Raw genomic sequence first — 72,089 nt, forward strand, 5'->3', positions numbered from 1 at the left:
TGATGTTAGTGGGATTTTTTTTACCTCAAGGTATCCCTTGGTTGTCCTGAGGCTTTGAGAAGTATCTTCATACGACTTCTAGCCTTGCTCCTTGGAGCGTTGGACTTAAGATAGGGGTGGTTCCTGCCTTTGGTCGGGGCTTTCGAGTTCTTCTCGCTATCCGGATTCTCTGGATATGCATCCATATCCGTTGTGTCTGGCTTTTTGGCCAGTTGGGGTGTTTAGTTCTAGGGTACGGTTCGCCTGAACTATTAGGTGCCTGGACCCGTGTTTTTCCCTGAGACTTCCGGTTGCTGAAGCTTCGCTTGACCTTTTTCCTGACCCAGTTTTGGGTGTTTTTTTAATCTTGGCTCTCAGGGCTGGTTGGGTTGTTCCGCGGTTGTGGGAACTTGGGCCCAGATGATCCTCAGTGGTCTGGGGTTCAGTCTTCAAACCTGTAGCTGTCTAGGGACAGAGTGGTTCAGTTCCATTCTTCCATCTACTTGGTCAGTTTTTCGGAGTACTTTTTACTCTTTGCCACAAGAGTAGCCCATGTCATCTTGTTGTTAGCTGTGTGGCTTGCGCCTCAAGGGTTGTTGGTTCATACCCAGCTGCTGGCGCTGAATGTCCAATTTCCGGTGCGCCTTAGGGTTGCATTCCCCTGATCAGCTTGCCAGTGTTCCCATGGATTCCCTGCTTTGCAGGTTAATGGGTTGGCTGTGCCTCTGCTTGGCAAGCTATTTGTAGCTTTTCTAGGACATCTGTGTTGGGAATTTCTCTTCCCATTAGCCAGTGCCTTCGGGCCTTGAGGAGTTGTTGCCCTTCTGGCATCATCCCTTTTCTTTAGGGGATATTCTCCTCCCTATGACGATAGAGTCCTTGCTTGGGGCTTCTCCTGGATGGGAGGCGGAAAGGTGGGATTGGTTCCCCCTGGGGTCTTGCTGGCTCCAAGTCAGACTTGTTGTGCCTTTTTTTGGATAGATCCTTCGGTCTATGGCCTTGTTGTCTGTTTTCAGAGGCGGGTTGTACTCTGTGGGGATGGCTGTGCTATCCTTACGCTCGTTCCTGTACCTGTTTCGGGATTCTTTGTTCCCCTGGGTTGGATCCCTGAGGCTGGGTTGGTCCAGCTGGGTGTGGATCTGCAGGTCAGGCTGGCCAAGCGGTCTAAGGCGCTGCGTTCGGGTCGCAGTCTCCTCCTAGATGTGTGAGCTTGTTGAGTCTATCCTGTTAGCTCAGTCTGCTAAGGTATATATTTTTCTTTCAAGTTGCTCCATTGATTTCAGAAGAGGGTTTACTCTTCCTTCGGGATTTGAGGGTATACTCTCCTTTTTGGGAGGGCCTCAATTGAGGTTTTGTGTTCCCCTTTTTAGGGACCTGTGTGTAGGTCTGGCGACTTAGGTTGCCTGGAGCGTGCCCTCTGTCTTGGGGTTGCTTTTGCGGTCTGTTTCTTGCTTGACTGCTTCTTCTTCCTCGCAAGTACACCCTCTGTGTCGTTTTGTTATGGACTCTGTGTTCTCAAACTTGGGTTTCCTCACTTATGTGTATTGCACACTTTTTCTTGGTCGAATGCCTTGGTTTTCTATGGTCAGACACTGAGAGGACTTTGCCTCTTCAGTGGCATTCCATGCTTGCAGGATATTGGAGAGATGTCTAATCTGTCTCTGTGCCCGGTTTTATCCTGGGTTTCGCTTGGTATAGGCGTGGCCTCCTTTCCCTGTTTGGGTCCCTTTGGGTCTCTGTGAGCTGGGCTCACTCTTGGAGGTGTTCTTTTTTGTATTAGGGGACCTCTCGGTTTCCTTGTTTCTCCTTTGCCTTGTTCCCTTCCTTTTTTTGAGGTTTACTTGTGGGGGACCGTTTGTTGGGCGACGGTGTCTCCTGGAGGACTGTTAGCTCAGGCTAGTCTGTTTGCGGTTCCTGGTTTGGCTTCTGTACTAACTGCGGGTCATTGTCATAGGTCCAGGGCTGGTGCCCTCAGTATGGGCCGCCTATGTACCCTCCCTTCTTGGCATTCAGTGTCCTCTATAGCTTGGGTATTGTTTTCCCAAAAGTATTGAATGCAGCTGTGGACTATTTCCATTTAAGAATAAAAACATAAATTATGCTTACCTGATAATTTCCTTTTCTTCTAATGGAAAGAGTCCACAGCTCCCCACCCATAATTTTATGTGGGGTGTCCTTATATTCTTCTGGCACCTTTCACCCTGATATTTCTTCTACTGTTCCTTGTTCCTCAGCAGAATGACTGGGGGTTGAGGGGAGTGGGAGGAGTATTTAAGCCTTTGACTGGGGTGTCTTTGCCTCCTCCTGGTGGCCAGGTTCTTATTTCCCAAAAGTAATGAATGCAGCTGTGGACTCTTTCCATCAGAAGAAAAGGAAATTATCAGGTAAGCATAATTTGTTATTTCACATTCAGATGTTCTTCACATACAAGAATATTGTCAGCCGTATAGAATCAGTCCAGGATTGGACCCAACTGCTAGCGTGAAAAAATAAACACACGCTAGAACGCTGAGAGGAAACTAGGACGTGACCCACTTAGGAATAAAAATGAACAGGTTAATTTGTAGAAAAAGAAAACTGTACTCACAGATGCAGGTATTCGGGTTGGAGTTTTAAAACAGGCAGAGGATATGGCAGTTGAGAGCTCAAATGAAGCAGTAGACAAAGGCCTCTATTTATCAAAGTCTGGCGGACCTGATCCGACAGTGCGGAGCAGGTCCGCCAGACCTCGCTGAATACGGAGATCAATACGCTCTCCGAATTCAGCATTGCTGATGGAAAATATTAGTACCTATATAGACAAAAAAACGTAGGGAGTTTGTATATACATTAACATCATATGTTCGTGATACAAAAGATGTCCTTAAGTGCTTAGAGAACATTTATGTACAGGAAAATACTCTATTGGTAAGCATAGATGTTGAAAGCCTATATTCCAATATCTCTCACTCATTAGGGAGAAAAGCTGTCGAATACTTCCTAAAAATGATGAACCCCAGAGGATGTGAAGAGGATGATTTTGTCATTGACCTCTTAGATTTTGTGCTCAAGCACAATTATTTTTTGTTTGACAACAAAGTATACTTACAGAAGAAGGGCACAGCAATGGGCACTTGCTGTGCACCTACATATGCCAACTTGTTCTTAGGATGGATAGAACATACTTACATTTTGAATCAAGATGTAAATCTATTTATGAGATTTATGGAGCTATACATTCGCTACATTGATGATGTGCTGATATTATGGATAGGCACAAAAGAAGACTTTACTCTTTTTATGTGTTGGCTAAATGACAATGTCCATGGAATGCACTATACTTCTACTATTGAAGATAATACTATTTCCTTTTTAGATTTGGAGATCAAGAAAGAAAGTGATGGGTCTCTAAGCACCAAATTATTTAGGAAAGAAACATCAACAAATAGTCTCCTAAATTGGGACAGTTACCATCCCAAAAGCCAAAGGATGGGTATCCCCTTTGGACAGTATTTAAGGGCCAGACACAATTGTAGTACTTTGGAAGCTTTTGAGATAGAAGCAAAGGAACTTAGAAAGAGATTCAAAGAAAGGGGCTATCCTGGCAGGTGCCTAAAGAGGGCTTATCAAAGAGCTAAGGCACTGAAAGGCCAAAATTATTGCAGGAAAAAAACGATATGAATGAACAGACCACTTCCAACGTAATCAGGGTTATAGGGACTTTTGATGATAAAAATAGTAAGATTCGGAACATCTTTCAGAAGCATTGGCATGTGCTACAGGAGGACCCTGATCTGTCAGAAGTGATTACAGATAGACCAACAATTACTAACAGGAGATCTCAGAATCTTAAAGACATTCTGACTAATAGTCATTTTACCCAATCAAAACAGAGAACCTGGTTACAAGAAACAAGAGGCTTCTACAAATGTGGCCACTGCCAAGCCTGCAAGAATATGTCCCCCTTGAAATCCTTTGAACATCCCAGAACAGGCAAATGCTACCAAATACACGATTTCATGAATTGTAGTACTAAAAGGGTCATATATGTGGCAATGTGTAAATGTCCATTAATCTATGTAGGCGAAACATCAAGGGAATTACGTACAAGAGTATTGGAACATATGGGGGATATCAAGTGGAATCGCAATGTACCAGTGGCAAAACACATGAATACTGTACATAAGGATAATAAATACCAAGTGTTTTTTTTTCCTATTGAACAATTGAAACTAAAAGGCAGAAGAGTAAATATTAATAAAATGCTCCTGCAAAAAGAATGCAGATACATGAGCTACAATCTGCATCACCAAAAGGCCTAAATGAAGCAATTTCATATAAAAGTTTCCTTTAAAAATAAACTACTAATATTGGATCTAAAAAATCTTAATATCTATAGAGCGAGCCTGATTATATGAATTCCCCTGTACATTTATATATTCATTAAAAGATTAATCCAGTGGAATAATTAACATTGAATCAACATGAGGAATATATAATACCAATAGCTCTGTAAGGCAGTAAAACCAAGACATACAGGGAGTGCAGAATTATTAGGCAAATGAGTATTTTGACCACATCATCCTCTTTATGAATGTTGTCTTACTCCAAGCTGTATAGGCTCGAAAGCCTACTACCAATTAAGCATATTAGGTGATGTGCATCTCTGTAATGAGAAGGGGTGTGGTCTAATGACATCAACACCCTATATCAGGTGTGCATAATTATTAGGCAACTTCCTTTCCTTTGGCAAAATGGGTCAAAAGAAGGACTTGACAGGCTCAGAAAAGTAAAAAAAATAGTGAGATATCTTGCAGAGGGATGCAGCACTCTTAAAATTGCAAAGCTTCTGAAGCGTGATCATCGAACAATCAAGCGTTTCATTCAAAATAGTCAACAGGGTCGCAAGAAGCGTGTGGAAAAACCAAGGCGCAAAATAACTGCCCATGAACTGAGAAAAGTCAAGCGTGCAGCTGCCAAGATGCCACTTGCCACCAGTTTGGCCATATTTCAGAGCTGCAACATCACTGGAGTGCCCAAAAGCACAAGGTGTGCAATACTCAGAGACATGGCCAAGGTAAGAAAGGCTGAAAGACGACCACCACTGAACAAGACACACAAGCTGAAACGTCAAGACTGGGCCAAGAAATATCTCAAGTCTGATTTTTCTAAGGTTTTATGGACTGATGAAATGAGAGTAAGTCTTGATGGGCCAGATGGATGGGCCCGTGGCTGGATTGGTAAAGGGCAGAGAGCTCCAGTCCGACTCAGACGCCAGCAAGGTGGAGGTGGAGTACTGGTTTGGGCTGGTATCATCAAAGATGAGCTTGTGGGGCCTTTTCGGGTTGAGGATGGAGTCAAGCTCAACTCCCAGTCCGACTGCCAGTTTCTGGAAGACACCTTCAAGCAGTGGTACAGGAAGAAGTCTGCATCCTTCAAGAAAAACATGATTTTCATGCAGGATAATGCTCCATCACACGCGTCCAAGTACTCCACAGCGTGGCTGGCAAGAAAGGGTATAAAAGAAGAAAATCTAATGACATGGCCTCCTTGTTCACCTGATCTGAACCCCATTGAGAACCTGTGGTCCATCATCAAATGTGAGATTTACAAGGAGGGAAAACAGTACACCTCTCTGAACAGTGTCTGGGAGGCTGTGGTTGCTGCTGCACGCAATGTTGATGGTGAACAGATCAAAACACTGACAGAATCCATGGATGGCAGGCTTTTGAGTGTCCTTGCAAAGAAAGGTGGCTATATTGGTCACTGATTTGTTTTTGTTTTGTTTTTGAATGTCAGAAATGTATATTTGTGAATGTTGAGATTTTATATTGGTTTCACTGGTAAAAATAAATAATTGAAATGGGTATATATTTGTTTTTTGTTAAGTTGCCTAATAATTATGCACAGTAATAGTCACCTGCACACACAGATATCCCCCTAAAATAGCTATAACTAAAAACAAACTAAAAACTACTTCCATAACTATTCAGCTTTGATATTAATGAGTTTTTTGGGTTCATTGAGAACATGGTTGTTCAATAATAAAATTAATCCTCAAAAATACAACTTGCCTAATAATTCTGCACTCCCTGTAGTATCAGGCTCCCTCTATTTATAAATCCCAAAAATGTTCTAAATTTATTAAACAAATGGACATATTTACACTTCAGTTTTATACTGAGTTGAACGCTTGATTGGCTGAAATGTTTATTCTTTTATGTACTATATGCACTAATACTTGTATGTGAAAGGAGATGTACCAAAAATAAGAATAAATCTGGCTTATATAAAGGTGGTTAATACTAACACAAAACTGTAGACATTATGAGAATGAATTCTGAATCTAACAGGATTCACCCTAAGTGACCAAAACTGCTCTAATCGCCTTTTGTCTGCAAAGCTCTCATATAAATGATCCCCTTTCTCCACCAGCGAAACCGTAAAAGTAATTACATTTGGATCGTTTATTCTGTTCCAAAAACTAGCAATCAGTAGTCTGTGCCCTAGGTAAATGAATGTGGACAAACCCTATGTTTATAGTCAGCTGTCTAAATATTAGATCAATATGATCGCTAGCATTGCGGGGAACACTTCCGCAAACAGTGTCTTTACCATGGCAACGTCTAACTATAACAGACGGACTGAACGGTTGGGGCCACCCCTATGCCCTGACGAAGTCACGTACTAGTGACGAAACGCGTCGGTGGGCGTGGCCGATTGTGTGACCGAGGACTGTGAAAGCTACTGCTTGCCTCTGTGCCTAAAACAATTCAAAATTGTAGCGATGTTTAACTACTAGATATAAGGAAACTGTTCTGAGAAACATATAGAATCTGTGGGGAATGATAGTCACTCAGATAGATCAGTATCAGTAATATGCCTTTGAGTATTTTAGATACAATGTACAGTTAATTGATACAATATCGCTACAACGGTTTAGGTAGTGACACACTTTTGACAAAGAGAGTTACAATATACCCCTTATTAGTCCTTACACTCTGTTGAATGAATGTGCAAATGCAAGGTTATTTAACCTATTACTCTCAGTAGATGAATATACACTGAGAATGATTCATGAGACCATTTGAGTTTGGATGTATGGGGCTTATGCAGTGTGAGATGGTACAACACTGTGTCATTTGTGTATGTGTTTAACTAACAAACGTTTGAGTTACCTGTAAGAATAAGACAGTTATGATACTAATACTGTACAGATATTGATTCCACTATGTGTGCATGGTGTTTCTAGACACAGGGCAACAAGTTAGAAATTGGCTGACTGGGTTCAATCCCAGCAGCACGCAGTTAGGAGGACGCCTTTGAGCGCATAGGCCTGTGTGCATTGTATGACAATCTTGTTCCCTATACCGTATACTATATCATTCTGGTTCTCCACCGTTCTCTCTCAGTCCTATGGGATCATAATCTGGCCACGTAGCCCATTTTTTAGCCTTGTTTTTAACCCATTAGTTGGATCACTACATATCTAATTATATAGGAATGGTTGACACATACCCATTTTCCTATTGATCCAATCCGATATTGTTCGTCTGTTTATATATATGTTTAATAAAGTGTTATTTTCTTTTTCTAATTCACTAGTATTCAGCATTGCACCAGCAGCTCACAAAAGCTGCTGGTGCAACGCCACCCCCTGCAGAATTGCGGCCAATTGGCCGCCAGCAGGGGGGTGTCAATCAACCCGATCGTACTCGTTCGGGTTGAATTGCGGCGATGTCTGTCCGCCTGCTCAGAGCTGGCGGACAGGTTATGGAGCAGCGGTCTTTAGACCGCTGCTTCATAACTGGTGTTGCTGGCGAGCCTGCAGGCTCACCAGAAACACGGGGCATCAAGCTCCATTCGGATAGGCCCCAATATCTCTTTAATTAAGTACAAGGATGAGGCAGCAGATTGGTCAGGCAAAGCAATGGTCAAAGTCCCTTTAATCAAGTATAAGGATGAGGCGGCAGAGTGGTCAGGCAAAGCAATGGTCTGTGTCCCTTTAATCAAGTATAAGGATGAGGCGGCAGAGTGGTCAGGCAAAGCAATGGTCTGTGTCCCTTTTAATCAAGTATAAGGATGAGGCAGCAGAGTAGTCAGGCAAAGCAGTGATCTGTGTCCCTTTAGACAAATTCAAAATGTACTCACAAGCCAGGAGCGATGTCCCGCCACGGTTTTTAAAAGCCTAATGACGTGAAGGGGGCGGAAACAATAAGGCCGCGTTACGTTGCTAAGCAACGTGACGCTCAGTAACAGAGAGAGATCCGGGAGCCACGGCGATGACCGGATCAGATCATGACAAATATGTTCTATTTATTCATAAATACATAGTTCTACAAATATCTGATGTTTTTTTTTTATATAGTGTATATTTATACATATATAAATGGATGATTTTATATATATATATATATATATCGATATATATATATATATATATATATATATATAGGAATATCTATTTAGAAATGCATAGAATATATTCTGCTATGTGCAGAACATAGGAATGTGAAATATTTACAATAAATACATAGTTAAAACCTTTATTAAAAATTAATATTACATAAAAATAATTTGTCATGCTTTCATCTACTTAACTGCAAAGGGCTCCAATGCACTTGCCTTGTGTGTGTGTGTGTGTGTATATGTGTATATATATATAGTGTGTTTTACACGTGTATATGTATTTATATGTCTGTAGATGCATATACGTGTGTGTGTGTGTATATATATATATATATATATATATATATATATATATATATATATATATATATATATATATTTTATTTTTAGGATACAAGTAGGATTCTTGGTGTATACCAAAAAAAAAAACAAGATTTAAAAGCGCTTCCAGAATCGGTATAATGTACTTAGTTACAATTTCTGACTAATTAATTAGTTTGGATGTATGAATAGTCTCCACCTGGTGTTTTTTTTACTCTCCTGTAACTCTCTTCTGGTACGTGAATATTTACATAGAGCAAATGATTTTAGTTTGTTAATTTAGTCCTACATCAGTTGTACTGTTATCCAATGTCTTATTTCTAATGTTCAGTCAATTGCCATGTGATGTTCAATCCTTATCAATACTTGCTATTATTCTAAAAATTATAGCTGTCTTATTCCATAGTTTTAACCTCCCCCAAATTTTATTGTCTGTTTACTTAACATCTCACCCTGACCAGACCAGAATCTAACTTTCCAATTGGCCTTTCCAATTGTCTTTGATTAGCAATCAACTAAATTTAGTGGACTCAGCTGACTGCCCTGCCTGCATATATTTCACACTAGTTTGGGATGTGCATTGCACATGGGGTGCATTGACTGGGCAGTGTACATTGTAACAATAGCATATGTTCACATTTTCAAAGTGAACATTTTATAAGTGAGGCATTAGCAATAGAATTATACAAGGATTGGGCAAGGGGCAAGAAAAAGGCAGGTACTTTTCTAATATTATGTTTGATATACCTTACATTTTTCTTATGCAATTGCTACTGTTATACTGTGCTTTATGTGTTTAACTGGTTCCCTCTTTTGTAAAAATGCCTAATATCTTCATATTCCTTTTTGCTGCCTTTTGTCTCTATAACAAACTACATTATTCAATTACTCCTCCTCCCTCTCCACCTGCACTGTTCATTAGCTAATCTCTCTTAAACTCGCCTTACTTTTGTACTCACAAACTTTACCTATTCCTAAACACTCTCTCTCCCCCCTGCACCCTGTCTCAAAAGCAGTCTCATTACTGCAAATCTGTATCTCATCTCATGCAACTCACCCTCTTGCTTTTACTAACTGCTGGTGACATCTCCCCTAATCCCTGGTCCCCAACAACTGCCTAGCCGTGCACATTCATGTGTACCATCCCACAGACTCAAAAAACAAAACTCTGACAACCTTACTCACATTCCTCTTGCATCAAAAGCCACTACCCCTTTCACTTGTGCACTCTGGAACTCTTGCTCTGTTTGCGACAAACTCACTTCTATACATGACCTCTTTATCTCCCACTCCCTCAACCTTCTGGCCCTAACAGAAACTTGGCTCTCTTCCCTAGACACAGCATCCACTGCTGCTCTGTCACATGGGGGTCTCCACTTCAGCCACACTCCTAGGTCTGGTAATAGACGAGGAGGTGGTGTAGGTATTTTACTTTCCTCTCGTTGCACCTTTAAACAAATACATCCCATCTCTTCCCTCACATTTTCCTCATTCGAAACCCACATGATTTGCTTATTCTCTCCTTTCTATACGTGTTACAGTCATATACCGTCCTCCTGGCTCCTCAACTCAATTTCTAGATCACTTGTCTGCCTGGCTACCTTATTTCCTTTCCTCAGACAGCCCTTCCCTCATTCTTGGTGACTTCAACATCCCTCTTGACAATCCCACTGCCTCCTCTGCAAAACAACTTCTGCAACTCACTTCCTCTTTCGGTTTGTCACAATGGACTGATTCTCCCACTCACAAAGATGGTCACTCCCTTGACCTGATCTTTAGCTATCGATGCACTCTCTCAAACTTCACAAACCTCCTCTTTCTGACCACCATCTGTTTACTTGCAACATATCATCCCTCTCTACAACTCTCCCTCCTTCTGCTCCTCACACCAAACTTCACAGAAGCATTATGTCATTAGATCAACAACAGCTTTCTAATTCCCTTAAACCTCTCCTCTCATCCTTCTCCTCCTTTCCTGCCCTGACCAATCTATATGCCACTATAATTCCACAATTACATCTGTCCTTGACAATCTCGCCCCTCTTACCATAGCTCGGAAATCAAACACTCATCCTCAGCCCTGGCATACTCCTCTGACACGATACCTACGCAGATGTTCCTCTGACATGATACCTAAGCAGATGTTCCCGTACTGCTGAGCGGCACTGGAGAAAATCTAGTTCAGCTGATTTTCAACATTTCAAATTTATCTTGAACTCCTACTATTCTGCCATTAATTTCCATGAGCAACACTACTTCTCCACTTTCAATACTCTTCTCCACCCTCCCCCACCTCCTAATACAACTTCTCTGTCAGCTCAAGACTTTGCCAACCACTTCAATAACAAAATCGACTCCATCAGAAATGAAATCAGCTCTCAACATAATTCCATTCTCTCACCCCCTCAAATGCTCTCAATCAACCACAACCCACATAACCTTAAACCTTAGCTCATTCTCCCCTGTTACTGAGGAAGAAGTTTCTACACTTATACTGCGCTCCTCACTACCTGTCCCTTTGACCCTATCCCCTCATAGCTACTCCCCTCCCTCTCTGCCACCCTTACCCCTATACTCGCACTTTCAACCTCTCCCTCAGCACCGGTATATTCCCCTCATCGCTGAAACATGCACTGGTCACACCTATCCTCAAAAAACCTTCCCTTGATCCTACCTCCTCATCCAACTACCGCCCTATTTCCCTCCTCCCTCTTGCATCAAGGCTTCTCGAAAAACTAGCTTATGCACGCCTATCCCATTTCCTTACAATAAAATCCCTCCTTGACCCATTGCAATCTGGATTTCGTCCCCATCACTCCACAGAGACCACAAATGTTAAAGTTACCAGCAATCTACTTACAGCAAAATCAAAAGGCCACTTCTCTCTGCCTATCCTCCTTGATCTCTCTATAACTGTCGACAACTCTATCATTACCCCTACCCCGCATGCCCGATGTCTTGGGGTCACATTTGACTCAGATCTTTCTTTCACTCCTCACATTCAGTCATTGGCTAAAGCCTGCCGCTTCCACCTTAAAAACATCTCTAAACTTAGACACTTCCTTACACAAGACACAACTAAGATTTTAATCCACTCTCTCATTCTTTCCTGCCTCAATTCTGTCCTCTCTGGTCTCCCCACCTGCCGCCTAACTCCTTTACAATCCATAATGAATGCCTCTGCCAGACTCATCTTCCTTACACGTCGCTCTTCATCTGCTGCACCTCTCTGCCAATCCCTTCATTGGCTTCCTCTTGCCTCTAGGATCAAACACAAAATTCTCATTCTGACATACAAAGCCCTCAACTGCACTTCCCCCCCCCTATATCTCAGACCTTGTCTCCAGATACTCTCCCTCCCTTCCCCTTTGCTCTGCTCACGACCTCCTACTCTCCTCCTCTCTTGTCACCTCATCACACTCCCGTTTACAGGACTTCTCCAGACTGGCTCCCATCTTGTGGAACTCTCTGCCTCGCTCCACAAGACTCTCTTCTAGTTTTATAAGCTTCAAGTGCTCCCTAAAGACTCTACTGTTCAGGGATGCATACAGCCTACGCTAACCTTTCTTTATACCAGTTCCTCTCCTCCATTGCTATCCCCTGAACCCCCTTAGCATGTAAGCCTAAGAGTCCAGCTGTTTGTAGATCACCTTCTTAAGAGCTGACTACAACAGTGCAACTCTTGGCAGGGCCCTCTACCTATTTGATCCCTATAATTGTTTTGTTGTACTCCGCCTTTATTTATAGCGCTACGGAATCTGTTGGCGCTCTACAAATAACCAATAATAATATACAGTGACCTGAGAAAAGTTTCAAACCTGGAGGTTTCTACCACTGACAAAAGGCATCACCTTCCCAAGAAAAGCCACTGTGAAAACATCCATCTGAGAGCAGATACACTGGATACGTCTAATACTTACCTTATAACGATTGAGGTAATATAAAGTAAGTGGACACCCAAAAGGGGATTAAACAAGAGGTCATACTATCTGACCTGAATGAGAACTGTTGGAATCCATTTGTGTTTTTATACCTATATATCCACATCCCAATGAGAATTTTGTGAATTTCAATATATGTATATGCTTTGTGTATAGCAAAATGTTCTAAACCTATTATAATAACAAGCGCTTTCTATATTCTTATATGTGAGATATATATATATATATATATATATATATATATATATACACAGTCATGACCAAAAATATTGGCACCCCTGTATTTCTGTCAGAGTTTCCTTAAGCTGGTGATAGACAAAACGTTGGTACTCTAAAGGAAGACATTTTCTGCAGGCAAACTGGACTGTTATTTCCATGGATGCCATGATTTCTATCTATGGCATGGTATAGGATCAGCTCAAGGGTATTAATAGAAACTACTACAGAAATCAGTAAGCCTGATTTATTTGTTCCTCTAGTTGGTGTCAGAAAGGGATAGGAAGCTTCCAAAGTTTCATTAGCCAGTAGGATTTACTCTGAAAACCAGATGTCTAATGAATTCTGAAAAAGATGTTTCTTTTAAAGAACTATTACAGACGAAAAGAGAGGAACATTTTTAAAATACAGTTTGTGCTGAACACCTTCCTTGCAGCTCATCTCTGAGAAAGAGCCTTATTTCCCAGCAACCTGAGGATGCATTAATGGGATTTTGACTTCTCTTTGTCTTGATATTTTATACCGTCCTTGGATTCTGAATTTGTGTGGTCTTGATTTGAGCCTACAAACTGACACCGGTCTTAGTTTAACCTGAAGCAAAAACATTTGGAAACTTATCATACAGAGCTATCATAGAGGCCAGAAGATGTCTGAAGTCTCAGTCAACATTTCAGGAACAACATTTGCTACCAAGACTTTCATGAGGTATATCCGGTAAGCATCTCATAATATTTCAACAAGGGGATACAGAGAAGGTAAGTACAAAACCAAAGTATCTGTATATAGCACAACATAACTTGAAAGGGTTGGTCTTGCAAAAGGTTTGGTCAATTATTTTTCATACAAGCGTGGATCAACAAGTCGAAATGCTAATTGGGAAGCTCTACGTTTATATTACTGAAAGTATATTCTATATTATTTTGAGAGTGAATATGTAAATTTTCAATAGTCTAATGTAAACCTTTTTTTTTATTTGAATGATTTTTTTGTGTGAGCTGTTGAGAAATATGTAGAAAATAGAGCTAAGTGAATATATTGCAGTCATCAAATATTTGATAAAAAACTTAAATCTAACAGAATACATAAGACATGGGTGGTACATTAGGAGACTCTGCTCCTTCTTATCCCAGAGTTAAAAAGTGGAGTTTCAGCTGGGAAGAAAGTCATGTGAAATGCTTCTTGCTCCAGTTGCCACTGAAGAAAGCGTGGAGATAATTTATGACATAGTTATGGGTGACCAAAGACTGACAATACGCAAAAAAAAGCAGGTCAATGGGGTGTCATATGGCTGAGTACAATCAGTTTTAGTTGATGTTTTAGACATGAGAACATTTTTAGCACTATGGGTTCCCCAAATGATGACCACAGACCAGAAGATAGTGAGTTTACAAGAACGTCTGTCGAATTCAAAGGTATCCTGACCATTTCCATAGGCAATTTGTCATTATTGATGAGTTGTGGATACACTACTTCTCTCCCTCCTCCCCAAGCATGTCCTGGCAAGGTTATGGAATTTGTGTTATGGAATGCAGAGGGAATTTCTTTCATGTAATTGGCAAGAGTCCATGAGCTAGTGACGTATGGGATATACAATCCTACCAGGAGGGGCAAAGTTTCCCAAACCTCAAAAGCCTATAAATACACCCCTCGCCACACCCACAATTCAGTTTTACAAACTTTGCCTCCTATGGAGGTGGTGAAGTAAGTTTGTGCTAAGATTTCTACGTTGACATGCCCTTTCAGCATTTTGAAGCCCGATTCCTCTCAGAGTACAGCGAATGTCAGAGGGATGTGAAGAGAGTATCACCTATTGAATGTAATGGTCTTCCTAACGGGGATCTATTTCATAGGTTCTCTGTTATCGGTCGTAGAGATTCATCTCCTACCTCCCTTTTCAGATTGACAATATACTCTCATATACCATTACCTCTACTAATAACTGTTTCAGTACTGGTTTGGCTATCTGCTTTATGTGGATGGGTGTCTTTTCGGTAAGTATGTTTTTTTATTACTTAAGACACCCCAGCTATGGTTTGGCATTTTATGCATTTATATAAAGTTCTAAATATATGTATTGTACTTATATTTGCCATGAGTCAGGTTCATGTATTTCCTTGTGCAGACTGTCAGTTTCATATTTGGGGAAAATTAACATTTTAACAAATATTTTTCTTACCTGGGGTTTAGTCTTTTTTTCCTGAAACTGTCATATCAGGAAATTGACAAATTTTGCTTAATATGTTGTTTTTTATTTTACATTTTGCAAGATGTCTCAATCTGATTCTGCCTCAGAAGTATCTGTTGGAACTTTGCTGCCTGATGTTGGTTCTACTAAAGCTAAGTGCATTATATTTCCGAATGTCATTTGTATTGGTTATCATGATAAACTTTTACATGCAGATATTGTGTCCATCAGTAAATAGTACATTGCCTGTTGTTGTTCCTTCAACTTTTAATGTACATGTTATACCTATGAAATTTAAAGAATTTGTTACTGATTCTATTCAGAAGGCTTTGTCTGATATTCTGCCTTCTAATTATTATAAGGTATTTTAAAACTTCTCATAAAGTTGATGAAATTTTTAATGACCGACAAAAAGAAGTGTTAATTATTTTGGATATCGTGGAAACTAGTCCTCTTGATATTAGAACTAGTAAATTATGTTTTTAAACCTCCTGTGGTTACTCCAGAGGTTTTTTCCTGTTCCTGATGCTGTTTCTGATATGATTTCTAAGGAATGGAATAAGCCGGGTACTTCTTTTATTCCTTCTTCAAGGTTTAAAAGTTGTATCCTTTTACCAGCAATTTCTATAGAGTTTTGGGAAAAGATCCTCAAAGTTGATGGGGCTATTTCTACTCTTGCTGACCGTACCTTTATTCCTATAGAAGATAGTACTTAAGTTCCTTTAGATAGGAAACTTGAATCTTATCTAAGGAGAGCTTATTTATATTCAGGTCATCTCAGGCCTGTAATTTCTTTGGCTGATTTTGCAGCTGCATCAACATTTTTGTTTGTTGGAGTATTAGCGCAACAAGAATTGGATTCTGATTTATCTAGCATTGTTCACTTACTGCAACATACTAATCAGTTCTTATGCCATTTTTTTATATCATCAAGATTGATGTTAGATCTATGTCTTTAGCTATTTTTAGCTAAAAGAATTTTGAGGCTCAAATCTTGGAATGCTGATATGACTTTTTAAGTCTAGATTGCTATCTCTTTCTTTCCAAGGTAATAAGAGACCTATGGGTAAATATAGAGCTTCTAATTGTTTTCATTCTTTTTGTCAAATAAGAAACAAAAACATAATCCTTCCCTATGGAATCTGTTTCCATTTGGTAACCTTCATTAATTGGAATAAATCCAACCCATTTAAGAAACCAAAAGCCAACCCCTAAGTCCGCATGAAAGTGCGACTCTCATTCCAGCTCAGCTGGTAGGGGGCAGATTAAGGTTTTTTTCAAGGATGTTTGGATAAATTCTGTCCAAAATCAATGGTTTCAGAGTATTGTCTCTCAGGGGTATCGAATAGGATTCTGAGTAAATCCTCCTGTGAGAAGATTTTTTTCTCTCAAGCATCCCAGCAAATCCAGTTAAAACTCAGGCTTTCCTGAAGTGTGTTTCACACCTGGAGTTCGGGGGTAGCCATGCCAGTTCCTTTTCAGGAACAAGGTCTGGGGTTTTATTCAAATCTATTCATTGTCCCAAAGAAGGAAATTTCATTCAGACCAATTCTGGATCTGAAAATTTTGAATTGTTATGTAAGAGTACCAACTTTCAAATGGTGACTTTAAGGACTGTTCTGCCTTTTATTCAGCAAGGACATTTTAGGTCCACAGTGGACTTGCAGAATGTATACCTTCATATTCCGATTCATTCAGATCATTATCAGTTCCTGAGATTCTCTTTTCTAGACAAGCATTACCAATTCGTTGCTCTTCCATTTGGACTAGCAACCGCTCAAATAATCTTTTTTTTTAAAGGTTCTAGGTGCCCTGCTTTATGGAAACCAGAGAGCAGGGTATTGCAGTGTTTCCTTATTTGGACGATATCTTGGTACTAGCTCTGTCTTTACGTTCTGCAGAATCTCACACAAATCAACTAGTGTTGTTTCTTCGAAAACATGGTTGGAGGATCAATTTACCAAAAAGTTTCTTGATTCCTCAGACAAGAGTCTCCTTTTTTAGGTTTCCAGATAGATTCAGTGTCCATGACTCTGTCTCTAACAGTCAAGAGACGTTTGAAAGTGGTTGCAGCCTGTCGGCACCTTCAGTCTCAGACATTCCTTTCAGTGGTTATGTGCATGGAAAATTTAGGTCTCATGACTGCAGCATCGGACGCGATTCCCTTTGCTCGTTTTTCACATGAGACCTCTCCAGCTTTGTTTGCTGAATCCATGGTGCAGGGATTATACAAAGATATCACAATTAATATCCTTAAATCCCAATGTTCGACACTCTCTGATGTGGTGGTTAAATCACCAGCGTCTAGTTCAAGGGGCTTTTTTGTTCAACTAACCTGGACTATGATCACTACAGATGCAAGTCTTTCAGGTTAGGGAGCTGTTTGGGGATCTCCGACAGCACAAGGGGTTTGGAAATCTCAAGAGGGTGAGATTATCAATCAATATTTTAGAACTCCGTTCAATTTTCAGAGCTCTTCAGTTTTGGCCTCTGTTGAAGAGAGAACCGTTCATTTATTTTAAAACAGACAATATATTACAGACAGTGGCATTTGTCAATCAGCAGGGTGGGACTCAGTCAACAAGCTATGAAAGAAGTATCTCGGATACTTGCTTGGGCGGAATCCAGCTCCTGTCTAAATTCTGCGGTGCATATCCCAGGTATAGACATTGGGAGGCGGATTATCTCAGCCGTTAGACTTTACATCCTGGGGGGGTGGTCCCTCCATCCAGATGTGTTTTCTCAGATTGTTCAGATATGGGGTCTTATAGAGATCATCTAAACAAGAGACATCCCAGATGCCTGTCCAGGTCCAGGGATTTTCAGGCGGAAGTAGTGGGTGCGCTGACACTTCCTTGGTGTCATCAACCTGCTTATATTTTCCAACCTCTAGTTCTTCTTCTAAGAGTGATTTCTAAAATCATCATGGAACAATCGTTTGTGTTGCTGGTGGCTCCAGCATGGCCTCGCAGGTTTTGGTATGCAGGTCTTGTTCGGATGTCCAGCTGCCAACCTTAGCCACTTCCGTTAAGGCCGGACCTACTGTCTCAAGGTCCGTTTTTCCATCAGGTTCTCAAATCATTAAATTTGAAGGTATGGAAATTGATCGCATAGTGCTAAGTCATAGAGGTTTCTCTGACTCAGTGATTAATACTATGTTACAGGCTCGTAAATATGTTTCTAGAAAGATTTATTATCGAGTTTGGAAGACTTACATTTCATGGTGTTCTCATAAATTCTCTTTGCATTCTTTTAGAGTTGCAAGAATTTTACAGTTTCTTCAGGATGGTTTGGATAAGGTTTTGTCTGCAAGTTCCTTGAAGGGACAAATCTCTGCTCTTTCTGTTTTATTCAAAGAAAGATTGCTAAACGTCCTGTTCACTGTTTTGTACAGGCTTTAGTTCGTATTAAGCCTGTCATTAAATCAATCTCTCCTCCTTGGAGTCTTAATTTGGTTTTGAGGGCTTTACAGGTTCCTCCATATTGAGCCTATGCATTCTTTGGACATTTATCTACTTTCTTGGAAAGTGTTGTTCCTTTTGGCCATTTCTTCTGCAAGAACAGTTTCTGAGCTATCTGCTCTTTCTTGTGAATCTCCTTTTCTGATTTTTCATCAGGATAAGGCGGATTTGCGGACTTCATTTCAATTTTTTCCTAAGGTTGTGAATTTTAACAACATTAGTAGAGAAATTGTTGTCCCTTCCTTGTGTCCTAATCCTTAGAATTATTTGGAAAGATCCTTACATTCTTTGGATGTGGTGAGAGCTTTGAAATATTATATTGAAGCTATTAAAAATTTCAGGAAGACTTCTAGTCTATTTGTTATATTTTCTGGTCCTAGGAAAGGTCAGAAGGCTTCTGATATTTCCTTGGCTTCTTGGTTAAAGCTTTTGATTCTTCAGGCTTATTTGGAGTGGGGTCAGGCTCCGCCTCAGAGAATTACAGCTCATTCTACTAGATCAGTCTCCACTTTGTGGGCTTTTAAGAATGAAGCTTCAGTTGATCAAATTTGCAAAGCCACAACTTGGTCCTCTTTGCATACATTTACTAAATTCTACCATTTTGATATATTTGCTTCTTCAGAAGCAGTTTTTGGTAGAAAAGTTCTTCAGGCAGCTGTTTCAGTTTGATTCTTCTGCTGATGTTTTAGGTTTTTCTTGTCTTTTAAAGAATAAACTTATATTTTGGGTTGTGGATTATTTTTTCAGCGGAAAATGGCTGTTTATTTTTATCCCACCCTCTCTAGTGACTCTTGCGTATTGATATCCCATACATCACTAGCTCATGGACTCTTGCCAATTACATGAAAGGAAACATAATTTATGTAAAAATTTACCTGATAAATTCATTTCTTTCATATTGGCAAGAGTCCATGAGGCCCACCCTTTTTTATGGTGGTTATGATTTTTTTGTATAAATCACAATTATTTCCAAATTCCTTTGTTGATGCTTTTTACTCCTTTCTTTATCACCCCACTACTTGGCTATTCGTTAAACTGAATTGTGGGTGTGGTGAGGGGTGTATTTATAGGCATTTGAGGTTTGGGAAACTTTGCCACTCCTGGTAGGATTGTATATCCCATACGTCACTAGCTCATGGACTCTTGCCAATATGAAAGAAATTAATTTATCAGGTAAATTGTTACATAAATTATGTTTTTTCTAGTTAGCTACCTGGAATATGGAGAAACCATAAGAGGTTATTTATACAACAACTTGATTGGAAAAAGGGTTGAGTGTTAAGGAAAGTGTAATGATTTACCTTAACAATATGCTGGCAAGGTCTCCAAGATGGCCACCACCACAGTGTTGCTGAACAGGAAAATCTGCTACCATGTTTATAAAGGAAGACTGCACAGTTGTATATTCTCTGGCATATACTAACAAGAGGGGAAGGATGACAGTCACATAGACGCATGTACCTCTTTCTGTTGGCACAGCTACCACCATGCTTGTTGCAGACAGCCACAAAGGGCTGTTTGAAACATGGTGGGGTCCCTCCATTGCTTTTTGCCCTGGGGCCCAGTTGTAATGCTCGTGGGATACTCCACTATCAGAATGAACTCGGCCAGTAGTCTTCTTATCCCGGCGTCAAGCCGGAATGATAGGAAATATCCCAGAGCAGAGAAAGTTTGTAAGATGAGGTAAGCGGCACTCACAACTGGGCAGGATGGTCTTCGGCGGCAACAGGCAGGGAATCAGAGAAAGGCAGGCAGGGTTTGGCAAAGGTAAAGCAGTCCAAAGGTAAACCACTAGAATGGCCAGATAGGTTTTGGCAACGGCAAAGCAGTCCAAGGGTAAACCACTAGAATGGTCAGGCAGGCAGAGTTTGGCAACGGTAAAGCAGTCCAAGGGTAAACCACTAGAATGGTCAGGCAGGCAGGGTTTGGCAACAGAGAGGCAATCCAGGACAATAAGGGTTAAACAAGCAGAGAGGTCAGACAGGCAGAGTGCAGCAGCGGTATATCAATCCAGCAATTTAGGGGTTAACAGGCAGAGTAGTCAGGCAAGCAGAGTTCAGCAACAATAAGGCAATCAGAGTACAAACGATCTATGACACCCAAGAGCACACAAAGTAACACCTATACTGGGGCAGTGATATATCGATTTGAAAAGACTTACATAGGCACAGGATTCGCGCCACAGCTGCCAGGACCGTCATCAGAGAGAGAGGAGCGTGCAGCGATGACGTCAGCGCCGCACGCATCCGGACCCGACACATCCCCTGGCAACGAGCAGGGAAGGAGACGCCGCGCCCCTAGCAACGGCTAGTGCGGCATGACACCAGTAATTTCAAGTTACACCCCAGACCATTAATATTTATTACAACTGTTTAACTTCCATCCAAGCTTCCTTTTAAAATGCTTAAAGGAACAGTATATCTTAAATTCCCCCCCCCCCCTTAATTTTTTTCCCAATGATCCATTTTACCTAATGGAAAGTTTTTAAAATTAAAGTTTACAGATAAGATTCTTCACCTTCATTTCAGCATTTGAAATAGTTGATTTTGCTTTTGGTATCCACTACCTATACTGAGTTTCAAGTATTGGCTATAGAAAAGCTGTGTAAACATAGCCAGCAGGATAAGCTACACTCCCAGTTGGGGTTTAGGAGCGATAGGTAATAACCTGTTAGTTTTCCATTGTTCTTTTTAAAGGGACGCTAAACTAAAAATTAAAGTTTCATGATTCAGCTAAAACATGCAGTAGGAAAGAAAAAAAAATCCAATATACATCTTTTATCTAGACTTGAACATTATTTTTCCATGCACAATTTACAAAGCTCCAGCTCCTACTCTGCATGTGCAAAAATTGGATTAAGTTTGAACATATTCTACTGCTCATTTCATATTCAATTAAGTGCTATTGCGTTTTCTTTTTATTGTGTATTTGTCAATTATTACATTTTACTGTATTTAATGGTTCTTTTAAGTATTGGGCTTTGGTATACAGACATATAAGATAAGGAAGCATTTGTGTGTACACAAAGTGATAAAATAAGGAGCTCTGATTTTCCTAAAAGCTCAACCTATTTTAATGGTTTGTGGTTTCAGAGAACAAAACCAGCTATTTCATATACAAAAAAAATTAAATGGTATGTACAAATGTTTGTAATGTTAATTACTAAATCAAACAAAAGAGTTCCTACATACACTGAGAACAAAACCAGATATTTCATATACAAAAAAATGAAATGGTATGTACAAATGTTTGTAATGTTAATTACTAAATCAAACAAAAGAGTTCCCACATACACTGAATGACCTGCAGTTAAAAAGGTATGTAATCTGTGTAAAGAATGTAATCTTAAACACTGCCCAATATTCCACTCAAAGGGCCAGTGTGATGAACAATGCTGCAGAGTGTTGACAATGGTTATCCGTTCGCAGCACAAAATAGTACCAATGTCCTTCTGTAAGGAGCCTATACCAAATGGCGTATATATAGGGAGCGGGTAGTCCCTGTCCGCTCATATAGTGTGTATATTGTGTCTAGCCAGTCCTCTTGGCCCATACGGACCCAGTATAAATAAACAGCGTTTCCTACCTTGGGTTCCGGGATAAAGTCTCTGTTGACAGCGGGGTAGCTGTATATCGACCGCTTCTCTTTGACAAAGCGCTGTTCCTCAGCGTGCAATGTTCCGTTGATGAACACACCCTCTTTCGGATGTCACCCGCTCCTAAGCAGCCACACGATAGGTTGTCCTTCTTGTAAATCAACCTCTGCAGCAAATGATTGGGTGAGGAGGAGGCACCTGTTAACGTATAGTGCCTTAGAAACAAAACACTGTGCTTACTCTGAGGGATCCAATAGGCAATAGAAAAAATTAGTTGATGGGAGCACCGGGTAATGAATTTCAGGTAGCCTTTATTGTGAACAAAGCTACAGCATAAAAAAAGCTCAATTGGCGAATACGGTTCATGGCAACTGGAACCATATACGCATGCAAAACAGTCAGCAAATGGTTTGAAGATCCGATGAGAGGATATGTAACAGCTGACACTTTTCAGCTTGTGGCTGTAATCTAAGCTGATAAGATGTTAAAAACAACCGCACTTTTTAATGGGCTAGCCATCCTCCCATTGGTTCAAACATTATCCATTAGAAGAATTGGTGTCAAATATATAACCATACATATACACAGGCTATGATACATAGTAATCTAGTTTATAACCTATTTCTCATTTCTCCTGTTAAGTGTGGTCAGTCCATGGGTCATCATTACTTCTGGGATATTATCTCCTCCCCTACAGGAAGTGCAAGAGGATTCACCCAGCAGAGCTGCTATATAGCTCCTCCCCTCTATGTCACCTCCAGTCATTCTCTTGCACCCAACGAATAGATAGGATGCGTGAGAGGACTGTGGTGATTTAATTAGTTTATTACCTTCAATCAAAAGTTTGTTATTTTATAATAGCACCGGAGTGTGTTATTCATTCTCTGGTAGAATTTGAAGAAGAATCTACCTGAGTTTTTTCTATGATTTTAGCCGGAGTAGTTAAGATCATATTGCTGTTTCTCGGCCATCTGAGGAGAGGTAAACTTCAGATCAGGGGACAGCGGGCAGATTATTCTGCAAAGAGGTATGTAGCAGTTTGTTATTTTCTGACATGGAATTGATGAGAAAATCCTGCCATACCGTTATAATGTAAACTCAGCCTTAAATGCAGTAGATGTAGCTGGTATCAGGCTGTCAAGTATGTATATTTTACACTTCAGTATTCTGGGGAATGGTACTTCACTGGATTTATACTGTATGCATAGACTTAACCTATTTTGCAGGGACTTGCAATAGGTTTTTAATAACAATTAATTTATTGAGGTTAAACGTTTTTTTGCTGGCATGTAAAAACGTTTATTTCTCTGAGGTACTGGGTGAAAAAATATTTTGGGCACTATTTTTTCCACTTGGCAATAGTTTGGTTTAATTTAAAGCAGTTCACTGATCTCTCTCACTGTTATGTGTGAGGGGGAGGGGCCATTTTTGGCGCTTTTACTACGCATCAAAAAACTCAGTCAGAGGTTCATTTTCTTCCTGCATGATCCGGTTCAGCTCTACAGAACTCAGGGATCTTCAAAGCCTTTTTTGAGGGAGGTAATCATCACAGCAGAGATGTGAAGAGTGTAGTTGACTGTGATAAAAAACGTTTATTTGTGTATTTTTTCTGCTGCCAGGGTTAGTTAGCCTTTGCTAATGGGAACAATCCTTTGCTAAAATTGTATATTTCTTACAAAGTTTTGATGCTATAACTTAATTATTTCCAACTGTCATAATTTTTTCTGTGCTTCTTATAGGCACAGTTCGTTTTCATATTATTGTAAATTACTTGAAAAAGCATTTCCAAGTTGCTAGTTAATTGCTAGTGTGTTAAACATGTCTGATTCAGAGGAAGATACATGTACTATATGTGCTAATGCCAAAGTGGAGCCCAATAGAAATTTATGTACTAACTGTATTGATGCTACTTTAAATAAAAGTCAATCTGTACAAATTGAACATATTTCACCAGACAACGAGGGGAGAGTTATTCCGACTAACTCGCCTCACGTGTCAGTACCTGCATCTCCCGCTCGGGAGGTGCGTGATATTGTAGCGCCGAGTACATCTGGGCGGCCATTTCAAATCACATTACAGGATATGGCTACTGTTATGACTGAAGTTTTGGCTAAATTACCAGAACTTAGAGGCAAGCGTGATCACTCTGGGGTGAGAACAGAGTGCGCTGATAATATTAGGGCCATGTCAGACACTGCGTCACAGGCGGCAGAACATGAGGACGGAGAACTTCATTCTGTGGGTGACGGTTCTGATCCAAACAGATTGGATTCAGATATTTCAGGTTGGATAAATATTTTGCGGTACCGACGAGTACTGAGGTTTTTCCTATACCTAAGAGACTTACTGAAATTGTTACTAAGGAGTGGGATAGGCCCGGTGTGCCGTTCTCACCTCCTCCGATATTTAGAAAAATGTTTCCAATAGACGCCACCACACGGGACTTATGGCAAACGGTCCCTAAGGTGGAGGGAGCAGTTTCTACTTTAGCTAAGCGTACCACTATCCCGGTGGAGGATAGCTGTGCCTTTTCAGATCCAATGGATAAAAAGTTAGAGGGTTACCTTAAGAAAATGTTTGTTCAACAAGGTTTTATATTGCAACCTCTTGCATGTATTGCGCCTGTCACGGCTGCAGCAGCATTTTGGTTTGAGTCTCTGGAAGAGACACTTGAATCATCTACACTAGATGAGATTACACTCAAACTTAGAACCCTTAAGTTAGCTAACTCATTTATTTCAGATGCCGTAGTACATTTAACTAAACTTACGGCTAAGAATTCCGGATTTGCCATTCAGGCACGCAGAGCGCTGTGGCTAAAATCCTGGTCAGCTGATGTTACTTCTAAATCTAAATTGCTTAATATACCTTTCAAAGGGCAGACCTTATTCGGGCCCGGTTTGAAGGAGATTATCGCTGACATTACAGGAGGTAAAGGTCACGCCCTGCCTCAGGACAAAGCCAAACCTAGGGCTAGACAGTCTAATTTTCGTTCCTTTCGTAATTTTAAAACAGGAACAGCATCAACTTCCTCTGCCCCAAAACAGGAAGGAGCTGTTGCTCGCTACAGACAAGGCTGGAAGCCTAACCAGTCCTGGAACAAGGGCAAGCAGGCCAGGAAACCTGCTGCTGCCCCTAAGACAGCATGAATCGAGGGCCCCCGATCCGGGACCGGATCTAGTAGGGGCAGACTTTCTCTCTTCGCCCAGGCTTGGGCAAGAGATGTTCAGGATCCCTGGGCGTTAGAGATCATATCTCAGGGATACCTCCTGGACTTCAAATCCTCTCCCCCAAGAGGGAGATTTCATCTGTCAAGGTTGTCAACAAACCAAATAAAGAAAGAAGCGTTCCTACGCTGCGTACAAGATCTTTTATTAATGGGAGTGATCCATCCAGTTCCGCGGTCGGAACAAGGACAAGGGTTTTACTCAAATCTGTTTGTAGTTCCCAAAAAAGAGGGAACTTTCAGGCCAATCTTGGATTTAAAGATCCTAAACAAATTCCTAAGAGTTCCATCGTTCAAGATGGAAACGATTCGAACAATTTTGCCCATGATCCAAGAGGGTCAGTACATGACCACAGTGGATTTAAAGGATGCTTACCTTCACATACCGATTCACAGAAATCATTACCGGTATCTAAGGTTTGCCTTTCTAGACAAGCATTACCAGTTTGTAGCTCTTCCATTCGGATTGGCTACAGCTCCAAGAATCTTCACAAAGGTTCTGGGTACTCTTCTGGCGGTACTAAGACCGCGAGGAATTTCGGTAGCTCCGTACCTAGACGACATTCTGATACAAGCTTCAAGCTTTCAAACTGCCAAGTCTCATACAGAGTTAGTACTGGCATTTCTAAGGTCGCATGGATGGAAGGTGAACGAAAAGAAGAGTTCTCTCTTTCCACTCACAGGAGTTCCCTTCTTGGGGACTCTGATAGATTCTGTAGAAATGAAAATTTAACTGACAGAAGACAGGTTAACAAAGCTTCAAAATGCATGCCGGGTCCTTCATTCCATTCAACACCCGTCAGTAGCTCAATGCATGGAGGTGATCGGCTTAATGGTAGCGGCAATGGACATAGTACCTTTTGCACGCCTACATCTCAGACCGCTGCAATTGTGCATGCTAAGTCAGTGGAATGGGGATTACTCAGATTTGTCCCCCACTCTGAATCTGAATCAAGAGACCAGAAATTCTCTTCTATGGTGGCTTTATCGGCCACACCTGTCCAGGGGAATGCCATTCAGCAGGCCAGACTGGACAATTGTAACAACAGACGCCAGCATTCTAGGTTGGGGTGCTGTCTGGAATTCTCTGAAGGCTCAGGGACTATGGAATCAGGAGGAGAGTCTCCTTCCAATAAACATTCTGGAATTGAGAGCAGTTCTCAATGCCCTTCTGGCTTGGCCCCAGTTAACAACTCGGGGGTTCATCAGGTTTCAGTCGGACAACATCACGACTGTAGCTTACATCAACCATCAGGGAGGGACAAGAAGCTCCCTAGCAATGATGGAAGTATCAAAGATAATTCGCTGGGCAGAGTCTCACTCTTGCCACCTGTCTGCAATCCACATCCCGGGAGTGGAGAACTGGGAGGCGGATTTCTTAAGTCGTCAGACTTTTCATCCGGGGGAGTGGGAGGTCTTTGCCCAGATACTTCGACGTTGGGGCAAACCAGAGATAGATCTCATGGCGTCTCGTCAGAACGCCAAGCTTCCTCGCTACGGGTCCAGATCCAGGGATCCGGGAGCGGTTCTGATAGATGCTTTGACAGCACCTTGGACCTTCGGGATGGCTTATGTGTTTCCACCCTTCCCGATGCTTCCTCGATTGATTGCCAGAATCAAACAGGAGAGAGCATCAGTGATTCTAATAGCACCTGCATGGCCACGCAGGACTTGGTATGCAGATCTAGTGGACATGTCATCCTTTCCGCCTTGGTCTCTACCTCTGAAACAGGACCTTCTGATCCAGGGTCCATTCAAACATCAAAATCTAACTTCTCTGAAGCTGACTGCTTGGAAATTGAACGCTTGATTTTATCAAAACGTGGTTTTTCTGAGCCAGTTATTGATACCTTAATACAGGCTAGGAAGCCTGTTACCAGAAGGATTTACTATAAAATATGGCGTAAATACTTATATTGGTGCGAATCCAAGAGTTACTCATGGAGTAAGGTTAGGATTCCAAGGATATTGTCTTTTCTACAAGAAGGTTTAGAAAAGGGGTTATCCGCTAGTTCTTTAAAGGGACAGATTTCAGCTCTGTCCATTCTTTTACACAAACGTCTGTCAGAAGTTCCGGACGTTCAAGCTTTTTGTCATGCTTTAGCTAGGATCAAGCCTGTGTTTAAAACTGTTGCTCCGCCATGGAGTTTGAACTTAGTTCTTAATGTTTTACAGGGTGTTCCGTTTGAACCCCTTCATTCCATTGATATCAAGTTGTTATCTTGGAAAGTTCTGTTTTTAATGGCTATTTCCTCGGCTCGAAGAGTTTCTGAGTTATCTGCCTTACATTGTGATTCTCCTTATCTGATTTTTCATTCAGACAAGGTAGTTCTGCGTACTAAACCTGGGTTCCTACCTAAGGTGGTCACTAACAGGAATATCAATCAAGAGATTGTTGTTCCATCTTTGTGTCCTAATCCTTCCTCGAAGAAGGAACGTCTGCTACACAATCTAGATGTAGTCCGTGCCCTGAAATTTTATCTACAGGCAACTAAGGATTTTCGTCAAACGTCTTCCCTGTTTGTCGTTTATTCTGGTCAGAGGAGAGGTCAAAAAGCTTCGGCTACCTCTCTCTCTTTTTGGCTTCGTAGCATAATACGATTAGCCTATGAGACTGCTGGACAGCAGCCTCCTGAGAGAATTACAGCTCATTCTACTAGAGCTGTGGCTTCCACTTGGGCCTTTAAGAATGAGGCTTCTGTTGAACAGATTTGCAAGGCTGCAACTTGGTCTTCTCTTCATACTTTTTCCAAATTTTACAAATTTGACACTTTTGCTTCTTCGGAGGCTGTTTTTGGGAGAAAGGTTCTTCAGGCAGTGGTTCTCTCCGTATAAAGAGCCTGCCTGTCCCTCCCGTCATCCGTGTACTTTTGCTTTGGTATTGGTATCCCAGAAGTAATGATGACCCGTGGACTGACCACACTTAACAGGAGAAAACAAAATTTATGCTTACCTGATAAATTCATTTCTCCTGTAGTGTGGTCAGTCCACGGCCCGCCCTGTTTTTTATGGCAGGCTTAAAAAATTTTTGGATTATACTCCAGTCACCACTACACCCTTGGGCTTCTCCTTTCTCGTTGGTCCTTTGGTCGAATGACTGGAGGTGACGTAGAGGGGAGGAGCTATATAGCAGCTCTGCTGGGTGAATCCTCTTGCACTTCCTGTAGGGGAGGAGATAATATCCCAGAAGTAATGATGACCCGTGGACTGACCACACTACAGGAGAAATGAATTTATCAGGTAAGCATAAATTTTGTTTTTGCTAATACACAGATTTATACTGGTCAATCATATTTAATGGTGAATGCCTATCTGGTTAAATTTAAAGATATGGGTATACATGTAACTAAGAGGGTTTGGGGCAAGTATGCCATATGCCCTGCATTTACTCACATTATGTTTGGTGCCATAGATAGCAAAAACAAGTCTAATGTTGAATGCTGTTACCATTTTAGCTCATAGATAAAACAGACAGTGAAGTGGATTCTCAGGGAGATAGTTGTCAGGGTGCCAGGAATCAGAATGAGGCGAGAAGTGCAAAAATAATCACACCTTTATTAATAGCAAAAAATAATAAAAAGTCCACAAGTCAAATAACAAGCCAAGAATCAAAACCAGAACTGGTAGTCAGAAGAGCCAAGTCAGGAGCCAAAGCGAATAGTCGGAATCAGGAACAAGGAAAACAGCAGAGTCAGGAACAAGCCAGGGATCAGGAAGGACGTCAGGCAGCCAGGTAATACACAGGAACTCTCACAAACAGGTCTGAGACAAGGCAAAGCATACTGAACAGAGGCCCATTAAATAATAAGTGATGACATCCTGTCTCACATGTCTGGCCATAAAAGGCAGTGTAGGAATTGAGCAGCATCCCCCACAATGCACCATAGTCAGGAAGAGAGGTGAGTAAAATGGCTGCCAGCAGCACATGGCAAACACAACAGGGAAAAAACCCTGACAGTACCCTCCCCTCAACGACCCCTCCCCCGCGGGAGGACAAAAGGCATGAACATCAGAGGAGGGAACCCAAGAAGAGGAGATGCGCATAGCAGGAGGAAGGTCAAGAGCGTAGGCCACAGGATTAACCCGTCAGAGTATTCGAAAAGGACCAACATAACGGGGAGCCAATTTATTGGAAGGCACACGAAGGTTCAAGTTGCGGGAGGACAGCCAAACTCACCAACCTGGTAGGAAGGTGTGGGCAGATGCCTACAATCAGCCTGGAACTTTTGGAGCTGCATAGAACGATGAAGGCAATCCTGAATCTGCACCCACGTGGAACAGAGTTGCCGGAGATGCTCCTCCAAAGCCGGAATACCCTGAGACATGAATGAATCGGGCAACAAGGATGGTTGAAACCCATAATTTGCCATGAACGGGGATATCTTGGAGGAAGCATTAATAGCACTATTACGAGCAAACTCTGCCCAAGGTAAAAGTTCAGACCAATTATTGTGGTGATCTGAGACATAGCAAGGGAGGAACTGTTCCAGAGCTTGATTAGACCGTTCCGCAGCCCCATTGGATTGAGGGTGATATGCCGAGGAGAAGGAAAGCTGGATTCCCATTTGAGCACAAAAGGAACGCCAAAATCTGGAGACAAACTGGTTACCCCGGTCCGACACTATCTCCTTGGGTAACCCATGTAAACGGAAGACCTCCCGGGCAAAAATTGAAGCAAGCTCCTGAGCTTCATCAAGGGAATGCAATGTGACATTTTAGAAAAACGGTCAACCACCATAAGGATAACAGTATTGCCATTGGAAACAGGGAGCTCGACAATGAAGTCCATGGAAAGATGTGTCCAAGGACGCTCACCATTAGCAATAGGTTGAAGAAGACCCACAGGAAGACGTCAAGGAGTCTTATTCTGTGCACAAACTGAGCAGGAGGCAACATACGCAGCAACATCAGAACAAAGACCTGGCCACCAGAATTGTCGAGTGACAGACCAAATCATTTGGTTCTTGCCTGGGTGAACTGCGGCTTTAGGATAGTGGTAAGTGTGCAAAAGTTTAGTTTGAAGATTCTCAGGAACAAAACACTTACCACTAGGTTTCTCAGGAGGTGCATTGGTTTGTGCAGCCAGGATCTCCTCCCCCAAGGGAGAAGTCAAATTAGTACGTATGGTAGCCAAAATATGGTCAGGAGGTATAACAGGAGTAGGTACAGACTCCTCCTTGGACAGAGGCGAAAATTGTTGAGAGAGGGCATCAGCCCTAACATTCTTACTACCAGGCAGGAAGGAGACCACATAATTAAACCGAAACAAAAATAGCGTCCATCTGGCCTGTCGGGGCGACAAACGTTTTGCTTCAGATAGATAAGTTAAATTCTTGTGGTCAGTAAGAATGAGCACTGGCACGCTAGTACCCTCGAGAAGATGCCTCCATTTTTTAAGGGCCAAAATTATGGCCAGTAATTCCTTGTCGCCAATTTCATAATTGCACTTCGCTGGAGACAATTTCTTAGAGAAGAAACCACAAGGATGCAAGGAACCGTCAGGCGTAGGACGTTAAAACAAGAGGGCACCTACTCCAGTCTCAGACGCATCAACCTCAAGAACAAAAGGCAGGACAGGGTTAGGATGAGCCAGAACTGGAGCGGCAGCAAAGGCAGTCTTAAGATTATCAAAGGCCTTAATGGCAGTAGGTGACCAATGGAGTGGATCATTCTCTTTACGGGTCATGTCTGTGATAGGTTTGACCAAGAAAGAAAAGTTTTTAATAAACTTTCTATAGTAATTGGCGAACCCCAAAAAACGTTGAATAGACGAAGACCAACTGGGCAAGGCCACTGCAGAACTGCAGATAACTTGTCAGGATCCATGGAGAACCCTGCAACGGAGATAACATAACCTAGGAAGGTTACTTGAGTCTGATGGAACTCACATTTCTCGAGTTTACAAAACAAGCCGTTCTGATGTTACACAGGTTCTTCAGAGACTACTTGAGAACGACGAGCCTCAAGTGTGGATGAGTGTATGAGGATGTCGTCTAAGTACACCACAACACACTGTTGCAAGGTATCTCGTAGGACATCATTAATAAATTCCTGAAAAACAGCAGGAGCATTACATAGGCCAAAGGGCATTACAAGATACTCATAATGCCCGCTCCTGGTGTTAAATGCTGTTTTCCATTTGTGGCCCTCCTTAATCCTAACGAGATTGTACGCTTCTCTCAAATCAAGTTTAGTAAAGACCGTAGCTCCCTTGAGGCGGTCAAAGAGTTCCGTAATAAGCGGAATAGGGTAAGCATTCTTAATGGTAAGACGATTAAGACTCCTATAATCGATACATGGTCTTAACTCGACACCCTTTTTCTTCACAAAGAAGAAGCCAGCCCCTGCAGGATTTGCGGATGATCCCCTGCGACAGAGCATCTGCAACATACTCCTCCATAGCACAATTCTCTGCAACAGACAGAGGGTACACCCAGCCCCGAGGAGGAATGGCTCCGGGTTTGAGGTCTATGGCACAATTGTAAGACCGGTGAGAAGGCAACGTACCGGCACGCACCTTGTCAAACACGTCTAGGAACTCTCTGTACTCCTCTGGCAATTCAGATACAAAGAAGTGCACAAGACTTTAACTGATTTCTGAAGACAAGTGGAAATACATTGCGGGGACCACTACAAAATTTCGGACCTGCGCCAGTCGAGACTGGGATTGTGCTTTTGGAGCCAGGGATAACCCAGAACAACCGGAAAATGCGGAGAGTTTATCACCTGGAACTGGAGGGTTTCAAAATGGAGAGCCCCAATAGCCATGGACAATGGAGCAGTTTCACGAGTAACGAGTGCGGGCTGAAGGGGCCTGTCATCAATGGCCTCAATAGCAAGCGGAACGGACCGAGGCAAAACAGGAATGGAGTGCTTTGATACAAAAGCACTGTCAATGAAATAGCCCGCAGCACCCTAGTCAACAAGAGCCTGGGTGACTATGGAGGAGTCCACCCAGGAAAGGACAACCGTGACCAAAGGTTTCTCCTTAAGCGGTTCCGGGGACGAGGATAAACCACCCAAGGTCTGCTTCCGACAGGACCTTAGGTGTGAGTGTTTCCTGGCCGTGTAGGACAAGACTTCAAAAGGTGGCCCTGTAACCCACAATAGAGGCAGAGCCCCTCCCTCCTCCTAAAGGCCCTCTCCGCCACGGAGAGATGAGTGAATCCCAGCTGCATCGGCTCAGCAGTACCTGGTGACTCAGGACCAGGAGGCATGGGTGGGAATGAACACGTAGGAGACAACGGAACAGGAGGCTTCCGCAAGCGCTTCTTGAAAGAGGGCCTCTCTCTGAGTCTGATGTCAGTTAGGATCAAAAAAGACACCAATGCCTCGAGATCCTCTGGTAAATCTCTGGCAGCAACTTTGTCTTTAATTGCATCAGAGAGCCCATGAAAGAAGGCGGCAACAAGGGCTTCATTGTTCCAACCTACCTCTGCAGCAAGCGTACGGAACTCAATAGCATACTGAGCAACAGATCTTGTACCTTGCTGAATGGACATGAGTCGTTTAGCAGCAGAGGAGCGAGCCGGAACATCAAATACCCTTTGAAAGGAGGCCACAAATTCAGGGTAATTTGAAATCACAGGTTTATTAGTCTCCCACAAGGGATTAGCCCAGGCAAGAGCTGTATCAGAGAGTAACGAGATGAGAAATCCCACCTTAGCTCTGTCAGAGGGAAACGCCTGAGGTAACATCTCAGAGTAAATGCCCACCTGGTTCAAAAACCCTCTGCACTGAATAGGATCGCCTCCATATCGCTGAGGTAGAGGTGCAGAACTGGACATGCTCCTGGTAGGCATAGGTGCAGCAGCGGAAACAGGAGCAGCCATAACTTGCGGGACACTTTGGTCCAAATGTGCAGTGCGAGTCAGCAGGGTTTGCAGGGCTAGTGCAAATTGATCCAAACGGTTATCCTGTACATCCATCCTGGAAATGATGGCAGGTAAAGGTGTATTATTAGCACCATCAGGATTCATGTCCTTTGCGTAATGTCAGGGTACCAGGAATCGGACTGAGACGAGAAGTGCAAAAATAATCACCCCTTTATTAATAGCAAAAAATAATAAAAAGTCCACAAGTCAAATAACAAGCCAGGAATCAAAACCAGAGCTGGTAGTCAGACGAGCCGAGTCAGGAGCCAAAGCGAATAGTCAGACGAGCCGGAATCAGGAACAAGGAAAACAGCAGAGTCAGGAACAAGCCAGGGATCAGGAAGGATGTCAGGCAGCCAGGTAATACACAGGAACTCTCACAAACAGGTCTGAGACAACGCAAAGGCAAAGCATACTGAACAGAGGCCCTTTAAATAATAAGTGATGACATCACAATTCTGAGACTGCATCCTGTCTCACATGGATGATGCACACCAGTCTGGCCATAAAAGGAAGTGCAGGAATTGAGCAGCATCCCCCACAATGCACCATAGTCAGGAAGAGAGGTGAGTACGGCTATGGGGGAACAATTTGCTCACTCCTACGCCAACCTGTTCATGGGTTGGTGGGAGGAGGACCACATATTTGGAGATAGAAATCCATACAGGGGAGAGATTGCATTTTTTAAGAGGTTCATAGATGATCTCTTGTTTGTGTGGAAAGGTGACAGTACGGAAATTCCAGACTTCATCAATTACTTAAATCACAATGAAAAGGGGATGGACTTCACATTTGAGCACAATAAGGTCTGTGTCAATTACCTGGACATTACTTTAACGGGTATTCCAGGGTCTAAAATACCATCCTATAATTGGCAATACGTTACTCCAAGCCAAGAGTTGTCACCCGGCAGTGTATTTAAAGCTGTTGCAAAAGGACAGTTTGTCCGAATCAAGAGAAAGTGCTCTGGCAATGTTAATTACAAAGAACAGAGCAATGTACCTACGGACCAAACTAAAAGAAAGAGGGTACAAACCAAATGTAATAAATAAGGACAGACAAGCAGTTGACAGAATGGACAGACAAGGTATCCAAGAAAGGTTGTAACTTTGCATACAAGAGAAATAAAACCATTGGGAATATTGTATCTCCCACGAAGTTAAGAACCAACCAATCTGGGGTACCAGCATGGTTAACCATCAATGAAATGCATAAATGCAACTTTAGAGATTGTGTTGCATGTGAAAAAGTCATGTTAGGGGACACGTTCAGGTCTTCAGTGACAGGACAACAATTCAGCATTAAAACATGCCTTAATTATAGGTCAAAGTTTGTTATATACTTGATCACGTGCATCCAATGTGAGGTACAATATGTTGGCTTAACAACTAGAGAAGCACGGCCCAGAATACTGGGGCACCTGTCCAGCATTAGAACAGGCAAGTCCAGTGCACCTCTAGTACAACAGTTTGTACAAACACATAATAAAAACACAGAAAGCTTCAAATGGAGTGTAATTGAGAAAGTACCCCATCCTATTAGAGGAGGGGACAGAGAGAAACTCCTGGGTAAACAGGAGGTGTTTTGGATCTTCAAACTGAAGACCAGAATACCAGAGGGACTAAACTCATCCTATGACCTGATCAATTTCTGGTAATAAAGCCAGAATCCTCTATCAGGAACATAAGTAATGTTCTCTGTTAAGTATCTAACTTCCCATCTTCCCCTGTTTCATTATATGAGACTCTATTGTTATTTATTTATTCTCTTTATATATCTCTTGTTTAGCAGGATCAATTTTATGAGGTTAAAAAGGTTAATATATGTTAAGAGTGTAATTTTGGTGAATCCAATACACAAATAATTATGATACATGTTTCAATAGGTATCACATCACTACTGTGGCTACATTTTAAGTTTATGTGCGTTTCTGAAACGGATGATGACACCCCTATATAGCATTATACAGCGCCTCTTTCATTACCACATTTTCAGGCATCAATGCTATACAAAGAACTAGATTGGTTTATATATACTATGTTTGAAAATGTCATCTAAGGGTGGAATTGGATAGAGACACAATCCCTTAGATGAGATTGATTTAATAGTTTAACGTTTTGATCTTATTAGGCAGATACAGATGACAATATTATGTGTCTGTTTTATCTATGAGCTAAAATGGTAAAAGCGTTAAACATTAGACTTGTTTTTGCTATCTATGGCACCAAACATAATGTGAGTAAATGCAGGGCATATGACATACTTGCCCTAAAACCCTCTTAGTCACATGTATACCCATATCTTTAAATTTAACCAGACATTCGCCATTAAATAAGATTAGCCAGTATTAATCTGTTTATTAGCAAGATTAGAAATAGGTTATAACTAGATTACTATGTATCATAGCTTGTGTATATGTATGGTTATGTATTTGACACCTTTGCTTCTTTTGGATAACGTTTGAACCAATGGGAGGATAACTAGCCCTTTAAAAAGGGCGGTTGTTTTTAACATTTTATCAGCTTAGATTACGGCCACAAGCTGAAACGCGTCAGCTGTTACCTATCCTCCCATCGAATCTTCAAACCATTTGCTGACTGTTTTGCATGCGTATATGGTTCCAGTTGCCATGAACCGTATTCGCCAATTGAGCTTTTCTCTTGTATGATGTATCGAGTCTACGGATTCATCCATACTTGTGGGATATTCTCCTTCCCTACAGGAAGTGGCAGAGAGAGCACCCACAGCAGAGCTGTCTATATAGCTCCTCCCTTAGCTCCACCCCCAGTCATTCTCTCTGCCTGCTTAACTTCTAGGAAGGGCAAAGTGAGTGTGATGATAAAAATGTTAGTTTTTATTTTCTCAAGCAAAAGTTTGTTATTCTAAATGGTACCGGTGTGTACTATTTACTCTTTGGCAGAAAAGGGATGAAGATTTCTGCAAGGAGGATGATGATCTTAGCATTTTGTAACTAAGATCCACTGCTGTTCTCACAAGGGCTGAAGAGTACAGGAAAACTTCAGTTGGGGGAACAGTTTGCAGGCTAAACTGCATTAAGGTATGTTCAGACTTTTTTCTAGACAGACTGTGTTATTTCTAGAAAAGGCTGGCAATATCCCCATGAGGGAAAGGTAAGCTGTATTCAGTAAAAGAGGAATCCAAGCTTGCATAAAGGGCTCATAGTTACTGGTGACACTAATAGGAAAAAACGTTTTGGTTTAGTTACAAATAAAACATTTTTTGAGGGACTTTAAAGGGTCTTTGTGGCTTGTTTAAGGGTTATTAACACACATGGCTAGTTTAAGAAACACTCTGAGGTGTTTTTTAGGCCCCATAACATTGAGTGAGGTGGGAGGGGCCTATTTTCAGTTGCACAGTTTACCTCAGAAGCATCCAGCTACTTCTCCAGAGATTCCTGCTGTATTTGAGGGCTGTAAAGAGGGTTTTTCCCCACAAATCGTTCCTAAAGGGCAGGTAGGCGCCACAGCAGAGCTGTCGCAAGGTGCTGAACGTTATTTTACCGGTTTTGAAGTTTTTTCAATCCAGTTTTTACATTAAGGGGTTAATTGTTTATTTGCATAGTTGTGCAAAGTTACTAATGCTTTATGATGCTACTGTAAAAATTTTGTTGTGTTTACTGCTTTTTTACACTGTTTTGCAGAGTTTGTGCAGCTTTTTTTCTCTTAAAGGCACAGTACCGTTTTTATTTAAAGTGTTATTTACTTTGATTAAAGTGTTTTCCAAGCTTGCTTGTTACATTACTAGCCTGTTTAACATGTCTGCCACCAAGGAGAATCCTTGTTCTATGTGTTTAGAAGCCATTGTGGAACCCCCTCTTAGAATGTGTCCCACTTGCACTGATATGTCTATAAATTATAAAGAGCATATTTTAGCACTTAAAAATATTGCAATAGATGATTCTCAGAAGTAAATGAGGGTTTAGCATCTAGCTCTCCCCAAGTGTCACAACCAGTAACGCCCGCACAAGTGACGCCAAGTACCTCTAGTGCGTCTAATTCATTTACTTTACAAGACATGGCCACAGTTATGAATAAAACCCTCACAGAGGTTTTCTCTAAACTGCCTGGTTTACAAGGAAAGCGTGACAGCTCTGGGTTAAGAACAAATGCTGAGCCGTCTGACGCTTTAGTAGCCGTATCCGATATACCCTCACAATGTTCTGAAGTAGGGGTAAGGGATTTGTTATCTGAGGGAGAGATTTCTGATTCAGGAAAGACGCTCCCTCAGACAGATTCTGATATGACAGCCTTTAAATTTAAGCTTGAACACCTCCGCTTATTGCTCAAGCTACTCTAGACGAGTGTGACCCTATAGTGGTCCCAGAGAAATTGTGTAAAATGGACAGATACTTAGAGGTTCCTGTTTACACTGATGTTTTTCCACTCCCTAAGAGGATTGTGACTATTGTTACTAAGGAGTGGGATAGACCAGGTATTCCGTTCGCTCCCCCTCCTGTTTTTAAGAAAATGTTTCCCATATCTGACACCATACAGGACTCGTGGCAGACTGTTCCTAAGGTGGAGGGAGCTATTTCTACTATTGCTAAGCGTACAACTATACCTATCGAAGACAGTTGTGCTTTCAAAGATCCTATGGATAAAAAATTTGAAAGTCTCCTAAAGAAAATTTTTGTTCATCAAGGTTTTCTCCAACCTATTGCATGCATTGTTCCTGTAACTACTGCAGCTGCTTTCTGGTTTGAGGCTCTAGAAGAGGCTCTCCTGGTGGAGACTCCATTAGAGGATATTATGGATAGAATTAAGGCCCTTAAGTTGGCTAATTCTTTCATTACAGGTGCCACTTTCCAAATGGCTTAATTAGCGGCAAAGAATTCAGGTTTTGCCATTTTAGCACGCAGGGCGTTATGGCTTAAGTCCTGGGCTGCTGATGTGTCATCAAAATCTAAATTGTTGAACATCCCTTTCAAAGGAAAGACTCTATTCGGGCCTGCACTGAAACAAATTATTTCACATCACTGGAGGGAAAGGCCATGCCCTCCCTCAGGATAAAACAAATAAGATGAGGACCAAACAAAATAATTTCAAGGGTGGTCCCGCTTCAGCTTCCCCTGCAGCAAAGCAAGAGGGGAATTCTGTCCAATCCAAGTCAGTCTGGAGACCTAACCAGGCTTGGAACAAAGGTAAACAGGCCAAGAAGCCTGCTACTGCCTCTAAGACAGCATGAAGGGGTAGCCCCCGATCCGGGACCGGATCTAGTAGGGGGCAGACTCTCTCTTTTTGCTCAGGCTTGGGCAAGAGATGTTCACGTTTCCTGGGCTTTAGAAATTGTGTCCCAAGGATATCTTCTGGACTTCAAAGACTCCCCCCCCCCCCCCCCCAAGGGGGAGATTTCACATTTCTCAATTGTCTGCAAACCAGACAAAGAGAGAGGCGTTCTTATGCTGTGTAGAAGACCTACATACCATGGGAGTGATTCGCCCAGTTCCAAGAGCGGAACAAGGGCTAGGTTTTTACTCCAACCTGTTTGTGGTTCCCAAAAAAGAGGGAACTTTCAGACCAATCTTGGATCTCAAAATTCTAAACAAATTCCTCAGAGTACCATCTTTCAAGATGGAGACTATCCGGACTATTCTTCCTCTGATCCAGGAGGGTCAATATATGACTACCGTGGACTTAAAGGATGCGTATCTACACATCCCTATTCACAGAGATCATCATCAATTCCTCAGATTCGCCTTTCTGGACAGGCATTACCAGTTTGTGGCCCTTCCCTTCGGGTTGGCCACAGCTCCCAGAATTTTCACAAAGGTGCTAGGGTCCCTTTTGGCGGTTCTAAGACCGCGGTGTATAGCAGTGGCGTCTTATCTAGACGACATCTTAATTCAGGCGTCGACTTTCCAGCTAGCCAAGTCTCACACGGACATTGTGTTGGCTTTTCTGAGATCTCACGGGTTCAAGGTGAACATAAAAAAGAGTTATCTCGTCCCTCTCACAAGAGTTTCCTTCCTGGGGACTCTGATAGACTCGGTAGAAATGAAAATATTTCTGACGGAGGTCAGAAAATCAAAACTTTTAATCACTTGCCGAGCTCTTCATTCCATTCCTCGGCCATCAGTGGCTCAGTGTATGGAGGTAATCGGACTTATGGTAGCGGCAATGGACATAGTTCCTTATGCCCGCCTACACCTCAGACCACTGCAACTATGCATGCTCAAAGAGTGGAATGGGGATTATGCAGATGTATCTCCTCAACTGCATCTGGACCAAGAGACCAGAGATTCTCTTCTCTGGTGGTTGTCTCAGGACCACCTGTCTCAGGGAATGTTTCCGCAGGCCAGAGTGGCTCATAGTAAGATGCCAGCCTGCTAGGCTGGGGTGCAGTCTGGAAATCCCTGAAAGCACAGGGCTTATGGTCTCGGGAGGAATCTCTCCTCCCGATAAACATTCTAGTACTGAGAGCGATATTCAATGCGCTTCAGGCGTGGCCTTAGCTAGCTGCGGACAAATTCATCAGATTTCAGTCGGACAACATCACGACTGTAGCCTATATCAATTATCAAGGAGGAACACAGAGTTCTCTAGCAATGATGGAGGTAACCAAAATTATCCAATGGGCGGAGGATCACTCTTGCCATCTCTCAGGAATCCATATCCCAGGGGTAGAGAACTGGGAGGCGGATTTCCTAAGTCGTCAGACTTTTCATCCAGGGGAGTGGGAGCTCCATCCGGAGGTATTTGCCCAGCTGACTCAGCTATGGGGCACACCAGAATTGGATCTGATGGCGCCCCGACAGAACGCCAAACTTCTGCGTTACGGGTCCAGGTCCTGGGATCCCCAGGCGGTACTGATAGATGCTCTAGCAGTGCCCTGGTCCTTCAATCTGGCTTATGTATTTCCACCGTTTCCTCTCCTCCCACGTCTGGTTGCCAGAATCAAGCAGGAGAGAGCTTTGGTGATTCTGATAGCGCCTGCGTGGCCACGCAGGACTTGGTATGCAGACCTGGTGGACATGTCATCTGTTCCACCATGGACTCTGCCAATGAGGCAGGACCTTCTAATCCAAGGTCCGTTCAAGCATCCAAATCTAATTTCTCTGCATCTGACTGCTTGGAGATTGAACGCCTGATTCTATCAAAGCGTGGTTTCTCTGAGTCGGTCATTGATACCCTGATTCAGGCTAGAAAGCCTGTCACCAGGAAAATCTATCATAAGATTTGGCGCAAATATCTTTTTTGGTGTGAATCCAAGGGTTACTCATGGAGTAAGATTAGGATTACTAGAATTTTGTCTTTTCTCCAAGAAGGATTGGAGAAGGGATTATCAGCTAGTTCCTTAAAGGGACAAATATCTGCTTTGTCTATTCTTTTACACAAACGTCTGGCAGATGTCCCAGACGTTCAAGCATTTAGTCAGGCCTTGGTCAGGATCAAGCCTGTATTTAAACCTGTTGCTCCGCCATGGAGCCTAAACTTGGTTCTTAAAGTTCTTCAAGGGGTTCCGTTTGAACCTATGCATTCCATAGATATTAAGCTTCTATCTTGGAAAGTTCTGTTTTTAGTAGCTATCTCTTCGGCTCAAAGAGTTCCTGAGTTATCTGCTTTACAGTGAGACTCACCTTATCTTATTTTCCATGCAGATAAGGTGGTTTTACGTACCAAACCTGGATTCCTTCCTAAGGTTGTTTCTAATAGGAATATCAATCAGGAAATTGTTGTTCCTTCGCTGTGTCCTAATCCTTCTTCAAAGAAAAAACGTCTGTTGCACAATCTTGATGTGGTCCGTGCTTTAAAGTTCTACTTACAAGCAACTAAAGATTTCCGTCAAACATCTTCATTGTATGTTGTTTACTCTGGTAAGCGGAGAGGTCAAAAGGCTACGGCTACCTCTCTTTCTTTTTGGGCTGAAAAGCATCATCCGTATGGCTTATGAGACTGCTGGCCAGCAGCCTCCTGAAATAATTACTGCTCATTCTACTAGAGCAGTGGCTTCCACATGGGCTTTTAAAAATGAGGCTTCTGTTGAACAGATTTGTAAGGCGGCGACTTGGTCTTCGCTTCATACTTTTTCCAAATTTTACAAATTCGATTTTTTTTGCTTCTTCAGAGGCTATTTTTGGGAGAAAGGTTCTACAAGCAGTGGTGCCTTCCGTTTAAGGAACCTGTCTTGTCCCTCCCTTCATCCGTGTCCTATAGCTTTGGTATTGGTATCCCACAAGTATGGATGAATCCGTGGACTCGATACATCTTACAAGAGAAAACAGAATTTATGCTTACCTGATAAATTTCTTTCTCTTGTGATGTATCGAGTCCATGGCCCGCCCTGTCTATTTAAGACAGGTAGTATATTTTTATTTAAAATACTTCAGTCAACACTGCATCCTATAGTTTCTCCTTTTTCTTCCTAGCCTTTGGTCGAATGACTGGGGGTGGAGCTAAGGGAGGAGCTATATAGACAGCTTTGCTGTGGGTGCTCTCTCTGCCACTTCCTGTAGGGAAGGAGAATATACCACAAGTATGGATGAATCCGTGGACTCGATACATCACAAGAGAAAGAAATTTATCAGGTAAGCATAAATTCTGTTTTTTTATGCTGTAGCTTTGTTCACAATAAAGGCTACCTGACTTCATTACCCGGTGCTCTAATCAACTCATTTTTTTCTAATATTAATTACTAACCCAACAACTGAATTTTCTGAATTAAAGGGGACGATACAACAAAAATACAACCCCATGTTAAAAAAAACACCAAAACTTACAATTTACATGAATTACTTAATTCTATACAGCTTTTGGTGTAAAATACTTCTGAAAATTCTTCAGACAGAGAACGAGGACATGGATTCATCTGGGCTTAAGGGGTGTATCCTGAACTGCTCGTGGTTTGCAAAAACATAGTAAATTATGCTCACAAAATGACTAAGTAATATGAAAATATTTCTTTGTACAGTTTTTGTTTGTTTGTAATGCAGTGCTTAATGTCGGACGTGATATATATATACACATACACACACACATATGGCTTGAAATTTCCAGTGGTCCACTAGTCAAGTGCTACTTCGAAATTGCAGCAGTCGAGTTAGAAATTTGAATTTTTCCTATCTTTAACATTGAGTGGAATAGTAACTTTTTCCCTCTGGTCTAGTAGCTTTTAATTCCTGACCAGTAAACCATAGTGATATTTTTCCACCAATACATACATATATATATATATATATACATATATATATATATATATATATATATATATATAAATCAATTTAAGAAATTATCTCACTGTATTGTAAGCTTTGAAGAACTCTACTCAGTGGGAGAATAGGTGGAGGGCTACTGGACCCATAGTTTGACCTTTTCCCATGCACTACAATGTTCTCTCTCAGGATGTTGCAGATAGCAGTCTGAACTCTAGAGCATTAAATTAAGACCCCCATGACTATCTTCCTGATATAAAGGGTCCTTCATTGTACTGATGTAAAATCCTATTGTGCTGGCATCTCACACTGTTTAGGCTATTTAACATTTCAGACAATCACTCATCTGGTAATGGAGGCTGTTTGAGGAAGTATGTTCTGGCCTGCATGTGGGGTGGGCCTTATTCAGACTGACTCCCGTGTGGGACAGAGTATTCAATCTCTGCTCTTATTCGGGAATGAGTGTGTCACAGTCACCAGCAGTAGATCTCTTTAATATTGATGTTGTATTACTGCCCCTGTCCCAGAAAATATTACTTACACATATCTCTGTGCTACAGGCATAGTGAGAGCATCACAGGAGCAGCATCCCCCAACATTTTGCCAAATAGTCTACTCTGCTAAAATGGAAAAGGGTGTTTGCCTAGCCCAAGATATATCAGGGTGTGCTGGGAATCATGGACAGAGGCACTTGAGAATGAGCAACAGGGGTGAGGTTGAGACAAGTTTGCTGGTGGCTACTTGTTTTTCTTACATTATTTTCTATTTTTTTCTCCTTTTTTTTATTTTATATGTGACTTTTTTTTTTGTCTCGTCTCCTTGACGTTACAAATAGTGATTATCAGAGTTCTTAACCAGGTCAATGGTTATTACAAATAGTGATTATCAGAGTTCTTAACCAGGTCACTGGTTATTACAAAGTGATTATCAGAGTTCTTAACCAGGTCACTGGTTATTACAAATTTGGACATTAATCATCTAATTTGTTGCATTAGGGTGTGGAAAGGCCCAAGAGTGGCCTTGCAACATTAAAGAGGGTGTATTTGGTATAAACAGAGGTTTACAACGAGATGTGTTATGTTGGTTTGCTGTGCAATTTCATTTATCACTTTCATGCATTGTGACTTACACTGCTTGGGTTACTAGGATGTAAAACTGTCTGTAACCTTACTGATCAACCTCAATAAATAAAAAAAGCGTTTTGAAATCCAGAGCTAAATAACTGATTGTGTATTTATTTATTTATTTTACTGTGCGAGCGACTTGTGGAGCATACTTGCATACGTCTTGTGCAGTTGCATTCATGTGGGTTCAGTGGGTGGGCAGTGTCATACATCACATATGCACTGACCGAATGTGAGCCACTGCCAGCTGTAGGAATAGTCACAAGCTGTAAAATGTGCACAAGGCACACAAAAGTTATGTCCTGTAAGTAGTGTGCAAGATTCAGATACCACGTACAATTTTAAACAACTTTCCAACTTGCTTTATTTTATTTGTATCCTTTATTTAAGGAGCAACAATGCACTACAGGTAGCTAGCTGAGCACATCTGCAAGCCAATGACAACAGGTAGCCACCAATCAGCAGCTAGCTACCAGCTCCTGAGCCTACACCTAGGTGTTCTTTTCAACAAAGGATTCCAAGTGAACAAAGCAAAGTACATAATAGAAGTAAATTGGAAAGATGATTAAAATTGAATGCTCTGGGGCGGATTTAGTAAATGTCGGACGGACATGAACTGCTGTAGCGAACCACGCTGCTTCTTAACTCCTGATTCCGACGCTGAAGGCTTGCGTGGAATAAGCAGCATTGACTGCTTTAGTAAATCGGCCCCTCTATCTGAATCATGAAAATGTTGGGGTTTTAAGTCCCTTTAAATGTTTGTGTATTTAAAATTTTGACTAAATGCCCCTTTAAAATGAAAAGGCTTTTCAGATCCTTTGTTGTGTTTCAATTTCTTATTAAACTCACTTTTTTTTAAATAAAAAAAACTTTATTAGCACAATAAAAAAAATTATTTTCAACCATCATTGAAAATAAACACATTTCAGAAAATTATTGCGTTATACCCTGTAAAATAGAGATATATAAAAAAAAAAAGACATACATTATCCTTTCACCTCTTGTTGCAGGAGGATACTGCAATGTGTGCAATATTTAGTCAGCAGCCATGTTTTTAGAATCCAGTGTTGACAACTTCAGTCTTGCAACAGACTAGTGCTAAAATGTTTTGGAGTCTTTCAATGCTATCTCCGTGGCATTTATAAGCAGGTTATACGACGATGTATATGAACAGGAGATTGCTGTTTAATTTTGTCATCATTTTTGGTTCTTTCTGTGCATTGCCATGACCAGCCACACTGTTACCCAATGTACAAATTACACAAAATGTAGGGCTTGGAAAAAAATCCTCACAAAGACAACATGGCTTCCCCCACCCACCCTCCAAAAAAATAAAAATATTACACTGGAACAACATTATATTTGAATCTCTGACATTCAAAGCTTTCAAACAATGAGAATTTTCACCTGAACCATTTAAACACCTTGTAAAACTACTTCTAAGAAGTAAACCAACCATAAATTATATAATATGTGTTACCAATTAGCTGTAAGATATGCAGGTGCAAAGCAAATTCAATAGGTTTTGTGAAAGACACTGTTCACAATTATTTAAAATGTCCTTCCGCTGAGGTTAACAAAACCCATTTAAAGTCCAGAGACAATCATTGTTATTTTATATTCATATAGAGATTTTAATGGATTGGAGACATGACTTTAATTCGCTACATCCTGTAGTGCACTCACCCTGAGAGCATAATATAATTATTCAAAGCTTTTGTGTACAGTGTGCATTGGATTTTGAAAGGACTAAATGACACTTTTACTCAGAATAAGCTTCAGAAAGTGCACAAAATGCCGTGGGCATAGATGGGAGGGGTGTACCTCCACCCTTTTCACATGGCAAAGCTGGCAGGAATGTTCTCATCACATGGTAACTCCAAATAAAAAAAAAGTGTACATGTGCTTTTCACATTAGCTACAGACCACAAGACATTTGTGAACTAAATCTATAACTGGTTCAGTGCTATTTGCTTTATTAATATATATATTAAATATATAACACTTTTTCCCCATATTGCGTTAATTCTTAGTACTCAATGACCCTGGAATGTGAAGGTAACAGGCGCAATCCTCACAGGACATTTCTCTGCATCACAGGCAGTAAATGAGAGCAATGCTTATAAACCAGCTCCAGTGAGGGTTGCAAACATTAACATAGAGCTGAACATACATGCAAGCTCTACAGTTGCTGTGCTCATACATGCCTACACTCAAGACAAGGATTTTATCTTTGCTACAGCACATTTCACAAGGCTGCCCTAAAAACCACAAAGAATTTGGTATGGTTATAGTCATTAATAGCAGTAGTTAAAAGTGTTTGCCTATATTTAAACAGACTGGGTAGCTTTATGTACTTGACTGGTTTGGCTTTGCACAGAATAGTAATACATCGTTTTAACTATTGCACAAGAAAAAAAAATGGTTTAACCACTTATTGTCCACTTTAAAGCATATGTGCTAACAGGATGAGGTGGCTGCAAGTGGGCTGAGTTTTAGCTGATGGACGGGTGATCGAAGAGGGACAGGTGTTAACACAGAAGTTGGGAACGTGAAGCAAGAGCCCTCAAAGCTCTTCCCAATGTTTATCTCTTCAGCAAAGAAGGAAACACTGTCTCTTTTACATGAAACCACTGGGATGTTTGTTTTGGAAGAAAATACTTCAGACTCATAGTGCAATAGCTGGCCCATGAAGCTGAAGTTGGGAGAGATGAGACTTCGGCGTTGTTTAATGTACTCAAATGCTTCTTCCAAGCGTATTCGTTTGGTCTTCATGAGGTATGCCATACAGATGGTGGGAGACCTGGAAATTCCGGCTTCACAGTGTACAAGGACCCTTCCGCCACTGCGTCTCACAGTATCTGCACAGAACATGCAATAATATTATAAACAAATGCTAGCATTGTATATCACATTAAAAGTTATTATATCTTTAGTTAATGCCTTTGTTGGGGACAAAAGTACAAAATACTCTTTAAAAAAATAAATATATCATTTACAAAGAACCAATGTATTATTAAATCTGGAAACCTTGTTCTGTAAACAACATTTTAATAAAAAAAAAAAAGTTATATGCATATAAAATTACTAAAAAGCAAAAGAAAAAAAAATTTGAAAAAATGAGATAAAGGAATGAAGAGTTAGCAAACTAGAATTCCTGTCCGTGAGAGGAAAGTAGCTATAAAACAGGAATTCTAAAAAAAAAAAAAATCCCATAAGCACACTTTATAGTCAAGTGATTATACTGCAAAAGAACTTGATTGCTAGAATTAGCTGATGCTGCCAGACAAATTGGCTACCCATGGTAGACAACCCTCTAATTACAAGATTGTTCCCTTTATTTATACTCCCAGAGGCATTCTGTAGAAGCCCTGGACAAACAGCAAAGCCATCTTTACTTAACATTACTAAGAGCCACTCCCTTTCATGTTTGTGTTTCTATTACTATTAAAGCGTGTCCATCTGGTTCTTTTAATGTATTTCATTTCACTTTGTTGTAAAGTGCCCATATTTGTTAAACTCCCACCTTTAACCCTGAATAAACCTTGAGTGCTGTAATTTCCAGACTGTATTAGAGAGTAAAACCGAGAGATTAAAGAGTAAACCGGAGTACTACACAGGCTAAGAAATGTATTCCCTGTGCCATCCTGCCCCCTTAAATATGTAATATCGGTTTCCAATATCAATTAACACCAAATACGTGGCCCATGCAGATGGCCAAACCTTTAAAATAATAATAATAATAATAATAATAAAAAATAAAAAAAAATCAAATTGTACTCAAAAACATTTGTTCGGTTTCACCTAAATGAAAATGTATTGCAGGATTTTTATTTTTTTCTATCTACCGGTTTTGAATTAATCTTTTTTTTTCTGTGGAAAATTATCTAATCAGGCAGTGAGCAACATACCTATGTATTGAAGTTGCACTTGCTGTTCGTTTAAGCAGCTTTTACTTAACATTTTATTATATAAAAATAATTAAAATATTGTGTAACTTTTACATTGTTTCTATGTCCATTTAAGTGAAATTGTTTTGAGGAGATTGAAACTAACCAATAAAATCTATGGCCTCTTGGAAGTGACTGCTAATGTCTGCTGTGTGGTTATCGTCAACTGGAATCCACTTGTAATTGTACTGGTCTATGCAGTAGTCCGAGCTCTTCCTTGAGACATTGAGTAAGGCCGTGATGTGAAGGTTGGCGAGAAAATCGCATTTGGAAGCATGATAGGCACTGCCAAGGTAGAGGAATGGAAGAATCTCGACAGGACTGCCCTAAAAATAAAATTAAAAAACACGATTGTTATTTATTTAAATATATATTTTAAGTTTTTTTTTATTTAAATAGAAGAAACAAGCCATACAAGTTTTGTTAAATGTTTTGAGCCTCAAAAATAAATAAATCATAATGGTAAATTGTATTATACATGTTTGTGTTTATACATTATAATTTAATGTATTTCCAAGAGGTTTGGAATAAGGGTGAGTATTATATAAAAGAGGATTTAATTACATTTTGTTTTTATTTTAACTCGTGTTGAAAAGTGAGAGTTTATATTGTGTTATGTTATATCGTATGGGAAATGATAGTTGTAAACATATATGTCATGTGTATTTGTTTTTCTTTTTTACGTAAAGTAAAATAAGTACCACAATTGATAAAAAAAAAAAAAAAGCAGAAATGAATACATATATAAAACACTGGTTTTATTTTATTACTGAAAAAAATACATACAACTCAACTGAAATGTTTTCATTTGTTGAGCAATGCAACTGTGAAAAAGAAATGTATACATAGGCCAGCTCATACATCATTCTACTCTTTGGCTCAATGACCCAGTGAATCACAAGCAACGGCCCACACAGACCTCCCATATTCATGCCCACATGTATGAAGCAAGATGTACAAAACCACCCACTGGTGTCAACATGACATGACTGCCAGCATATGTAAATGTATAATTCCCAGAAACGATTTAATTACATGAAATAGATATAAAATATTTACATTGTAGATGCTGAAGCTTCAATAAAGTTTTAAAGGGTCATTTAACAAAATCAAAAGGTATGTAGAGATTTAAAAAAAACACAATAGCTTAGTTTAAATAATAGTGAAATAAATATGCAAGTCTATTTTCTTGTAAATAAAAAAAACACTATGTTAATTATTTTTTCTTCTACTATGAATATATACTGTTGCTTTATTCAGACAGAGCTTGTTATCATAAAAAAACAGACAAAAGTGATGTTCTTCCCATGCAACCACAATCACTATTTTGCTCAAGGTAATCTTAAAATGCCACAGGATATACGGATGAGTCAGTCTCTACAGTGTACACACTACATCTCTAATGCTTTAATTTCCGGCTGTACTTTTAAAAGCCTGACACAAGATATTTCACAGACTCTTATCCCCACTACTGTTACAGTGTCAAATATGACAAAGGGCTGCAAAAACTGTAGTCATGAAGGACTGGCTAACACTGCATAAAAGGTAACATTTTTTTCGCACTGAAATGGGCAACAAAAATGTCGCTAGATCAAATTCCAATTGTAAACTTAAAAGGTCATACATACGTGGTATCTCAAATACTAGTAAAATATTTTTTTGGAATACACATGCAAATAAAAAAAAAATATATATATATATATATATATATATTCTGATGTGCATTTCAGATAACATTTTATATACCTATAGATATGTTTTTAAATATGTATTTGATTTTCACTTGTGTGTTTACAGTTGGAAAACCAATTTCTATATTGAAAAATCCATGTTATATACAAGACTTTAAAATCAGTTGTCTCAGTTTGTATCCTTGTTTTATTGCATTTGTTGTAGCTGATAAAGGTTTGTAGAATAATTAATAAATTCCAAACATGATAATTCATAATTGTGTGGTGTCTTTCCTTAGTTTGAGGAGGAGCGTGTGGGGGATGTAATTACAGATGAATTTATCCTAAGGCACAAAGAGTCCACTTCTAAGCTCACAAGATATGAGTTAGACTCATAAGCAATTTCCTTTGAAAACCATCTCCTGTTTCCAGTCCATCTCCCCACTAAGGTCACACAAGCTGAGACACCAGGAAATCTTCAATGGCTAAAACAGCCAAGCATTCTTCTTATTGATCTCCGGAAACAGGGTTATTTACTGCACAAAATCCAACTAATGGCCCAAGGTTTTAAGCAGGAAGATGATCTCTAATGACTATTAACCCGTTGGTGTTAAGGCAAACATAACACATTATTTCACAAACCTCTAGGGTTTGTGATTTAGCCTTAATTTATATCATAAGTGTAGCAAAGAAAGAAGATTAAAAAAGCCATCTGTTCACCTGTTTTGTAGGCTAAATACAAATATTCCTTAACTGCCAGAATGGACAGCAATAGATGGCTATGCAATGTGTTACACCCCAATTGGCACCCAAATTAAAAAGCACATTAAAATTTAACGGTAGAAATTGGTTTACAAAGAATACATAGCGTCATTTCTTTTAATTATTGTCATTTTAGTAGCTGTGAGAGCTAACTCGGACACTTTGTTTCCTTAACAAGTGTGCACAAGATACCTGCTCCGGAATCAGCTAGGGGGCCCGTGTGCACATAAACGTCTACTCACAGCCAATCCCAAACAAATACTGTAGTAGACTACAGGTGTTTCTGTCTTGAAAGGAGAAGAAAGCACAGCAAGAAGGATTGTTGCTTCCGCAGTTTGTCACGGAATGTTTTACTTTCCATCTGCTACTCTCTAGCAGCATTGTTTTAGGTGGTTCAGTAATTACTGTTTCAAGTGTCAGGTTGGATTTGAGAAGCCCAATGCATACAATATCCAGTTTGTTCATTGGGGTTCTATGTTCCCCAAACATCAGATCTGCTAGTTGTCCCGATTACTGCAATAAAATGCTTTTTATATGCCCAGTAATCTAGACATGATACAACAGAGGTAAAGATAATACCCACACACACACACACATACATACATACATATACACACACACATACACACACACACATACATACATACATATACACACACATACATACATATACACACACACACACATACATATACACACACACACACATACATATACACACACACACATACACACATATACACATACATATACACACACACAATTGAAAGGCTTATGAAACCCAAATTTTGTTCTTACAGGAATTAGGTAGAGCGTGTGATTTTAAACAACTTTTTAATTTACTTCTATTATAAATTTTAATTTGTTCTCTTGGTATCTATTAGTTGAAAGGTAGGGATGTATGCTCAGAAGCAAGCCCATTTCTGGAGCACTATGCGGCAGCAGTTTTGCAAGAATGTTATCCATTTGCAAGCTTGCTAGATGGCAGCGCTATTTCCTGCCATGTAGTGCTCTAGATGCCTACCTAGGGTATCTCCAACACAAAATATGGGAACAAAGCAAATTTGATTATAGAAGAAAATTGGGGAAAAAATGTAATGGTGTGCGCTGTGTGAATCCCAAAATAAAAAATGTAACGGTATGCGCTGTCTGAATCACAAAATAAAAATGTAACGGTGTTCGCTGTCTGAATCACAAAATAAAAATGTAACGGTGTTCGATGTCTGAATCACAAAATAAAAAATGTAACGGTGTGCGCTGTCTGAATCACAAAATAAAAATGTAATGTTGTGCGCTGTCTGAATCACAAAATAAAAATGTAATGTTGTGCGCTGTCTGAATCACAAAGTAAAAAATGTAATGGTATGCGCTGTCTGAATCACAAAATAAAAATGTAACGGTATGCGCTGTCTGAATCACAAAATAAAAATGTAATGGTGTGCGCTGTCTGAATCACAAAATAAAAATGTAATGGTATGCGCTGTCTGAATCACAAAATAAAAATGTAATGGTGTGCGCTGTCTGAATCACAAAATAAAAATGTAATGGTGTGCGCTGTCTGAATCACAAAATAAAAAATGTGGGTTTCATAGCTATTCTGAATGGTGAAGTCTAAACAAAAAATCTCCAACTCCTTTATACAAGAACTATAAACACAAAAAAGGGGGAGGTGTGAGAAAATAAAGGAGTCCTTAATAGAAAATAAACAGGATCTTGCAGAGCTGAGATGCATGTGATATTTCCCAAGGATAACATTCATGTCAACAAAACCAAACAAATTAAATTGAGCTCGTCAGGGTAAACCAATTTCCCCTCAAATTACCTGATCATATGACGGCTTTTGGAAAGACAGTTTTTCACAAAGGATGAGATTTTGGTCAGTTTCATTTTCCTCCTGAGTAAACGTTTTCTGATCTACACAACATTCTGGGTATTCAGAGTGAAAGGACTCGTATCCTCCTGCAAATAAACATTTTGTGCTTAATTACATTGTACAAGTTTTAATTGTTCTTAAACATCATAAACTGTAAATCCTGTTACCTAAACCTGGCCTGTTAAATACTAGTACAGTTATATAACACTGGGAAATTATAAATAGACAAGTGATTATAAAGCAGAAGTCTTAGTTCTCAGCATGTCAAGTGAGGATTATTTATAATACAGAATACCAAGGGGTGACCATAGGATCTAAAATAATCATTTCCCATGGGATCTTATATCTTCCAGGCAAATATATTTCTGTCATAGTGCTGCCTCTCCATATGTTCTGATCTAATCAGGGCTCAGGGGATAAGAGCTGTTGGCGTAAATAAGGTGAAGTAGCGATAAGGAAACTGGCAGCGGGTGCTGAAATATTCTCTGCATTGTATGTGCCACAGGATGTGGGGGTAGAGGGTGCTTGTGAGTCATGCTAAAGACAGATTCTTTTTTTGTTTTATTTTTAGGCACATGCCAATTATAGCTATGTATATAACATAAACTACCAATGTATACAGGTCTTAAATTTCCCTAAAATATTAGAAAGTAAACACAGTATTATGTGACTTCAGATAAGCCAATGGAAAATGTACAATAGAAAAAAAACATTTGTACATATCTTACTAATGATCCTTATCACACAACAGTAGCATATAAACTGCTTTATTCTGTGTTTTGGCTATAAAGTCATACGATAAACACAACAGAATTATGTGATATGGGATAAGCCAAACAAAGGCAATAATGGTAGAAAAATAAGAGCCAACGCTCCTAATATACACACTAGTATATTTACACTGCTTTATGTGTTTTATCTGTAAAGTCATACAATAAACATACAGAGCCAATGCTACTAATATACACACGCTAGTGCATTTACACTGCTTTATGTGTTTTATCTGTAAAGTCATACAATAAACATACAGAGCCAATGCTACTAATATACACACGCTAGTGCATTTACACTGCTTTATGTGTTTTATCTGTAAAGTCATACAATAAACATACAGAGCCAATGCTACTAATATACACACGCTAGTGCATTTACACTGCTTTATGTGTTTTATCTGTAAAGTCATACAATAAACATAGAGCCAATGCTACCAATATACACACACTAGTGCATTTACACTGGATTGTGTTTTATCTATTGTCATACAATAAACATACAGAGCCAATGCTACTTATACACACACTAGTATATTTACACTGCTTTATGCGTTTTATCTGTAAAGTCATACAATAAACATACAGAGCCAATGCTACCAATATACACACGCTAGTGCATTTATACTGCTTTATGTGTTTTATCTATAGTCATACAATAAACATACAGAGCCAATGCTACTAATATACACACGCTAGTGCATTTACACTGCTTTATGTGTTTTATCTGTAAAGTCATACAATAAACATACAGAGCCAATCCTACTAATATACACACACTAGTGCATTTACACTGCTTTATGTGTTTTATCTGTAAAGTCATACAATAAACATACAGAGCCAATGCTACTAATATACACACACTAGTGCATTTACACTGCTTTATGTGTTTTATCTGTAAAGTCATACAATAAACATACAGAGCCAATGCTACTAATATACACACACTAGTGCAGTTACACTGCTTTATGTGTTTTATCTATAGTCATACAATAAACATACAGCGGCAATGCTACTAATATACACACACCAGTGCATTTACACTGTGTTATGTGTTTTATTTATAGTCACACAATAAACATACAGAGCCAATGCTACTAATATATACACACACACAAACACACGTGCATTTACACTGTTTTATCTGTAAAGTCATACAATAAACATACAGAGCCAATGCTACTAATATACACACAGTCACACCAGTGCATTTACACTGCTTTAAGTGTTTTATCTATAGTCATGCAATAAACATACAGAGCCAATGCTACTAATATACACACGCTAGTGCATTTACACTGCTTTATGTGTTTTATCTATAGACATACAATAAACATACAGAGCCAATGCTACTAATATACACACACCAGTGCATTTACACTGCTTTATGTGTTTTATCTATATTCATACAATAAACATATAGAGTCAATGCTACTAATATACACACAGTCACACCAGTGCATTTACACTGCTTTAAGTGTTTATCTATAGTCATGCAATAAACATACAGAGCCAATGCTACTAATATACACACACCAGTGCATTTACACTGCTTTATGTGTTTTATCTATAGTCATGCAATAAACATACAGAGCCAATGCTACTAATATACACACAGTCACACCAGTGCATTTACACTGCTTTAAGTGTTTTATCTATAGTCATACAATAAACATACAGAGCCAATGCTACTAATATACACACACCAGTGCATTTACACTGCTTTATGTGTTTTATCTATAGTCATACAATAAACATATAGAGTCAATGCTACTAATATACACACACTAGTTGCAGTTACTGCTTTATGTGTTTTATCTATAGTCATACAATAAACATACAGAGCCAATGCTACTTATACACACACTAGTGCATTTACACTGCTTTATGTGTTTTATCTGTAAAGTCATACAATAAACATACAGAGCCAATGCTACCAATATACACACACCAGTGCATTTACACTGCTTTATGTGTTTTATCTATAGTCATACAATAAACATATAGAGTCAATGCTACTAATATACACACACCAGTGCATTTACACTGCTTAATGTGTTTTATCTATAGTCATACAATAAACATATAGAGTCAATGCTACTAATATACACACACCAGTGCATTTACACTGCTTTATGTGTTTTATCTATAGTCATACAATAAACATATAGAGTCAATGCTACTAATATACACACACCAGTGCATTTACACTGCTTTATGTGTTTTATCTATAGTCATACAATAAACATATAGAGTCAATGCTACTAATATACACACACCAGTGCATTTACACTGCTTTATGTGTTTTATCTATAGTCATACAATAAACATACAGAGTCAATGCTACTAATATACACACACTAGTTCATTTACACTGCTTTATGTGTTTTATCTATAGTCATACAATAAACATATAGAGTCAATGCTACTAATATACACACACTAGTGCATTTACACTGCTTTATGTGTTTTATCTATAGTCATACAATAAACATATAGAGTCAATGCTACTAATATACACACACCAGTGCATTTACACTGCTTTATGTGTTTTATCTATAGTCATACAATAAACATATAGAGTCAATGCTACTAATATACACACACTAGTGCATTTACACTGCTTTATGTGTTTTATCTATAGTCATACAATAAACATACAGAGTCAATGCTACTAATATACACACACCAGTGCATTTACACTGCTTTATGTGTTTTATCTATAGTCATACAATAAACATATAGAGTCAATGCTACTAATATACACACACCAGTGCATTTACACTGCTTAATGTGTTTTATCTATAGTCATACAATAAACATATAGAGTCAATGCTACTAATATACACACACTAGTGCATTTACACTGCTTTATGTGTTTTATCTATAGTCATACAATAAACATATAGAGTCAATGCTACTAATATACACACACCAGTGCATTTACACTGCTTTATGTGTTTTATCTATAGTCATACAATAAACATATAGAGTCAATGCTACTAATATACACACACTAGTGCATTTACACTGCTTTATGTGTTTTATCTATAGTCATACAATAAACATACAGAGTCAATGCTACTAATATACACACACCAGTGCATTTACACTGCTTTATGTGTTTTATCTATAGTCATACAATAAACATATAGAGTCAATGCTACTAATATACACACACCAGTGCATTTACACTGCTTTATGTGTTTTATCTATAGTCATACAATAAACATATAGAGTCAATGCTACTAATATACACACACCAGTGCATTTACACTGCTTTATGTGTTTTATCTATAGTCATACAATAAACATACAGAATTATGAGATTAGATAAGGCAATAATTGAAGAAAATGTTTATATACCTCCATAAGGTTCTTATTATACACACAGTGTGTTTGCACTGCTTTGTTTCTCTATTTAATTAGCAAAGAGGAACTTAGATAAGTACAACTCTAGACCACTTCCCCATAGGATTTGGGATGCTGATTAACTGCAGTTCCTGCTTGGTCACATTTACATGATACTGGGGACATTTGCATTACTGAAGTGACAGTCCCGGATAGACTGACGTGCCCTGCAAGTAACCCGCTGAAATAATCCACATCCGGGCAGGGGAAGCAGCCCCACAGGGGGTTTATTGCATTAGCAAGTGTCCCTCTAGCGTGTGCTCTGAAGCTAAAGGAATGTGCCCAGGTGACAAAATGCTCCATGATCACATAAAAGAATTAGTAAATAAACGTATAACGTCTGCGCAGCCCGGTAACCTCCCACTTGGGGCAAATAATAAGGGACAATAAAGCAAGGAACAGCGACAGTTTGCTCTTCATTAGCCAAAGGTGCAACGCTATTTACCTTTACATAGATATTTTATAGGGCAAAACGCGGAACTCTTCTCAGTTCTTAAACCAAATTAAAAAAACATAAGGAGATAATATATATAAATATTTTGACATCGTTATTTAAGGTATAGTAATATTCTGTAACATTACTCGTCCCATGACCACTGTATAAAAATTCCAATAATTAAAAACACAGCCCAGACCTCAGCACACATTTATTTTGTGTCAGTTTTTTATCCCTACAAATAACACTATATACAGCAAAATGGCACCACTGCTTACAGAACATCTAATTAAATATTAATTAACTATATGCATGTGTTATATTTATGGAGATCATACATCACCTATGTCTCCGGGTGTCATAATAAAATAATATTCTACATATCAGTATAGCTATATAGTCTGCATATCAGTAGATCTATATAGTCTGCATATCAGTAGATCTATATAGTCTGCATATCAGTAGATCTATATAGTCTGCATATCAGTAGATCTATATAGTCTGCATATCAGTATAGCTATATATTCTACATATCAGTATATCTATATAGTCTACATATCAGTATAGCTATATATTCTACATATCAGTATATCTATATAGTCTACATATCAGTATATCTATATAGTCTACATATCAGTATATCTATATAGTCTACATATCAGTATATCTATATAGTTTACATATCAGTATAGCTATATAGTTTACATATCAGTATAGCTATATATTCTACATATCAGTATAGCTATATAGTCTATATATCAGTATAGCTATATAGTCTATATATCAGAATATCTATATAGTCTACATATCAGTATAGCTATATATTCTACATATCAGTATAGCTATATATTCTACATATCAGTATAGCTATATAGTCTACATATCAGTATAGCTATATAGTCTACATATCAGTATAGCTATATATTCTACATATCAGTATATCTATATAGTCTACATATCAGTATATCTATATAGTCTACATATCAGTATAGCTATATATTCTACATATCAGTATAGCTATATAGTCTACATATCAGTATAGCTATATAGTCTATATATCAGTATATCTATATAGTCTACATATCAGTATAGCTATATATTCTACATATCAGTATAGCTATATAGTCTACATATCAGTATAGCTATATAGTCTACATATCAATATAGTCTACATATCAGTATAGCTATATAGTCTACATATCAGTATAGTCTACATATCAGTATAGCTATATAGTCTACATATCAGTATAGTCTACATATCAGTATAGCTATATAGTCTACATATCAGTATAGCTATATAGTCTACATATCAGTATATTTATATAGTCTACATATCAGTATATCTATATAGTCTACATATCAGTATATTTATATAGTCTACATATCAGTATATCTATATAGTCTACATATCAGTATAGCTATATAGTTTACATATCAGTATAGCTATATAGTCTACATATCAATATAGCTATATAGTCTACATATCAGTATAGCTATATAGTCTACATATCAGTATAGCTATATAGTTTACATATCAGTATAGCTATATAGTTTACATATCAGTATAGCTATATAGTCTACATATCAGTATAGCTATATAGTCTACATATCAGTATAGCTATATAGTCTACATATCAGTATAGCTATATAGTCTACATATCAGTATAGCTATATAGTTTACATATCAGTATAGCTATATAGTTTACATATCAGTATAGCTATATAGTCTACATATCAGTATAGTCTACATATCAGTATAGCTATATAGTCTACATATCAGTATAGCTATATAGTTTACATATCAGTATAGCTATATAGTTTACATATCAGTATAGCTATATAGTCTACATATCAGTATAGCTATATAGTTTACATATCAGTATAGCTATATAGTCTACATATCAGTATAGCTATATAGTCTACATATCAGTATAGCTATATAGTTTACATATCAGTATAGCTATATAGTCTACATATCAGTATAGCTATATAGTCTACATATCAGTATAGTCTACATATCAGTATAGCTATATAGTCTACATATCAGTATAGCTATATAGTCTACATATCAGTATAGCTATATAGTCTACATATCAGTATAGCTATATATTCTACATATCAGTATATCTATATAGTCTACATATCAGTATATCTATATAGTCTACATATCAGTATAGCTATATATTCTACATATCAGTATAGCTATATAGTCTACATATCAGTATAGCTATATAGTCTATATATCAGTATATCTATATAGTCTACATATCAGTATAGCTATATATTCTACATATCAGTATAGCTATATAGTCTACATATCAGTATAGCTATATAGTCTACATATCAATATAGTCTACATATCAGTATAGCTATATAGTCTACATATCAGTATAGTCTACATATCAGTATAGCTATATAGTCTACATATCAGTATAGTCTACATATCAGTATAGCTATATAGTCTACATATCAGTATAGCTATATAGTCTACATATCAGTATATTTATATAGTCTACATATCAGTATATCTATATAGTCTACATATCAGTATATTTATATAGTCTACATATCAGTATATCTATATAGTCTACATATCAGTATAGCTATATAGTTTACATATCAGTATAGCTATATAGTCTACATATCAATATAGCTATATAGTCTACATATCAGTATAGCTATATAGTCTACATATCAGTATAGCTATATAGTTTACATATCAGTATAGCTATATAGTTTACATATCAGTATAGCTATATAGTCTACATATCAGTATAGCTATATAGTCTACATATCAGTATAGCTATATAGTCTACATATCAGTATAGCTATATAGTCTACATATCAGTATAGCTATATAGTTTACATATCAGTATAGCTATATAGTTTACATATCAGTATAGCTATATAGTCTACATATCAGTATAGTCTACATATCAGTATAGCTATATAGTCTACATATCAGTATAGCTATATAGTTTACATATCAGTATAGCTATATAGTTTACATATCAGTATAGCTATATAGTCTACATATCAGTATAGCTATATAGTTTACATATCAGTATAGCTATATAGTCTACATATCAGTATAGCTATATAGTCTACATATCAGTATAGCTATATAGTTTACATATCAGTATAGCTATATAGTCTACATATCAGTATAGCTATATAGTCTACATATCAGTATAGTCTACATATCAGTATAGCTATATAGTCTACATATCAGTATAGCTATATAGTCTACATATCAGTATAGCTATATAGTCTACATATCAGTATAGCTATATAGTCTACATATCAGTAATCTTATGAATCACATGATACGTTACCATCCTACATCATGACTTATTTTAGATCCCACAGTACAATGACAGCCTATAACAATAGCGGATCCAGTAATCCCTTTCCCTACAATGTTCTATAATCCATAGGCTCAGTAGATCCCACAGGCTCTAGGCAGTGCCCTTACCCTTCAGGAAGCAGATCTTGGGTCCGGAGGGCAGGCTGCCCAGGGTATTAAGCACGATCTGAGCCGTGCTCTCCTTTTTCAGTTTCTGCCACCTCTGGCTCCTCTCATCCAGAACCACCACCACTGACACCTGCCCGTCCCGCAGCCTCACACGGGCCGCCTCCTCCGGTACCACGAAGTGCAGAGGAGCCGCGCCATCCCGAGCCCGGCGGAGCACCACAGAGTTCAGGTTGACATTGAGAGATCCTCGGACACTAGAGGAGGAGAAGGGCAGATAGGGCCGGCAGTCCAGCACCAGGCAGCGGGAGAGCTCCTTCCTGAGCAGCTTGTACAGCCGCCGGCACTCTATTGATGTGACCTTCATTCTGCTTAGGTCCTACACACGGCGCGATCACCGGTAAATGGCCGTCAGTACCGCAGCACCGGAGCTTTAAATCCCTCCAACAGCAGCACACTACACGGCGCTTCCGCCTGGGGGATCCCGCAGTCACATCTGATGTCTGATTGGTCAGGCCGCCGTGACGTCAAAGCCCATATTAGGAGAGTGACGACTCCGACCTGTTTCATTCATAGTTATGTCTGAGGTTCCGCCTCCTATTATGTGTGTACGAGTCCCCGCCCACGAGGGAGGAGTCTATGGCAAGTCATTCATGAAGGAAGCTGCTGAGGTGTAGGTCGTGTTCTGCTTTACTGAATGAATCACCGAGTTCTCTAGTCCCTGTATTCAGCAAAAATACCCCAGCCGTGTGATTCACTATATACCCTGGTACCGCGGCCCTCACTATATACCCCTCTACCGCGACCCTCACTATATACCCCTCTACCGCGACCCTCACTATATACCCCTCTACCGCGGCCGTCTGACATCACAAACCCCTGTATACAGCTACTTGTTTATATAATAAACTGCGGCTCCTTGCAGGGTTTTCTATCAGCCACACGCTCATTTCCGGGTGTTTCTGGTCACATCAGACTTCCTGTTTGTGATCTGGTGTTACTCACACACTCATGTCCCGTTTGCTTGCTGTCAGTCACTGGCTCATGTTCTGTTTCTGACTTTGTATAAATCACCAGCTCATTTCCTGTTTCTGTTTTTTATCCCTGTTCTATTTTTTTTATTTGTCCCGTTTTTGTTTGTTTTTGGTGTCTGTCACATGCTCATGTCCCGTTTGCTTGCTGTCAGTCATTGGCCCATGTTCTGTTTCTGACTTTGTATAAATCACCAGCTCATTTCTTGTTTCTGATTTTTATCCCTGTTCTATTTTTTATTTGTCCCGTTTTGTTTGTTTTTGGTGTCTGTCACATGCTCATGTCCCGTTTTTGGTTTCTCATTAGTCTCCAACAGACTCATGTCGTCCTAGAGGGAGTCAATCACACAATCATGTCCCTATTTTTTCGTTTGGTGTAAGTCACAGACTGATTTCCTGTTTCTGGTTTATCAGTCACAACAGGCTCATGTCCTGTTGTCAGTCATAGGTTCATGTCCTGTTGTCAGTCATAGGTTCATGTCCTGTTGTCAGTCATAGGTTCATGTCCTGTTGTCAGAGTCATAGGTTCATCATGTCCTATTGTCAGTCATAGGTTCATCATGTCCTATTGTCAGTCATAGGTTCATGTCCTGTTGTCAGAGTCATAGGTTCATCATGTCCTATTGTCAGTCATAGGTTCATTTCTTGTTGTCAGTCATAGGCTCATGTCCTATTGTCAGTCATAGGTTCATGTCCTGTTGTCAGTCATAGGTTCATGTCCTGTTGTCAGTCATAGGTTCATGTCTTGTTGTCAGTCATAGGCTCATGTCCTATTGTCAGTCATAGGTTCATGTACTGTTGTCAGTTATAGGCTCATGTCCTGTTGTCAGTCATAGGTGCATGTCCTATTGTCAGTCATAGGCTCATGTCCTATTGTCAGTCATAGGTTCATGTCCTGTTGTCAGTCATAGGTTCATGTCTTGTTGTCAGTCATAGGTGCATGTCCAATTGTCAGTCATAGGCTCATGTCCTATTGTCAGTCATAGGTTCATGTCCTGTTGTCAGTCATAGGTTCATGTCCTGTTGTCAGAGTCATAGGTTCATCATGTCCTATTGTCAGTCATAGGTTCATGTCCTGTTGTCAGAGTCATAGGTTCATCATGTCCTATTGTCAGTCATAGGTTCATGTCCTGTTGTCAGTCATAGGCTCATGTCCTGTTGTCAGTCATAGGTGCATGTCCTATTGTCAGTCATAGGCTCATGTCCTATTGTCAGTCATAGGCTCATGTCCTATTGTCAGTCATAGGTTCATGTCCTGTTGTCAGTCATAGGCTCATGTCCTGTTGTCAGTCATAGGTGCATGTCCTATTGTCAGTCATAGGCTCATGTCCTATTGTCAGTCATAGGTTCATGTCCTGTTGTCAGTCATAGGTTCATGTCTTGTTGTCAGTCATAGGTGCATGTCCTATTGTCAGTCATAGGCTCATGTCCTATTGTCAGTCATAGGTTCATGTCCTGTTGTCAGTCATAGGTTCATGTACTGTTGTCAGTCATAGGTTCATGTACTGTTGTCAGTCATAGGTGCATGTCCTATTGTCAGTCATATGCTCATGTCCTGTTGTCAGTCATAGGTTTATGTACTGTTGTCAGTCATAGGTTTATGTACTGTTGTCAGTCATAGGTGCATGTCCTATTGTCAGTCATAGGCTCATGTCCTGTTGTCAGTCATAGGTTCAAGTCCTGTTGTCAGTGTCATAGGTTCATCATGTCCTATTGTCAGTCATAGGTTCATTTCTTGTTGTCAGTCATAGGCTCATGTCCTATTGTCAGTCATAGGTTCATGTCCTGTTGTCAGTCATAGGTTCATGTCCTGTTGTCAGTCATAGGTTCATGTCTTGTTGTCAGTCATAGGCTCATGTCCTATTGTCAGTCATAGGTTCATGTACTGTTGTCAGTTATAGGCTCATGTCCTGTTGTCAGTCATAGGTGCATGTCCTATTGTCAGTCATAGGCTCATGTCCTATTGTCAGTCATAGGTTCATGTCCTGTTGTCAGTCATAGGTTCATGTCTTGTTGTCAGTCATAGGTGCATGTCCAATTGTCAGTCATAGGCTCATGTCCTATTGTCAGTCATAGGTTCATGTCCTGTTGTCAGTCATAGGTTCATGTCCTGTTGTCAGAGTCATAGGTTCATCATGTCCTATTGTCAGTCATAGGTTCATGTCCTGTTGTCAGAGTCATAGGTTCATCATGTCCTATTGTCAGTCATAGGTTCATGTCCTGTTGTCAGTCATAGGCTCATGTCCTGTTGTCAGTCATAGGTGCATGTCCTATTGTCAGTCATAGGCTCATGTCCTATTGTCAGTCATAGGCTCATGTCCTATTGTCAGTCATAGGTTCATGTCCTGTTGTCAGTCATAGGCTCATGTCCTGTTGTCAGTCATAGGTGCATGTCCTATTGTCAGTCATAGGCTCATGTCCTATTGTCAGTCATAGGTTCATGTCCTGTTGTCAGTCATAGGTTCATGTCTTGTTGTCAGTCATAGGTGCATGTCCTATTGTCAGTCATAGGCTCATGTCCTATTGTCAGTCATAGGTTCATGTCCTGTTGTCAGTCATAGGTTCATGTACTGTTGTCAGTCATAGGTTCATGTACTGTTGTCAGTCATAGGTGCATGTCCTATTGTCAGTCATATGCTCATGTCCTGTTGTCAGTCATAGGTTTATGTACTGTTGTCAGTCATAGGTTTATGTACTGTTGTCAGTCATAGGTGCATGTCCTATTGTCAGTCATAGGCTCATGTCCTGTTGTCAGTCATAGGTTCAAGTCCTGTTGTCAGTCATATGTGCATGTCCTATTATCAGTCATAGGCTCATGTCCTGTTGTCAGTCATAGGTGCATGTCCTATTGTCAGTCATAGGCTCATGTCCTGTTGTCAGTCATAGGTGCATGTCCTATTGTCAGTCATAGGCTCATGTCCTGTTGTCAGTCATAGGTGCATGTCCTATTGTCAGTCATAGGTTCATGTCCTGTTGTCAGTCATAGGCTCATGTCCTGTTGTCAGTCATAGGTTCATGTCCTGTTGTCAGTCATAGGCTCATGTCCTGTTGTCAGTCATAGGCTCATGTCCTGTTGTCAGTCATAGGTTCAAGTCCTGTTGTCAGTCATATGTGCATGTCCTATTATCAGTCATAGGCTCATGTCCTGTTGTCAGTCATATGTGCATGTCCTATTATCAGTCATAGGCTCATGTCCTGTTGTCAGTCATAGGTGCATGTCCTATTGTCAGTCATAGGCTCATGTCCTGTTGTCAGTCATAGGTGCATGTCCTATTGTCAGTCATAGGCTCATGTCCTGTTGTCAGTCATAGGTTCATGTCCTGTTGTCAGTCATAGGCTCATGTCCTGTTGTCAGTCATAGGCTCATGTCCTGTTGTCAGTCATAGGTTCAAGTCCTGTTGTCAGTCATATGTGCATGTCCTATTATCAGTCATAGGCTCATGTCCTGTTGTCAGTCATAGGTGCATGTCCTATTGTCAGTCATAGGCTCATGTCCTGTTGTCAGTCATAGGTGCATGTCCTATTGTCAGTCATAGGCTCATGTCCTGTTGTCAGTCATAGGTGCATGTCCTATTGTCAGTCTTAGGCTCATGTCCTGTAGTCAGTCATAGGTGCATGTCCTATTGTCAGTCATAGGTTCATGTCCTGTTGTCAGTCATAGGCTCATGTCCTGTTGTCAGTCATAGGTTCATGTCCTGTTGTCAGTCATAGGCTCATGTCCTGTTGTCAGTCATAGGCTCATGTCCTGTTGTCAGTCATAGGTTCATGTCCTGTTGTCAGTCATAGGCTCATGTCCTGTTGTCAGTCATAGGCTCATGTCCTGTTGTCAGTCATAGGTTCATGTACTGTTGTCAGTCATAGGTTCATGTCCTGTTGTCAGTCATAGGCTCATGTCCTGTTGTCAGTCATAGGTTCAAGTCCTGTTGTCAGTCATAGGCTCATGTCCTGTTGTCAGTCATAGGCTCATGTCCTGTTGTCAGTCATAGGCTCATGTCCTGTTGTCAGTCATAGGCTCATGTCCTGTTGTCAGTCATAGGCTCGTGTACTGTTGTCAGTCATAAGTTCATGTCCTGTTTACAGTTTGGTGTCAGTCACTCTCACGTCCTGTTTCTTGCCTGGTGTCACACTGTATTCCTTCTTGGTCACACAAGGCAGGTGTGTTTGTCCCTCTCATTATAAGAGTGTAGATTGGAAAGTTGTTTGGTTTTTTTTTCACTTAACAAGCCAGACAGGTGTTATCCTGTGTGACAGTCTAATGACAAATCCAGCCCACTTCAATACTATGAAAGTTGGTGGCACTTAAAGGGACAGTATACACTCATTTTCATATACCTGCGTGTAATAGACACTACTATAAAGAATAAGATGCACAGATACTGATTTAAAAATCCAGTATAAAACTGTTTATAAACTTACTTAGAAGCTCTCAGTTTAGCTCTGTTGAAAAGGTAGCTGGAAAGCCCACTGCAAGTGGGAAATAAGACCCTCCCCCTTCTTTTGCATATGAAAATACCCTTTACACAAACAGGAGCAAGCTGGAGAAGGTAGCTGACGGTATTCTCATAAAACTTTAGGGCTTGGTTAGGAGTCTTAAAATCAGAGCAATGTTATTTAAAAATAAGCAAAACTATACATTTAAAATAAAAAATAAAAATGATGGGCTATATAAATGGATCATCTACAAAACATTTATGCAAAGAAAAAATGAGTGTATAATGTCCCTTTAAAGGGAATGTAAAGTAAGTATTCACTGAACGCCACAGTAATCAGCATTGAAAAATAGAGGAACTTTAATTCATCATTTTATAGGCAATACTTGCTTTTGTCTAAAAAGTACCTTTTTATCTCCTCGATCGCAGTAAAGTTCCTCCGCCCGCCATCTTTGCTATTTGAGTAACAGATTCGGATCCGTAAATTTTGACTAATCATTGATTCCCCCCGGGGGGAAAACCCCTTTTTAAAAACGTCACATTTTCCTAATGCGCATGCGTTAAAGCTAAAATTTTATACTCAGTTTAGACGCCCGTTCACGTTCATGACACAATAGTATTCAATCAATGTATTCATTAATTGAATATTATGTAGTACACACACATACTGCTCAACACAACCAGTATACCAGTTTAGTGCTCCTTTTAAAAAAAAATAATAAATCTGAAAACCTTCCTGAATAATTCACTAAACCGTGATATTTCCAATCTAGCTTATGCAACACTTTGCCTGACACAAGTTGCTACAATGCATAAACTGTCACCCAAGGGGTTAAAACATAAGTAAACATACAGCAAAGCTGTCATTTATTTAGTGGCCAGCCAGATATTTATATTCCCAGGTTCCTGAATTAATTAATGAGTTTAGGACATCAGTTAGAGTGATATGTGTGATGCTATAAGGCCTCAGTTTAATTAAGATCTGTCATGTCCTGGTGATAAGCAGCATCATTATATTCTTATGGGATGAGAAAATAATTGTTTTTGGCAATTGGGTAAAGTATTGTGTAAACTTGACTTTCCCAGCTGTTTGTAACAAGATGTCCTGAAGCAGTCTGACTGTGCGGAGTTGTTATAGCTGATGTAACCTATACTGTCACTGCACAAGTAGACAGTCATCTGACACTACAGTCACTGCACTTTTAATCCTGTGAAGTTTAGATATTATTCTTTTAGCTGAATTAGATGAAAAATAAAATGAGTAACATTTCAGAGGTTCTACCAGAAAATGAAATAGAATATGCAACAATTCACGTTTTACCTTGCGTTGCAAATTACAACCGTTAATTAGCTGCTGCCAAATAATTTATTTTAATACCACTATTTAATTTGGTCTAAAACTAGTCTACGATATCGGCTTAGAACGCATGCGCTGTTGCAGAACTCGACAGGAGCGCGTTTCAAGGATACGTATATAGAGCGGGTGGGACCGCTCTATACGTCAAACTGAGGAGAAGTAGGAAGAAGCGTCTGGGAGGAGTTGGGCTAGCAAACGGCATCAAGTTGGTAATATAAATATATACATCGAAACAGTGAAAATTGACATTCATTTTAACAAATAATTGATAATAATAATTTCAGGATTTTTTTTTATCCTACTTAGAAATACAAGAATAAAAACAGAACATTTTTGTAATTACAAGGTGTAATTAGAAGCTGATTCTCAGTATGTTTGTTTATTGCGCTGGATCCACAAGAACATGATCCATCATTGCAAGGCAAATCCCATAAGAAAATATTGTACCTTGGATTAAGCTGAATATTATGTGACTTCCTTCTGTTGAGTAGTTCAAACTTGTCATGAGTTCTGGATATCTGGATACACAGACACACTTGTGCTGCCATGCCACCCTATACAGAGGTTAGTGCAGTGCTTTCCAGACTGTGTGTCGTGACACATTAGTGGTGTTTCCTTGCTTCAGCCCAAAAAAAATGTTATTTAAATTTTTAAAAATGTATTTTTTTTGGTTTCCAACTTTCCGCCTGCCTGCTACGCGTATCACATGGTTGGCATATGATTGATACCTAGTGGGTCACAAATATCTTAACCTATTGGCGCAGCTCAGCAGGAACTGAAACTATTCCCACTGGCGGCTTTGATGGCACATTGGCTCCTGACTGCAGGTGTAGTCTCCTCAATCGGCTCGTGACTGCAGGTGTAGTCTCCTCAATCGGCTCGTGACTGCACGTGTAGTCTCCTCAATCGGCTCGTGACTGCACGTGTAGTCTCCTCAATCGGCTCGTGACTGCATGTGTAGTCTCCTCAATCGGCTCGTGACTGCATGTGTAGTCTCCTCAATCGGCTCGTGACTGCATGTGTAGTCTCCTCAATCGGCTCGTGACTGCATGTGAAGTCAGTGAGTGGAACAGCTGCTTGATAATGAAATGCGAGTGTCTTTATCTAATATTCCACCAAATATTCAGAAACTGTGTTCATCCCATCAACCTCATACATCCCATTAAAATATTAAGTAGCTATTGTGTTATTAAACTTTTTTTTAATTCTTGCACATACATACTGTTACCTGTAAATAAATGTTATATAATGTATGTATGTGTCCGTATATCTTAAAACAAGTTATTTTAACCTCGTGTTTGCTAGTACAACTGAATTACTGTGTCGCGAAATGATGTAGTCTAAAAAGTTTGTCATCAACATGAAAAGTTTGGAAAGCTCTGGGTTAGTGACATATCAACTTGATCTCATCATATACCTAGGCTGGCACAGTAGCGTGTTGGGGGCACAAGGTCCTTTACCAGTGATTAGCTATAAAATGTATAGTCATTTGACAAAAAATCGAACAATCTATTTTATCTATCATCTATCTATCCATCCGTCTATCTATCATCTATTCACCCGTCTGTCTGTCTGTCTATCATCTATTTTATTTATATCCATCTTTCTAAAGTAAAACAAAACTGGTATGATACAGATGGAGCATGCAGTTGGCTGATGGCTGTCACATGATACAGGGGGAGCAGCTATAATATAAGTAAATTTGAAATTTGTCAGAAACAAATCTACTACTCATTTTAAATTCAGAGTAAGTTTTATTACTTTTGAAAAATACATATTTCTGGACCTGTTTAAATGTTGGTCCTTTAAGGATATTTGCATTTTTTTCTAGACTTTAGATTCTTTTATATGGGAAACCTCATTCATATGGCTTGATTAAACAGCGCAAGTTACCTAAACAGAATATGACACAAGCTCCCTTTGCTGTAAGGAGGTAAAGATTTTAGAGGATAAAGTGTGTAGGTTATATTAAAGGGCCAGTGTAGCTACCAGATACAGTAAGTTAATCCAAGTAGTAAAGGGGGACAATAACAAAAGATGTCAAAACCATTTTAATGTGTGACAGTAATGAGCTCATAGTGACATAAGTATCTAGAGTGTGCGCAATGCACAGACAAATGCAGGAGGAGTGGAGAGCGAGCAGTGAGTGTTGATGAACGTACGCATCTCACAATAAGGGGCTTGGCGGGGGACATTAAAGCAGACTTGAAATACAAATATTTTAAAAATATATACACTAATGGGGATAATAATCAAGATGGAATGTAATAATTATGGATGTGAAATGGATTAAAAAAAAATAATTTTAGTGTTCGTTGTCCCTTTAATGGCAAATCTTTTATCTGCAGCATACTTAATCTTAAAAACAAAGATTTTGACAGCAGATAAGGAGCATAGACCCATTAAGCCTACTCATATTTCCTATAAAGTATAAGCATAATTAGTTTGTATAGCCTCATGCTTATCACAGGTATATAGGCTCATCTAAATGTGTTTACCACCTCTATTGGAAGTTTATTCCATGAATCAATACTTCTGAACCTACAACATGAGATCATGACTCGCTGCTCTGATTTTGCTCTTTTGGTGAAAAAATACTTTCAGCTTTAGATTTCACCTCTCACTCCTCCGACCTTTAAATACATATTTAGGCAATACATTCTTTGTTAGTTTTATTTATCAGACCATGTACTATTTTAGTAGTCCTCCATTGCACAGATTCTAGTTTCTTTATATCCTTCTGGAGATATGGCTTCCAGGTCTGTACACAGATCTCTAGGTGAGGTCTAACTAATGATCTGTAAAGGGCTTGATTTACCATCCACTGGCGGACAGTGGTGGACATATTCTTCCCTGTTTACCAATGCACACAAGCGCTCCTGTGTGCTGGTGTGCAAACCCGCCCCCTGCCCGCGCACAGCCACTCACGCACGGGCTGGAACTGTCAATCTCCCCAGTCAGAAGAAACCAGGGAGATTAAAATTCTTCATCTAAGAGGAGAACAGGGCAGGGAAGCAGCGGTCTGATGACCGCAGCTTGATAAATCCTGACTAAAGTTGTGCAGAACCTGCAGTTGAAGGGGAGAGATGAGCTTGATAAATCGAGCCCAAAGTTGTATAAGAACCTTACTATTTCTGCTGCTACAAATAAGAGGTCTCCTGGCTTTACCTGCTACAGTACTGCATTGTTTATCATAAGCCGAACTGCAAAAGGGAGAGGCAAAGCAGTCTCTGTTAGCTATAAAACTTGGTATAATAAACCTGTTCGCTAATCTCATCAGAAACATATATTTTACTTTTAGTATGTTGCACTAATTGAAGAAAATGCAACTTTGAAAAACATTTTTAATCAATATTGCAAGCAAAAATCTGACATTGCGCCTTCAGTTAAAATATCCTCCTTTTATTTTTCAGGGGCAGGTGGTATTGTCAAATTTGCTCCTTATAAACGCACCCTGTATCATGACTGTACATAGACCTACAATGTAGAACAGAATACTCATTTGCATGAGACTTATTTCAGTGAATGTTATAAAATTGATAGTTCAGTTGTACACAGACACTCACTTATTGATAGCACCAAAATATAAATAAACAGATCATTTCATTTCCACAAATATTTTAGAGTTTACTGTCTCTTTAAAAAAAAAAAATTTAATGTATCAGATTATTTTTTTCTGTAATAAATATATTGAGAAGCTTTGGTACCTTTGGTACAAATTAAGCTTTATATTCGGAAGATGATAGATAAAAAGTTCCTGGGAAACAGGATTTAAAACTTGTAATCATCCGTTTATAATATAAAATACTCCGTAACAGATGTGTTAACTGCATCCGTTTAAATAGCAGTTCAAAATAATATCTGTTTAATTCATAGATCATCTCTTTTTTCAGGGCTGGTCATCACTATGAGAATAGTTTTTGATAATGATGTAATACCACTTTATATGATTTCGTCAAGAGGGGAACTATGACAGGGAGGAAATTGATTAATCATCTAATAAGAATGTAAGAGAGAAATCAAATGAAACAAGGAAATTGTGTTAAGAGTATATGTTCAGTCTGTTAATGTTTAATTACATTTTGTCATCTCTGCAATATTTACAGTTCTTTTTTTAGTCTCTTACTAAATGATTCTGGAGTAATTGCTTTCAATTCTCTAAGGGATTTGGTGAATGTGTGATAAGAATGACTTTTTTTTTAAAAAGCAGTGATTTCATTCTGACACTCATATCATGTGAAAATTATTTAGAGACTCTTTTTCTGCCAAATGACTGACAAAAACCTTTCTGTTTTTAATCTGTTTCAAAACGGGATTCTTTTGAGATATGTTTAAAATGTATAGTGAATTTACAGTCCTCTTTTGTAGCCATAAAAGGCAAAAAATAATAAATAAATAAAGCATTGAGAAAAAATAATATCAGTGTTGGGAAACAAATATAATACAGGGTATTTTATAATAATGCGAATGGCCATAGAGGTACCGGCTCATTCATGCTGCTTCCCATCCTCTCCAACTTCTCAGAGTGGGCAGATTAAAATTGCCACCACCCAGACTGATCTGACTTGGGTGATTGACAAGCCCTGCTGTTGCACAACAAATAGTCTGAGAGCAGAGCTTGTCAAACAATGCAGATCAGGTGCTGCGTTCCACAAGATGCCTGCTTGTTGTAATCCCAGGTGGACAAGTTCCCTGCCTGTGAACTTGTTCATCTGAGGAATGATAACTTTGGCCCAATAACACAAAACCAATTTTTAACTTTTAAAAAAAACTAAAACGGGGGGCGTGTCCAGGCTATGGGCCAAGATGGCCGCTAAAATGGGAGCTCTGGGCTACAGTTTTACATTCCGCCTGTAAGCTGCTACCTACTTAGCCATCCAGCTAACATTTATATCTCATGTTGTAGGGGACATTTGGCTGAATAGACTGATATTAGAATTTTTTCAAATAACGCAGGACTTCCCAATCTGGACTGCTGAAGGTCCCTGGCGGCTCTTAAGGAGAGGGATCTCAGCCTCCCCCCCCGGGAAACCGGGTAATCAGAGAATACAGAGATTCTCTACATAACACTTACACTATGGAGGAGGATTTTTGTGCTAAGGTACAAGCCCTATTTGATGAATCTGAGCGGCTGATGCTGTACAAATTTGACCGCCTTATGAAACTGCTTGAAACCCCTGTGGCGCGATCTGGCAGGCCTGCTGTGGAAGGAGAGGTGGCTCCACGCATAGAGAGCGGTGATACACAGCCGCAGAAAGAACCCTCACTCACCAAATCCACCGTCATGGAGAAGGGACAGCGAGATTCTAGTTCTGGAGATAAGAAGTGGGGAGCTGTCAATACTCTGGGAGTGCCTAAACTAAAGGAACCGCCTGAAAGGGATGGAATGGCAGCGTCTGTCAGCATCGCACGAGATAAGGTAGTGGCTCGAGAGGCCTATCCCACTAG

At 39.6% G+C, this 72,089-nt stretch overlaps 1 protein-coding gene across 1 annotated transcript; it reads right to left on the minus strand.

The window, feature by feature from the left end:
- Positions 1-44,328: 44,328 nt before the first annotated feature.
- DUSP5 (dual specificity phosphatase 5) lies at positions 44,329-60,383 on the minus strand. The gene is made up of 4 exons (XM_053692753.1): positions 59,827-60,383; positions 51,684-51,820; positions 47,536-47,755; positions 44,329-46,340 (listed from the first exon to the last, which is right to left on the minus strand). Exons 1-4 carry the CDS (start codon positions 60,188-60,190, stop codon positions 45,940-45,942), a joined length of 1,122 nt encoding a protein of 373 aa, XP_053548728.1. The 5' UTR covers positions 60,191-60,383; the 3' UTR covers positions 44,329-45,939.
- Between the last annotated feature and the right edge of the window lie 11,706 nt (positions 60,384-72,089).

This window comes from Bombina bombina, chromosome 9, assembly GCF_027579735.1.
Source record: "Bombina bombina isolate aBomBom1 chromosome 9, aBomBom1.pri, whole genome shotgun sequence".
In the NCBI taxonomy this organism is placed as follows: Eukaryota; Metazoa; Chordata; class Amphibia; order Anura; family Bombinatoridae; genus Bombina; species Bombina bombina.

What these genes read in the sequence shown, in the direction of transcription:
- DUSP5 (XM_053692753.1), bottom strand. Translation starts at nt 60,190, where the DNA reads ATGAAGGTCACATCAATAGAGTGCCGGCGGCTGTACAAGCTGCTCAGG. An exon ending in CAAGATCTGCTTCCTGAAGG is followed by an intron (nt 51,821 to 59,826) that starts GTAAGGGCACTG and finishes GTTTATTTGCAG; the next exon opens with GAGGATACGAGTCCTTTCAC. An exon ending in AAAAGCCGTCATATGATCAG is followed by an intron (nt 47,756 to 51,683) that starts GTAATTTGAGGG and finishes TTTTATTTTTAG; the next exon opens with GGCAGTCCTGTCGAGATTCT.